At 36.5% G+C, this 67,522-nt stretch overlaps 1 protein-coding gene across 1 annotated transcript; it reads right to left on the bottom strand.

Annotated features, from left to right (window-relative positions):
- Positions 1–17,370: 17,370 nt before the first annotated feature.
- Positions 17,371–17,867, bottom strand: LOC132272436 (cell wall integrity and stress response component 1-like). Its single transcript, XM_059773588.1, has 2 exons — positions 17,763–17,867; positions 17,371–17,652 (listed from the first exon to the last, which is right to left on the bottom strand). The coding sequence occupies exons 1-2, from the start codon at positions 17,865–17,867 to the stop codon at positions 17,371–17,373; spliced, it is 387 nt and encodes a 128-aa protein (XP_059629571.1).
- Positions 17,868–67,522: the final 49,655 nt, after the last annotated feature.

Here is a 67,522-nt window from a genome sequence, read left to right as displayed (position 1 = left end):
AAAAAAAAAAGAGAGAGAAAAGGTATATATATATTGAAAATGGGTTTGAACAGAGCGCAACACAAAGGAAAAAGAGAAAAAGAGTTCTGTCATCTCATTCATAATAAGCATTGGGTTTACAAAAAATGAAATATTCAAGTCACATTGTTACAAAAAAGTATGGAATCGAAGAGTCCGGGGGAGTCTTAGCTAGCTGCCTCAGTAACGACAGCCTCCTGGTTGTGCCGACCCGCCTCCTCGGTCTCATCAGCCATCTCACCCTCACGAGGTGGGGAATCAAGATGAATAACAGAGTCATTCTGCTGGGGGCCAACGTCAGCAGTGGCTATGGGAGGTACCACAGTTGACGATTGAGGAGCGGTTAGAGGCAGAGTGGTAGGAGGAGCTGTAGTGATCCTAGAGGAAGCAATGTCCTGGCACTCATCAAATATGTGCTCCGCTTCGGTGGGTTCTGGGTCAACATAGACCCCCAGAGGGTCAATCCCTAAATCCTTATCGACCTCATCTGGAGTTGAGCTGGTCTGTCCCTCATCCGGAACTCGGTCGGAGAAACCTTCTCGGAATCCTTGAGCATATCTAAGAGCGCCGACCCTTGAGAACCGAGCATGAAGAGCCAGCATCCCACCGTTCACTCTGCTAATGGTATCAATCAGAGCAGTACGCTCGTCCAGAGCTCTTTTCTCAAAAGCCATCCGAGCAGACTGTTCATCAGCCAGAAGGCGCTGGAGCTCTGCCTTTTTTCTCTGATTGAATCACGCTCAGTCTGCCAGACACTCTTCTCGAGCTGGAGGGCATCCTTCTCATCCTGAAGAGAGTCATTTTCCTTCTTCAAGACATCCCTTTCTTGTTCGGTTTTTTCAAGCCGAGCCAATACCTCGGTATTCTTGCTGGCGAGAAGGTCGTTTTCCTTATTGGCCACCTCCAGGCTATCAGAAAACTTACGAGCCCTGGCGTTCCCCATTTTAACCTGCTTCTGCATAGCCATCATTCCGAACAAAGTCTGCATAGATATACATTAATAATGGTTAAACCGATAGTCTGGTCGGACGAAGGCAAGACCAAATAATATGAGAGGATTCATGAGTTGGAAAATAAAAGTCACCTCCATGGCAGATTGGGGAAAGCGGCTGAACACATCCTTCTGGGATAGACCTTTCGCCGCCTCAAGGTCTTTCGGAGTCCACATGCTCCTATAATACGCCATGGCAGTCTCGCCATCCTTTAGCATGGTCTCGTTCGGCTTCATGAACGTCCCATCCGTTCGGGTGTACCGAGGAGCCCATGGTGGTAAAGTGGGAAGAGAAGGGGAGGCAGAAGCAGAGGCACCAGCTGCAACAGGCCCGGAGGGGGCAGGAGCTCTGACTGGGCGGTGCAAGAGAGCACCAGGCCTAGAGACCCGGGTCCTTCTTATAAGAGGTTCCTCCTCAGGGTCGACTCCACTGTCAGGATGAGGCCTTTTGCCTCGTTCTTTGTCCCGAGCGCCCCCAGCGGCAGCAGGGGCTGTAGTGATTTGTGGAGACGCGCTCGGGTTGGTAGCAGGGGTGCTGACAACAGAATCAATAGCCACCGTGCTCGGGATGGTGTCAGAGATGGTGGCTGAGGAAGAGGCTGATGCAGGAGAGGAGGTTGCCCCAGCAGCAGAAGTGGCTGGGGGAGTATTTTTCTTCCTGCCAAAGGATGGAATCTGAAGCCTGCTCATGGTATAGCCGAGGGATGAGAGCGCTAGAAGGTTGTCTGAAGTGAGGAGGTCTGAGCAGGAAGGAATATCGTTCAGAACATATTTCTTCAAGTAATTACTCCTATCCCTGCAAACACTGTAGCTCAAGTCATCACAAGGTATTCCTAAGGAACGGCATAAGAAAGTACAAAAGCGAGGAACACATGTTTCGCAGGGACAATCATTTTTGTGAGATTTGAATTTCTTATATGAGGAAACAGAACAGACGCCAAAGGCGCTCGGGATTGGGTAATCCTCTGCAGCCGGCGAAGACCAAGCCCCACTAATGCCCACGATGTTATCCCTTCAACCCTTTTCAGATTTGATTGTGTCCGTACATATGGACATCTTGTCGATCAGGTAAAGGTGGTAGAAGGGCTCGTTAGTTCGGATCTTACTGACCTTATAACACAGAAGAAGATCTATGAGGTCAAGGTCCAAACTTCTGTCACGAATCAACAGTAGCATAACGGATATGATTCTAAAGAAATTGGGGTTTACCTACAGGGGGGATATCCCCAGTCTATTGAAGACATAATTAAAGAAGGGGTGCAGAGGGAACCTAACGACATTCAGTTGAAGGTTTGAAAATAAAACTTCGCCGGGAAGGAGGCCGGCACCGGTCATAATATTAACATCCTTAGGGCAAACCCTAACTTGGATGTTGTCAGGAAGTCTAAGTCTCATACGAAGAACATCTAGATCTACAACCATGGTGGAAGTGTTTGAAGGATCTAAAAGGGTAAAAAGAAGCCTGCCGAAAGTAAAAAGGAACAAAACTAACCTCTGAGGTAGAAAGCAACAAAGAGCACTGCAAGACCGCTGGAAGAATGACTCTTGAAGGATTTCACCGGAAAAAGCTTAGCACTGTTCTAAAAAGAGAGAGATTTGACTGATGATGGAGACGGTAAAAAGGCATGAAGTGGTATTCTAGAGCCTTATAAAGGCGAGGGGGACCCAAGGGCCGAAGCGTCAGGAAGGCGAGAAATTCATCGAGCCCCAGAACATTGATTCTGGATCTGACCGTCCGTTTCCCCATGTGGGTTTCTCGAGCCGTCAGCGTCATGATGAGACGCCTTCAATAATTACCCCCCTTATTAAACAAGGGGTAATTATGGGGGCAGTTGAGGAGGCCCGAGATGACATGGGCCGGATATGACTTGCAAACGCGACATCCGGTCCGTACAGATGGGTCAGGCCCATAGAAAGACACTGCCATATGGGCCGAACGCGAATAAGCCCATCAAAGATGACCAGGACTCATGGAGGAACGGGCCTAGATCCAGCAGTCCATCAACATTTGTAAATATCTATAAATAGGAGAAGTAATGGAAAGAAAAAGGGGAGATATTTTTTTGGTTGAAATACAAGAATTCTAGAGAGAGAAAGAGGGAAGGAATTTCTTGTATATTCAATAACGAATACAATCCGAGCTCAATATGGTGGTGTCTCACAGAGCACTCTCATGTACTCAAAGCCCTATACAAGGAGAATCGACAGTATGAGAATGCATGTAGGATACCAACTTCCGAAGATTCAGCAATTTGACGGAAAAGGTAACCCCAAGCAACACATTGCCCATTTTGTCGAGACTTGTAACAATGCGGGAACAGAGGGGGACTTACTAGTCAAACAGTTTGTCCGGTCCCTTAAAGGAAACGCGTTCGAGTGGTACACTGACCTAAAGTCAGAATCAATTGATAGTTGGGACCAGATGGAACGAGAATTCTTGAATAGGTTCTATAGCACTCGTCGTACTGTTAGTATGATAGAGTTGACTAACACGAAGCAATGGAAGGATGAGCCTGTAATCGACTACATTAATCGGTGGAGAGCCCTCAGTCTTGACTGCAAGGACCGTTTGTCAGAAGTATCTGCTGTGGAGATGTGTATGCAGGGAATGCATTGGGGCCTGCTCTACATTCTGTAAGGCATAAAACCTCGTACATTTGAGGAATTGGCTACGCGTGCCCATGACATGGAGATTAGTATGAAATCCCATGACGGCAAAAGTCCCGTGACTATAGAACCACGCAAAGATAAGAAGGACTGGAAGAAGGGCGACAAGTCATCAAAAAATGCGGCTAAAGATTCAATGGCTATCTCAACCATCCCAATCAAGATATCTGTTAAAGATGACAAGAAGGATGATAAAAAGCCTCGCCAATTTCAAGAGAGGGAGAGACAACGTCCTACGCTAAAGGAGTTAGAGAAGAAAGAATACCCCTTCCCCGATTCCGATGTTCCTGGCATCTTGGAATGTTTACTTGAAAGTAAAGTTATAGAACTCCCTGAATGCAAACGTCCTCCAGAGATGGGACGTATCAACGATCCAAAATACTGCAAATATCATCGCATTATCAGTCATCCAATTGAGAAGTGTTTTATCTTCAAGGAGGTGGTGATGAATCTGGCAAAATAAGGAAAAATCTCGTTGGATACAGACGAAGTTGTAACTTCAAATCATACTACTGCTACTTTGACAACCTCTGTCGTGGGGAGTGCTCGTTCTCAACCTTTAACTTCGGAGGTATCTTGCACAACTATCCAGTTTGGTTCATTGGAACCAATCCCAATCTATATTGGCCAAGGGAGTGTACGTGACATTTCAACATTTGGAAGGGTTTTTCCTCAGGATGATGAAGAAGGATGGACTCTGGTGACAAGAAAGAAACCACGGAAGCAACAAGCTGATATTTTTTAGACTAATTATTCTAATAGAGGGCAAAGGAAGAAGAAACCCCAATATCACCATAAACAGTCTGGCCAAAACAGAAAATGGGTCAAGAAGACACAGTCAACTAAACATACCTCTATAAGCAAAAAGAGTCAGAAGCCTATTACTTTGCAAGAGTTCTTTCCAAAAGGATACCTAAATGATGAAGTTGTAACAACTTACATGGTTTCAACTAAGAAAACAAGCCTTAATGATGAGAAGAACGAGGATCAAGATGACGTCCAGACTGTAGAGAACCATAATACAGCCATCATTGAAAAATCTGATAATGATGAAGTGGTCAGAGGTACGTTTGAGTCATGTTGTGCACCAATTGTTTTCACGGACGAGGATCTTCAGTTGGGTTCGAAGCCGCACAATTGTCCTCTCTTCGTCTCCGGTTACATAAAAGAACGAAGAGTTACTCGTATTCTTGTTGATGGTGGCTCGGCGGTGAATCTAATGCCAAAATTTACAATGAAAAATCTTGGCATCACAATTGACGAGTTATCGCGTAGCCGTCTTATTATTCAAGGTTTTAACTAAGGAGGACAGAGAGCTATCGGCATGATTCGGGCAAAGCTAACTATTGGCGAGCTCTAAGCAGAAACCTTATTCCATGTGATTAATGCAAAGACGTCCTACAATTTGTTGTTGGGAAGGCCTTGGATACATAGTAATGGCGTCATTCCATCGACTCTTCATCTGTGCTTCAAATTCTACAAAAATGGCGTACAAACGGTTGTGGCGGATCATAAGCCATTTACAGAGGCAGAATCTCATTTTGCCGATGCCAAGTTCTATATCGATCATGATATACCTTCGGAAGTGCCCATCCCAAGCCTTCCGTCTACACAAGAGATTCAATCTACAAAAGCAAAAGAAGCATTAAGTGATCCACTAAAAGTTTCAGTGACAGACATTGTAAAGGTAGCTAAAACGCGAGGGGTCTCGATAAAAGCACATCGGACGAAACCTATTTTAAAGTATGTTCCAAAATCTCAGCGACAAGAAGGGCAGGCACCTGTTATCGAGATAATTGAAACTAAGGAATTTAAATTAAAGATGTCACAAACCAAGGAAAAAGAAGATATGCAAAAGCTTAAAGGAGAGTTAACTCTTCCTCTCCCTAAGATTTAGAAGTCTTCGCCTTCCAAGTCTCCGTTAAAAGGGTTCGTGCGGCCTTCTCAATCTATGGTTGATCATTTATCACTTCCAAAACAAAGGACCGACGAAGGATTCGATCCTAAAGCATACCAACTCTTGGCTAAGTCGGGGTATGATTTTACAAATCCTGCAAGCCTTGGAAAACTGAATGCTGAGGTCACCGGTGAGAAGGTGCACGGCCTCAATGAGACACAGAAGAAGTTGAAAGATCAAGGGCATAAAATCATTTCACCTAAGTTTGGTCTCGGTTTCGTAGCTTCTGAGCCACTTCGAATTCAAATCACAAAGAGGGATAAGAAGTCAAACACCTCATACATTGGGTTTGAAGAAGTTGAGGATGAACAAGATCAGCAGACTGGGCATCAAAAATCAGTCTTTGACCGTATAAGAGCTCCATGCGATCGAACATCTGTATTCAACAGGTTGTCAAGCCGAGAATCAAATGTTTCAAGTTCTCATATCAGCAATTTGCCTCGTAACTCTGTTTTTAACAGAATGAGCTTTCATGACCAAGGAAGAAAATCTGCACAACCTCAATCTCGAAAGTCAGTATTTTCTCGAATTGGTACTATCCATGATGCACCACTAAAAAACAGCAAGATTGTGAAGTCAGAAGAATCTAACATCGACGTGGTGAATAATAGTGAGGTTCAGAGCCTAGTGCCTTCGCGAATGAAACGTAAGACAGAGATAGATGTCACCAATGATGTTACATTGAAAGCTCGAAGGCGAACCATTGTATTTACTAATCAATCAGCAGAAGTGGATAGAATAGAAGGCACTGGCGAATCGTCTTGTGTTACTTCATACCACATCACTGTTGAAGAGGAACCTGACTGTGAACAACCAGATGATATCGAGAAAGCTCCACCAACACTAGAAGACGGGGGGCAGGCTACTGTTGATCAACTCAAAGAAATCAACTTAGGAACTGACGATCAACCCAAACCAGTTTTTGTTAGTGCATTCCTAAACCCCTCAGAAGAAAATGATTACTTTCAATTATTGTCTGAGTACAAGGATGTCTTTGCTTGGACATACAAAGAGATGCCCGGTCTTGATCCTAAAATTGCAGTGCACAATCTCGCTGTCAAACGTGGGACACGTCCGATTAAGCAGTCTCAACGTTTCTTCTGTCCAGAGCTAGTTCCAAGGATAGAGAAAGAACTCAACAAATTGATTGAAGTAGGGTTTGTCCGTGAGGTCAAATATCCAACATGGATTTCGAGCATTGTTCCAGTGAAGAAGAAAAATGGACAGATTCGAATCTGTGTGGACTTTCGTGATTTGAATGAGGCATGCCCAAAAGATGATTTTCCTCTTCCCATCCCTGAGCTCACTGTAGATGCAACCACTGGACATGAAGCTCTCTCTTTTATGGATTGTTACTCTGGGTACAATCAGATAAGAATGACTCCGAGGGACGAGGAGTTAACTGATTTTCGCACTCCTAAAGGCATATATTGTTACAAAGTTATGCCCTTTGGACTAAAAAAATGCGGGAGCAACATACCAGTGCGCTATGCAAATGATCTTCGACGACATACTCCACAACATTGTTGAATGTTATGTTGATGACTTGGTGGTTAAGACAAAAGAATGAAGAAATCATTTATAGGATTTACGTACTGTCTTTAATCGCCTTCAAAAATATCAACTTAAGATGAATCCCCTTAAATGTGCATTTGGTGTGACTTCAGGGAAATTCCTGGGATACGTCGTACGTCATCGTGGTATTGAGATTGATCCTAATAAAATTGAGGCCATTCAAAAGATGCCGCCACCAAAGAATTTACGTGAACTTAGAAGTTTACAAGGTCAACTTGCGTTCATTCGTCGGTTCATCTCAAATTTAGCGGGTCGTTGTCAGCCTTTTAACCAACTCCTAAAAAAAGATGTTCCATTTAATTGGGACCAATCATGTCAAAATGCTTTTGATAGCATCAAAAAGTACCTTCTCAATTCTCCGGTATTGGGAGCACCGGTACCTGGAAAGCCACTCATACTTTACATTGCTGCGCAAGAAGAATCGCTGGGTGCCTTACTTGCTCAGAATAATGAAGAACATAAAGAGAAGGCATTGTATTATTTAAGTCGCAGACTCACCCCGACGGAGCGAAATTATCCTCCAATTGAAAAAACATGCCTCGCATTTGTCTTCGCTGCTAAGAAATTGAGGCATTATTTCTTGGCTCATACGATACATCTTGTTGCAAGGGCAGATCCTCTCAAATATGTCATGTCTAAGCCTGTCCTTTCTGGACGACTGGCGAGGTGGTCAATTTTGTTCAACGAATTTGAAATTATTTATGTGCCACGAAAAGCAGTAAAAGGACAAGTTTTAGCTGATTTCTTAGCTGACCATCCTATTCTAACCGATTGGGAAATTTCTGAAGATTTTCCTGATGAAGAAGTCTTCCTTGTGGACATCCTCCCTCTATGGATGATGTTTTTCGATGGGGCAGCACGATCAGATGGGGCTGGAGCAGGTGTAGTTTTTGTTTCTCCAAAGAGACATGTCATTCCATACTCTTTTGCATTTGCTGAAAACTGCTCAAATAATGTAGCTGAGTATCAAGCTTTGATTATCGGCCTTCAAATGGCGAATGAGATGAACATCACGGACCTCGAAATATATGGAGACTCTAAGTTGGTGATCAACCAACTTCTTAAAGAATATGAGGTTAAGAAAGATGATCTAGTACCGTACCATCGTTACGCCTCTCATTTGTTGGAACGGTTTGATAGCGTCATACTAGAGTACATTCCAAGAAAAGAAAATCGGATAGTTGATGCTTTGGCAAATTTGGTTACAACATTGGCGTTAACTGATGAAGACCTGGTTGATGTTCCTATATGTCAAAGATGGGTCTTGCCATAAGTCTTGGAGGATAAATTTGAAGAAAGTAATGTGGTTTCTTGTTGGACATAAGAGGAAGAAGACTGGAGAATCCATATCATTGATTATCTGGAACATGGAAAGCTTCCCGAAGACCTACGCCATAAGACTGAAATACGAAGGCGAGCACCTCGTTTCATCTATTACAACGATACATTGTATAGGCGTTCCTATGAGGGCCTTTTCCTTCGCTGCCTTGGAAATGATGAAGCAACGCATGCAATGAAGGAGGCATATTCTGGGATTTGTGGAGCTCATCAATCTGGTCCAAAACTGCACTTTCGCGTCAAAAGAATGGGTTATTATTGGCCCACCATGGTCAAAGATTGCTTGGAGTATGCAAAAAGGTGTCAAGCCTGTCAATTCTACGCCAACTTCATACACCAACCACCAGAACCATTACACCCTACTGTGACGTTATGGCCGTTCGATGCATGGGGATTAGATGTAGTTGGTCCTTTAGAAAAGTCTTCAAAAGGCCACTTGTATATCTTGGCTGCAACTGATTATTTTTCAAAATGGGCGGAAGCTGCACCCTATAAACATGTGAAAAAGAAAACAGTGGTTGACTTCATCAAGTCCAACATTATTTATCGATATGGTGTCCCTCGATACATTATCACTGATAACGGGACGAATTTTAAAAATAGTTGGGTAACTGACCTTTGTGAGAAATTTGGATTCAAACAACGTAAATCCTCCATGTACAATGCCCCTGCAAATGGTCTCGCAGAAGCATTCAATAAGACTCTATGTGAGCTATTGAAGAAAGTAGTTAACCAAACAAAGCGAGATTGGCATGAGCGAATGGAAGAAGCATTATGGGCATTACGCATCGGACACCTACTAAAGCAACTCCATATTCTCTGGTCTATGGCGTAGAAGCAGTTCTTCCATTGGAACAACAAATCCCTTCATTAAGGATAGCCATACAAGAAGGTCTTACAAGTGAAGAAAATGCCATCTTACGTCTTCAAGAACAGGAAGCATTGGATGGCAAGAGATTAGAAGCTCAACAACAGCTAGAGTGTTATCAAGCTCAACTTTCTAAAGCGTTCAATAAGAGAGTTCGACCTCGGTCATTTCAAGTTCGAGACTTAGTATTAGCTGTTCGTAGACCGATTGTCATAAATCGCAAGGGAAATAAATTTGTATCCAAATGGGATGGACCATATGTTGTTCGCGAAGTTTATACTAACGACGCATATCTCATTATTGATGAAGACGGAGTAAGAGTGGGGCCCATTAATGGCAAATTCCTGAAGCGCTACTACCCATGAAGGTAATGCTCTTGATCGTACGAGCTTAAACTGCACTATGCTCCTAGCCTACATGAGTTAAAACTGTGATTGCAAAAAAAAAAAAAAAAAAAAAAAAAAACCCTTATCTCTATTGAACTACGTGATGACTTGATCCCTCTTTTGAGGGTACGTAGGCAGCTTAGACTTTTATTCTAAGTTCAGTGCGCCCAAAAAAAAAAAAAAAAAAAAAAAAAATTCTTTATAAACTCTTGGCCCGCAAGAGTATAAACTGTGAACGATGAAATAAATAAATAATGATAACATCTTTATAAATAAAATGGAGATAATAAATCATTTGTTTTATTGCTAAAATTCAAAGTTACAACTTTTTTTTGTAAAAAAATGATGATCAATACTAAAATTCCATAGCGATAATTTCGTCACGTTCTTGCCATAATATCTCTTCCAGTTGCTTCACTACTTCAAGATCGCGATTCGAGATGACGTTAGCTTCTTCTATTGATTTTCGATCTTCCCAAAGTTTGGTGATGGCTTCCTTCTTCTGAGATAACTGTGCATCCGTTGTCGATATGAGGACTTTAAGCCCTTGAGTCTCTTCCCTGACTTCTTGCAATTCTTTCACTAATCAAGCTTCTTTAAATTCAGCTTCACTCAAACTAGATTGAAGTGATTCTATACGTTTAGCACCATCATCTTCTATAGACCTAGCGTTGGTGAGCTGTGCATCAATATTGGCCAATCGTTGGGATTGAGAGTCTGAAGTCATCATACAGGCATATGAAGAAGATGTAGCAATATAATTGGCCGTATTATTGGTATATGAGTCAATTCGCCTCTTCAAAGCTGAGTGGTCTCCAGGGAGTTTTGCGAGTCCTTCATAAAGTGTTTGAAGTTTAGGTGCTCGAGACGGTATTTTATCGGTAGGAGTATCGCGTATGATATTCTTTATGAAATCAATAAAGAATAAAGCAGCACGACGATGAATATCAAGAACGATCTCTTCCGCATTGAAAATTGACACTTCAGAAGGGGCAACACGATGCAAGGGTGGACCCTGTTCTCTTAAAATCAAAGAAGGGATAACTATATGATCTTTACCAATATTTTCAACCACCTCCATAGCTTGACTAGTCACTTCAGCAACCCCCAAAACATCCGAGTGTTGACTAACTTTGCTTCTTTGTAGTGAAAACTCTGTACCTTTTCCTATCGCAGTGGCCAACTCTAAGGCAGATGGTCCATAAATAGATTCTTCACTACATGTTGGGTTAGCAACAATGACGACATCTTCCCCAAGAAATCCCTTGCTGTCTTTTATCTATTAAAAAAACAATAATAAATAATGGTAATTTGCAGTACAAAAAGAAATATATATATATATATATATATATATATATATATATATATATATAAAATAACAGTTACCTGTATAGGTTGTGAACTGCTAGGTACTCCAGTAAAAAATTGATCAAGAGAAGTGGCAACACATTCCTGTACTGAATCAAGTCTCACTTTGTCGGTGACATGCTTCCAGTTACGATCCTCATCATAAGCTTTCACATCCTCATCTAACTCCATTGACAACTGACGACGGCGACGGTTATTGATTAGTGGTGGGACATCTTCTGCTGTTTGGTGATGGCTACTAGATCCTCCAACAACGTCACAATCATTATGAGATTTGATGGTTAACTTTGGCACTGGCTTAGATGGGAGATTTGACTTCAGCCCCTTAATTAAAACCTTCCTGATTTTAGTTGGTTTCTCTGGTGGGGAAATCGTGCGTTTAGATTGCTTTGAGGTAGTTTCTTTCTGTGTAAATGGATCAATATATACGTTGGACCACCATTTGGCATATGCTCTGGTAACTGAGGATTTTTGGTGGCTTAAGGTTGAAGGAAGCAACGCATCACAACCAGAAGAATAATGAACGGATGAATTCCAATGCTTTAAAAATTCCTCTAAGGTGCAAGTACGAAAGTCATTTTTTAATTTTCCAGGAATATCTTGATGGTACCCAAATTGTCGGCTAAATCTGTGTGGACTATACGGCTTAATGATAAGACGGTCATTTTGGCGCAATGTCAAATAACATGATCGAAGATTGATTAGGGTGTCAAAGTCAGCCTTTATCATCTCGCCATTATCTACAATAAGTCGCTTTTTTGAAGATCTTTTAGCCATTCGAGTTAAGTTTATTCCTTTACATGATCTGAATAAATTTTGGGCTTCAAAATGGTCAAAGTATCTTGCTCCTCCTTCGCCTGCATATAATGTCATTCTAGGCCAATAGTTGGTATTAGGAATGGTGAAATTAGTTCTGAAATATTCACTCAACCATCCGAATACATAGTGAATAGGAAATATCGCAGAGCAGCTTCCAAGATCTGGTGAGGAAACAATCTCGTTCAAGCCTCTGTAAATACTGGCCAGAACCGGGATGGAAAGACAAATGTTGCAGCCATCTGCTAACATGCTTGCGACCTTGAAAGTCCCAGGACGAATTATGTTGCCAGGGTGTGCAGGTAAGGCAAATTTGCAGAGCTAACATGCTAAAAAAGCAGCTAGATAAGTGGTGTCTCTCGATGTTTCATCTACACCAAGGTTGATAAATACTTCTTTCTCTTTGGTGGACATCGACCGGACAGGAGGGATCACACCAGACGGATTTTAAGTCCTCATAGGGCGGTGAACTTTATTTTTTGTTGATTTCTTTGAAGGTTTGGCATGTCTTGATGCACCTTTAAACTAGAAATTATCCAGTCAGATATCTTCACATTTTGATCTCCTTTATACTTCTTGGAAAGTCTGTGGAAGGCGAAAAATAGGTGTTGACAACTCAAAGGGATAGAATTTTTGTTGTTGCCAGCTCTTGATAGTTCATCTGCACAAGGAATAACTTCATCATAAATTGTTCCTTGGTGAGGGAGACCACCTAGCATATATAGATCTCGAAGAGAAATTGATAGCTCGCCAATAGAACAATGAAGTGTATTAGTGGCTGGGCACCAACATTCAAGGAATGCTTTGAATACATCTTCATGACGATCATAGGAAAATAGGGAGGCGAATAAAGCACCATATAGTTGTTGTTTTGATAGAAAGTCGTGGAAACGCGCCAAGACATCTTCTAACCACTCCCAATATAGTTCGGTGTATAGCAATTCCGCAAGAAGTTTATAGGGAATACTCCATAATATTTCCTTTGCCTGAACATTAAGATCCAATAGTGAAAACTGGTTTTCTTCAACAACTCTCTCATGAAGTGAAGAATTTAGTATCAAGGCTTTAGAGACAATAGATTCTTCATTAATCTGATTAGGACCAAAGTCGGTGAGTTCGCATGTGGCCGTGCATGTCCAATGAGATGAACAATGTTTATTGTTAGAATCAGGCACTTAAATAGCATTGCGACCAAAAAGTGAGTCATATACACTTAATGTCGTTCCTTGGACTCGTTGACTATTTTTGCTCTCTAAGATAGTCAGTTTTTACTTTGCGAAACACTTGAACACCACCATGATGGATACCAAAGCTCAAATCGGTGTTGTCTAGAAGGAGGATTCAATTTCTGCTACGGTTGACACAAATCAAGTTGTTATACCCAATCAAGCCCTGCAAAGAAAAAAAAAAGGGGTTAGAAAAAAAAAAAAATTTGCTCCAGTATGCGTGAAAAAAAAAAAAATATTCTCCAACGTGCCTGGAGTGAAAAAAAAAAGTTCTCCAGCGTGCGTGGAGAGAGAGAGAGAAAAAAAAATATATGTTCTCCTGCATGCGTGGAGAGAGAAAAAAAAAAATTGTTCTCCTACATGAGTGGGGAGAGAAAGAGGAAAAAAAAAAGAAAAAAAAAGAAAAAAAGAAGAAGAAACACACGTACCAATTATTTGTGATCTGACAAGTTTTCAAAGATTTTTGGAATTGATATTAAACCCTACAATATTGAGGGTATATATAGGCAACAAGATACCTCCAAGTTGTATTGGGATTTGGACAATTCAATTTAAATAGGAAAGTACAATTAAGATGGGAAAAAAAAAAACAAAAACTTCAAGTCCCACTTGGAAAAAAAGACAAGTCTTGTCAAAATTGGGACTTGAAGTGGGGGCAATTTGTAGACACTAAAATTTAGTGGGCTTTGGTTTTAACGAATGGACCCATTAAATATAGGCCTAATGTTTAAATAAATCATTTAATTTACCAGGCTTGGTCCACTTAAATTATTTAATTAGCCCAGCCTAGATAATTAAATGAAACAATAATTATTCCTAATAAAATATATTTTGAATAATTATCTTTAAGGATAATTATCACAATATAACCGGCCCGGCCCAGTTATAGTTTTATCCTTATCAGGAGATGACACGTGTCAACATCCTATTAATCCAAGAAGCCTATAAATAGAGGCTTGGAGGAAGAAAAAAAGGGGAGAGGATTCAGAATTCAGAAGTCTACAAATTCAAACACAACTTCTGAATTCAGAAGTTCAGAGACTCAGAAATCCAGAGACTCAAAATTCAGACACAAAGCGAAGAACATCAAGCACATCCAACAATGTGCCGTTCTTCATCAAATTCCACAGTTATTCAAGAACAAGCTCGTGCAGCCCTTGGATCCAACCAACCAAAAACAAGGAGATCGAATCAGAGGACCATTCTTTTTTTTTTGTAAAAGATATTACAAAGGACTGTACTCCACATTCATAAATTAATAAAATTTTATTTTGCTCCATATTTTGTTTCTATTGCAGACTTACAAAATTTGTGTATACATAAACTAAAAATTAATACAATAATATACTAAGTAAAATTTTGAGAAATTCAACTTTTCAAGAGATTAAGAAAATCATAACTAATTAGTCTAATCCAATCCAAATTTAAGAAAGCTAAAAAAAAAAAAACACACACACACACCCGCACAAAAAATACATATATACATACAAAATTTATATAGAGAGAGGAACAAAAAAAACTTTGAGATTAACTTGGATTGCAGTGTGCATAAAAATCATTGACATCGATACTTAGGTCAAATCAATACATGTGTGCAATGAAATAAGGAATTTTTTTTGTTCGGAAGTTACAATGAAATAAGGGATTGTAAGGATATAATCTTTCTTTGTGTGTGAAACTTGTCTCTCTACACTCTCTTTATCTCAGGAGTAAAAGGGCAAACAAATTCAAGTGGGGAACAAGACAAAACAAAAAGGTCAAAAAAGGGAGGCTACATTCGTACCCTACTTTTCTCCAATTGCATTCCATTTCTCTTTTTCTTTTAAAGGAAATGACAAGAAGATCGTTGAATTTATTAATGCACCATCCCTTAATTTATAATGTCAAAATTATCCTCTATATAATTTAACTTTTTTTTTACCTTCTTTGCTATCTGTTTTTTTCCTTTCCCTTTGTCTTTTCCAGATGTCCTCTCAAAGAAAATAATTTATTTCATACTAATAATTTTTGACAGTCAAAAGAGATAATTTATACCATGTACAATCCAAAGAGATATTTATTCAACAAAGTTATATATATATTTTTTCAGTCATGTTAAAAGAGAGAACTTTTCTTTTTTACTTATTTTATTTTTGGTAATTTTGTATGGATCCTCTCAAACGAAATAATTTATTGGATAAAAATAACTTTTTTTTAATTCTCTTCTTTTCGAAAAAAGAGATAATTTCTTTAATAAATATTTTTTGGGAGAGGGTTTTTTTTATGTTAAAAGATAAATTTTAATGGTTACTTTTATTTTTTTGGTTTGGTGGAGGCCATTTATTCAACATAATTTTTTTTTTTTTCTTTTTTTGGTGTCGCTAAAAAAAAATTATTCAAATTTTTTTTTTGGTCTTGTCAAAAAAGACCTAAAATATTAAAGATTAGAGATAAGGAAAGAAATTCTTAAAGGTTGGTTCTGTCATTTAAAAAATAATAATTATTTACTTTTAAAGTTAATGTTAGAATTGTTATTTCATTTTAGATTATAGTGTAAATGTTGAAAAGTGGAGTGCGGATATCGCCTCCTAAGAAATATAACTTTAAAAAGAAAAAATAAGAATTGAAAAATTTAACAAAACAATAACTATGATAAAAAAAAACAGAAACAAATTAATAAAATAAGAATTTAGATTATTTGATCATCGATTTTTGTTGATATTCAAAACTTCAAATGAAAATTTTGTTCTAGATTTTATAAAAATTAAGTTCTTATAGAATTCTTAAAAAAGCATTCCAATAAAAATAAATAAAAAGATAAAAAAAAAAGATGGAAAGAATCATGTATAAGATGGAATTTTAGGATAATAAGGTTATGGAAAGAATCGTGTTTGAGTTGGAAGGATTTTAAGATAATCAGGTTATGGAAAGAATTGTATTTGAGTTGAAATTTGAAGATAGCTCCATTAAATTTGTATGTGAGTCCATTTTTATCGGGGTTCTACCGTCGTAAATTAAATCACTTTCCTTTAAATTATATATAAACTATGAGTTGAAATTTTAAGATAGCTCCGTTAAATTTGCATGTGAGTCCATTTTTATCGGGTTTCTACCGTCGTTAATTAAATCACTTTTCTTTTGATTATATATAAACTATTTTTTGTTAAATGGTAATTAAGGTTCTCCACTATCTTTTGTTAAATGCTAATTAATAGATTCTACAGCCGTTAATTAAATCACTTTCCTTTAAATTATATATAAACCATGAGTTAAAATTTTAAGATAGCTCCGTTAAATTTGTATGTGAGTCCATTTTTACCGGGTTCTATAGTCGTTAATTAAATCACTTTCCTTTAGATTGTATATAAACTATCTTTTGTTAAATGCTAATTAAAGAAATAAGTTTTTTTTTTTTTTTTTTCTTAGGGGTGCCAAGTATAAATTTTATATCATACATATTATACCATTTTTATTTTTATCTATACTAAAAAAAAATTCAAAAAATTAGGGGGGGCCATGGTCACCCCAGCCCCCCCTCCCTTCGTCCCTGCCCAGCTCATCAACCCTAAACCTAAACCTTGCGTTGGAGGAACTCAGAAGGTCACTAATTAATAAACTAGTTTTTTTCCTTTGGTTTTTTTTTTTTCGTTTGCTAAATAGAATCCAACATAAGAATAAAATCCCTCTCAATAATGGCCATAACAAAAATCAATTGCATTTTACTTATATAAAATAAAATAAAAATAATAATAAAAAAAGATGAAAAGACTGCAAATATCAAGCGCATAACAGGTCATTAATTGGGTACTTTTAATGGAGGACAGATCATTAATTGGCTACTCTTAATTAATTAATTAATTGGGTATTTCAATTGTTTTAGAAAACCTAAACCTAGTTGACGAACCACGATCCTATATAAGCTGGTGCTATTTACTAGACTTCAATTAAAGACTAAAATTAAGCTGCCGTGTATATTCGTTTCTCTAGCTAGGGAAATATTCCATCTCTCTCTATATATATACACACTGATACACATATATGCTATACAAACTTCTCATCCTGTTTCATCTTCTGAAGAAAAAGATAATGAACACCACCACCGAACCAACAAAAAGATGAGCAAATGAACACCACCATTGACCACCGACAAAAAGATGAGAAACAACATCAGAAGAACAAAGTTACAAAAAACAGTCAAGAAGAAGATGAATAGAATTGTGATGAAGAAGAAGATGATGAGAGGAGGAGGATGATGAGTAGGTGGAGGAATCAGATGCAGAAGAAGAAAAGGATGAATCCGAATCCGAAGCAGGAGGGCAAAAACAAGATGGTGAAGATGAAGACGAATTTGCTGAATAAGCAGAAGAAGATGACGAAAAAGATGAAGATGTAGAAGAAAAAGTGGGAAATAGCCCTCTGCCTGTTGACAAGAGATCACCGCTCTTCCAAACCCCTCCCAAAGGCTGCAGTGAAAGCAGGGACGTCAAAAATTGAGTCATGGGGGCGGACCCATATACTGATATGGGTGCCTTTTATGAATATATCAAAAATTCTCTTCACCTTTTATCTTGACCATCTTGTTTCTGCCCTCTTGCTTGGGATTCAGATTCATCCTTTTCTTCTTCTGCATCTGATTCCTCCACCTTCTCATCATCCTCCTCCTGATCTTCTTCTTCATCACGGTTCTTTTATCTTCTGCTTGACTATTTCGTAACAGTGTTCTTGTTTCTCATCTTTTTGTTGGTAGGTGGTGGTGCTCATTTGCTAATCTTTTTGTTTTTGTTGGTCAGTGTTGGAATTCATTATCTTATTCTTCAGAAGATGAAACAGGAGGTGAAGTTTGTATAGCATATATGTGTATCAGTGTTTATCTACAGAGAATATGGAATATTTCCCTAGCTATGTTAATCTATATAGAGATATGGAATATACACGGCTGCTTATATCAGAAGGTGGTTCGTCCAGGTTTTGGAAAACAATTGAAATACCTGATATTTGCAGTCTTTTCATCTTTGTTTTTTTGAAGTAAAATGCCATTAATTTTTGTTATTGAATGATATGGCCATTATTGAGAGGGATTTAATTCTTATGTTGGATTCTATTTAGCAAATGAAAAAAAAGAGAGAAAAAAAAAACTAGTTTTATCATTAGTGACCTTCTGAGTTCCTCCAACACAAGGTTTAGGTTTACAAATGCCCTGGGATAAATCCACCTACAACTAGATACTAGATTCATCTCCTAACTAAATATTAGGATGAGAAGTAGAAGAAACCAAACAAGAGTTTTTTTTCCCCTCTATTTTTCCTTCTATAACCATGCTAAGAAAGATCAGGAATTTTTTTTTCAAAGCAGCAAAACTAGATTTGATATTAAACACCTCATCACATCAACTCTTCTTTTTGGTAGGTAAAATACACACACACTGTTGCTCCTACCAATGATCCCTTGTTAACCATGGATAATTCGCCAATTTCTCTACTTTCAGAATCAAAGATCACTTAATATCTTGTCAATCCGGTGGTAAACCAGAATCATCTCAGAAGTTCCTAAAGATGGGAAATTGGATAAAAATAACTTTTTTTAATTCTCTTCTTTTCGAAAAAAGAGATAATATCTTTAATAAATATTTTTTTTGTCCGGATAGTGCTTGCATTGGACGAAGAACCTTACTTAACTAAATCATGTTATATTGGTATATCAGTACTTGCATGCATGAGTAATGTAAGTACCAATATAATAGAGAAACCAAAATTATAATAGAATAGGGTCATGCACAATGAGAAAATTAAAAGTGAAGAATAAGATCATGGCTAAAAGTTCAGATACTCAACAATCATTGCATGAGAAAGCTTGAGTAAAACATTATACCTATCAGGGTTATTCAACATGATGCCTCAATTGGAAACACGAAACAAAAGAAAATGTTCAATTAAACTTATTTGAAATGAGACAACCAGCTCGAAAATTAATCCATGTTTTTCACAGTACACCATGTTTTTCCTCTCTGACACAGCAAAAACCTGAGGCGCTCTGCTCTCCTAAAAACTGACAAAATGTCGTCTTCCGATAGCCCCAAACTCTTAAAGAGCTCCAATTTCAGCTCCCAATTCTCTTTACTCATCGAACTACTAGCTCGAATCCCATAAATAAACATCTTAGACTTCCTGTCAATGCCCATCTCATCAACCCTCTCGACACTTTCTCTAATTCTCGTTTAAGCAAGAAAATTGTTGGAAAATTATAGAAAAATCCAGCTATTTGCGAATAACTAATACCACAACTCTTCATAAATTCAATATTGGGTATCATAGTTTTCGCCAAATCATACCTCAAAATCCTTGCAGATTTCTTTAAAACCCTATACACTTCCATACCTAAACAAAAAACACTTTTCAATGCTAAAATCGTCAGGCCAAGCCGATTATCCGCAAAATTGTTGGAAAATTATAGAAAAATCCAGCTATTTGCGAATAACTAATACCACAACTCTTCATAAATTCAATATTGGGTATCATAGTTTTCGCCAAATCATACCTCAAAATCCTTGCAGATTTCTTTAAAACCCTATACACTTCCATACTTAAACAAAAAACACTTTTCAATGCTAAAATCGTCAGGCCAAGCCGATTATCCGCGCTACTAGTTAGAATTTGTGGGTCACACGAAACAATTTTCACAATATCGCTAGAAGAAAAACCCAAGTCCTGAAAAAGCTTGAATTTGAGTTTGATGGAGCGCTCAATTTGCAGAGAGAAGTTGAGGCGCGTGTTTGATGACACGCTCGAGATGGGTATCCGAAAAACCAATTTCCGGGAGAAATGAAAGAATGGAATTGGTCTTTTCAGGAGAAAATTTGTGTCTATCAATCAAGTAATCGGCCACGGCATTGGGGGATTTTTGGAGAGGAAGAGAAGAAGAGGAGAGAGAAAAGAGAGATTGGGGTTTTGTTGAGATGTGAAGAGTTCTTAAGAGAGAGTGAGATGAGACTTTTGCAGATATATATAGTCATTTCTTGAAACTACACGCACATATAACATGCAATCAATCAAAGCGAAGAGTGATAAGATGAGTACCAATCAAAGCGAAGAGTGGAGAGATGAGTCCTTGCCTGTAAAGTGGGGAGCTTCGTAGATTTGCAGTGATTTGATTTCCTCTCTATCATTGTGGATCTCTCTCTTTCTGTGGTTCTCTTCAGAGTGTTTTAATGATGAAAAGTGTCCAAGTCCTGGCCGAAGAATTTGGTGGGCTGGCTGGTGCATGGGTGTTTATTACTTGTGCGCAATTGGATTTCTGGAGTTGAATTATCAGTCGTGATTTACATCAAAATAGTGGGAGTTATAATGTAAGACTTTATATCTTAGACGCATTATAAAATTACTTTAATTTAAAACGATCTCATTCACATCAAAATGATCAAAGTTATCACGTAAGAGACACATTATAAAATGACTGTAATTTAAAAGGACAAAAGTTGATCTAGTGGTTACTCCAAAATCAAGGAATGTGATCTGATATATATTTGTGCACTGTATTTATTATTTTCGCCTCAAATTAAATATATTTTTTTAAAAATCTAATTTTTAAAGAGAATGAATTTTAGTACTTTGTTATTGTATTAATAGTCAATGAATTATCATTTATATATTCATAATGGTCCATAGGATGTAAGGATTACAACGGGACGGATTTGGAGCGGATTCGTTCCCGTCCTAGCTGATTATTTATAAATCCATGCCCGCCCGTACTCGGAATTGGCTGAATTTTCAGCATCCATTCCCATCCCATTGGGATATGAATGAACCCGTGCCCGCCCCGATTACATTTTTTTTTTCTTTTTCTTTTTCAATTCCTAAAAATCCGAAACAAATATGCCACGAAGGGTAGATCAGAATGGTGATTATTTTAGGTCCAACCATTCACGCTTAAACCATCAGAATTTTATGCAAATTCTCTGCAAATTAAAAATGAATGAAATTTAAAAGCTAAGGTTAAGGGAAGTTGGGTGATACTTATAGTTGATCTAGTAGTTTCTCTAAAATCAAGGAATTGGATCTTATCCGGCACACATTAGTGTACTTAAATTATTTACAAATAAATTAAAATTGTAGTACCATGCAACCTCATTAAATCAAAGATTTACTTACCCAAAAAAAAAACCATTAAATTGAAGATTCAACGAGAAAAAATATATTACATTGTTGCAACTCAATGAAATTCCATGAGTTTTGCATTATCAAAGTAAATGTTTCGTTGAAGGTTCATACATACATATTTTGTATATTACGAAATGATACATCTCTCAAAACATTATACTACTCTGTTGTTATCTCCTAGGACTGCAAATGAATCTAGTGGCCCTATATATAATTTGAGGCCTACGATAAAAAGTCTAAATTTGATATTTTAATAATTAATATATTAATATAAAAAAATAGTCAATAAATTTTCTTTAAAAATCACCATTCTTGCTTTTAGATGACTTGTTTGTTCAATTATTGAATTTTTAGCTAAATTATTTGTTATATTTCGTTTGTTATATGTAACAAATTTAACAAGAGATACTTGTTTACAATGAATCAGTTTCTCTCTCTCTTTAAGCCTTTCATTTTTTGATTCAAACTTTTTAGTAGACATATTAAATAATTTAAATAAAGATTGTCACAATTTTTTTTTACACTTAAATGACAAAAATACTAATAAGACTACAAAAATAAATTAAGCGAAGGACCAATAAAGCTAAATGTTAGAAAGATTTTGTTCAATGCTCCAACAAATTCTTCAATTCTTTCTCTTCCTATTTTGTAGCTTCTAATGAAGTTTGGCACCCAAGTAGAAAATTGCTCCTTTCCTTTTAGATTGAAAATAATATACTAATTCCAAATATTTGGAGTATTAGTTTGGGACACGCGTAAAGTGAAAGTTTGCAATGAAACAAATATAGAAAAGCTCATAAAGAAATACGAGAGAATAACAAAAATAGGAGATAGAGAGAGAAAAGAAAATAACAAAAATAGGAGATAGAGAGAGAAAAGAAAAGAAATGATAAAGGAGAAGTGTGTTCGGATGGTTTTAGTGGAGAGAAAATAAAGAATATCCTCCAAATCCCTTAAATACTATCCCTCCAAAAGGTGAAAAGATAAGGAGGGAAAGGATATTTTTATAATCCGAAAACTGTTCTCAACAATGAAAATGAGGAAATTGTTATTTCACTCATGTCCAATTTAATTAAAAAGGTATGATAGTAATTTGGTTGTTATCATCTTTTTTCTTTTCTCTCATCTATCTTATCCAAACAAGAATCCTATCTTTTTTTATTTTTATTTTTTATTATTTTTTTTTATCTACACAAACATGAATAAAGATTATTGTAATCATTTTCTTTATTTTCTCTTCTCTCATAACTAATGCTATCATTTCCTTTCCATTCTCTCTTATATATCCAAATGGAAACGGACCAGAAATTATGCACTCCTCAACGCCTACATGGTGCAACCCCTTTGATGGGCGTGACACTCAGCTAACATTTTTCTTACATAAAAACGGTAGGCATAATTTTTGAAGTAATTGATGAAAAACCATATCCACTTTATGGATTATTTTTGACAATTATCCACCATTTGATTAGATATTGGTGTAACTTTTATAACCTTTCTTTAACTTTTTCTTTGTTCTCTCTCTACTCTCTCTCTCTCTCTCTCTCAACCACTCATCTCCTTCCGATTTGCTCCCTGCTCCTTTCATGGGAGTGGGGAGGTGACCTTGCTTGCCTCCCACAGGTTAATAATCTCGGCATGTCTCAATAAGTTCGCCCTGTGGGTGATTTTTTCACGTCGTTTTTTGTTTTGTGTGGCTAGATCTGCTCTTATTTGGTTTGTTTCCGGCTCGACAGGGTGGATCTGTCGTTTTCCCTTCAGTTAGATCTATGATCTGGGTCAATTTTTGTTTTCCCTGGCTTGATGTGATCTTGTGCAGGGTTGGGTGTGTGGAGGCGCCTTGCGGATGTAGTTTTGGAACTGTTGCCTTAATAATGGTCTAACTTTTGGTCACTCCAGTTGCTACTTTTCTCCCTTGGTGGTTTCCGTTCTAGAGCGATGTCTCTTTCTCACCAAATCTAAAGCATGTTCTTTATTTTTATTACTTTGCTTCATGATTTGTATGCCTTTATTTGGCTTGGCTTATGCCTCTGTACTACCACTTTGGCTTGGCCTTTGTGCCTTTCAAATGATAAAAAAAAACTAAGATATGTAATATTACATAATTCCTTAAATTTAAGATAAACAGAACATACTTATCAATTATATCTTCACATAAACAAAGAATTCAAAATGCCTTAAACTCATCATGCATATTTTTATTTTGTTTTTGCAGTTAATCCTCCACCAAATAGTGCTCCACCATCTGAATCTCAAAATGATTAAGGTGGTGTTTAATAACTCAATTCAGCATTTAATTTTGAACGGATTCAACACTTGTTCAATTAAGTGCTTTTGAGAATTCAATTTAAATGTCATTGAAAATAGTAAATGCGACTTAAAATGGGGTAAAACTTCAAATGAGTCATCACTTATTGCCTATGTAGCACGGGCACGGACAACGATACGACACGAAAACGTTGACACGTCAAATTTTAAAAAAGTAGGACACAGGCACAGCGTGGACACGACTACATATACATATAAATTTTTATTTTTATACATCTATTTAATGATAATATTATAAAACTTTAATTCATTTATAATTTCTATACTAAGAGTTGCTCTGAAATGAATTAGAAAATAATATTATGTCATTATTGTAATGATTATTATATCATATATACCAGTATTTCACTACTTTGTCATGATAGTATTCATATTATTTTCAAGATTAGTGGGTAGACTTGTGTTAGAAATGTCCAAGAAGTGTTGGCTAAGTGTCCGGAAAGTGTCTAGGAAGTGTCGGCGAAGTGTCCGAAATAATAAAATTAATTATTATGAGATATGTTTTTGCAATTGGCTAATTTTGGAAACAAAACAAGTCATAGTTGGGTTATAATTTCAGTTACCATATCAGAATCGACATCGACTGCAAAATTGGAAGGTTGTTCAGAAAAGAAAAGTACTGTTGATCATCGAAAAGGAGAGAACAACACATTAAGAAATTGTTTCCCACTTAGGATACAATTTCCTACATGGTATATGTTCAGAGTTACCAAAATACAGAAAATCCAAGTTCCAGTTGGATTATGTCAAGTGGGAACTGGTTGTAACGACCCGAACCCATGGGTTCGAACCGTTAACCGAGTCCTTACCCGAACCCGAGGTCACCTATATCATTCCCGTCAAGTATAGTGTCGAAAAAACATTGTTCTTAAATCATAATTAGGTTACACAAGGACTCTGATCAACATCCCAATGTTCTAGGTGGATAATACCGGAGCAAGGAACAAAGAAAGACCAACCAGCAACAGTCCGGTCGACCGAAGCTTCGAAGTAACCTCCCCTGTACCAGTCGACCGAAATGGCCATTTCGGTCAGCCAGTTGTGACTCCGACAGTAACTGAGGCCTCTGGATGGTTCGGTCAGCCGAAACAGGCATTTCGGTCAGTCGAAATGGTTCTGCGAACTGAGTACTACTACTGGAATTGCTGAAACTGAGAAAATGAGAAATTTCCTATGTGGAAACTTTGTAATATGCTCTAACCTATTCCAAAATACTGCAAAATGATAAAATTACAAGTCATGGTTGCAATCGTCAACATTTTAAGACAATACAACATCATTGATCTCATCACAATAAGAAATAGCTTCATAGTATTTACATTTAGTCCTATTACATCAAAGTAATATTAAGATACAAGGTTACATTACAAGGCCATGTTTTACAACTTGATACATTTCAAAATGATGTTTTTACAAAGGAAAGGGTTCAAAACACAAAAGATGGCAAAAATGAACTTCTAATCCCCTTCAAACTTGTGGTGGATTGTCATCCGCCACTTTTTCCCGTGACCTGAAAAAAGTTAAATATAAGGAGTGAGCAAATTGCTCAGTAGGTGGTTCCTAAGACACACATCTTGTGACCCCGTGAATTCAAACAACGAATAGAAAAATAGAGAACGGGATCATGCTATGCTGGGAGAAAATACAACGAGTTTAAGACCAAAACAAATAATGTAATGCAATGGAGTGCAATGCCATGCTATGTCGCTCCCCATTTTCAAAATCACTTTCATTTCTTCACTTTTCAAACCGTTAACATAACCCGTCCCATGGTGACCCCCTGGCAACATGAGAGAAGGATTGGCTACTGTCCCTGACCCTTGGTAACCCCGTGGCGTCATTTAGGCCCAGATAGCTCAACCACGCTAGGGCATTCTCCCTAGTTCCCACTAGGTTACATTAATGTTACGGACCCTCGGTACCCCCTTAGCATCTAGGTTTTCACAAAACCTATTATCAAAACTTTTCCCCAAAATTCCTTATTCATTTCAAAACAAATCTTTTCCATTTTCCTTACCCAATGCTATGCATGAATGCATCATACTTTTTTATGTCATGTCAATGTCCATTATCACACATCCAAATAAAGCTCAAATCACATAGCATCATTTTACAAGAAATTCCAAAGGAAGTATTGGTGTGGTCGTTGCGGTGTACACCAAAGTTGCAACAAAGGTGTAGTGTGGCCAAGTTTCAATTTATAGAATGACACTACCACCACTAACTATAAATGTAGCTAGAGTAAGGAAGGATTGTCCCAAGGGATATGGGGTGTATTATTGCTTGGAAATCAAGGTCAGATTAGTAGGTCGAATGATCAAAGATGGTTTGTTGGTTGGATTAAACTACAATTTAAGCTAAACAAATACAATGGAAAACAACTAAAGTAAGTAAGGTGTAGAGAATAAGAGAGAGGAGTCTTGTGTAATACCCCTAATTTTCAAAAGGATAAAATTGAAATTTAACTTTGATTTCTTGGGTATTTTTCGTTGTTTACGTGGCTATGTGTTTTTGTGTTTAATTGTGTATTTGTTTAATTGGTTAATAGTATATTTGTTTAATTGTTTAATTGAAGTATGTGTTTAATTTAATTATATGATTATGTGTGTTTGCTTTAATTGTTTAAATTGATTTAATTGTTTTAATTGATTTATTTGTTTAAATGATAAAATATGTTTTAAATTAAATTAAAGTTTCTAAATAATGGAGTTGGGCTTAGATATGGGATTTTATGAGGTACAGTTATTACCCATGGATGGATATACATGTATATATATATATGTGTGTGTGTATATGATTAAGTTAACTATTAGGATTTATTAATAATTACATTTATACTGGTTTATTAATAATGATTTTAGGGTTTTATATTTTTAGGTCGTAGCCGACTTAGCTATATGATTAATTGTTTTTCTCCATCTCCTAATATAATTAGAATTAGGGTTGCGGTTGTATAAGCCTATATAAATACTTGCATATGTCTGCTAAGGGTTTTTAGAACCCAAGTCACGTAGCAGTGGAGGCGATGAAATACAGAGAGTTTTGAGAGGAAAATAGAGAGAGGAAAGTTAGGGTTTGGCTAGGGACAAGGGCTGAACTAAGAACAACGGAGGTGTTGAATGGCAGTCCAGAATCTGTCAGAAAACTCAGAGATGGTGGTTTAAGGTTTCAAAATTGAAACTGAAGGTAAGTCTCTATTCTAACTCTTTCCCTTAAACCTGTGTTCTGTGCATGCCTAGGTAATCTTCAGGGTTTTAATTAACGTTAAAATTGATCTTATAAGTATGGTTGTAGTGAATTGAAATGCATTGAATTAAAAGGTTTAATGGTTTATACATGTTCTTGTTTTAATCATGTTTTAGTTGATTTTTAAACTAGTTTTAATTCATGTTGATGATTTATGACACCTGTATATAATTAATTCTAGGACATAAATTGAACCCTAGATAGTTAAATAAAACAATTCGGAGGCTCTGAACTTCGCCGGAGGCAAAGAAGATGAGCAGTTTTGAAGAATATGTCTCCCAAGTGTATGAAGAAGGCTCCCAAGTGTATGGAGAAGGCTCCCAATTGAATGGAGAAGGCTCCCAAGTGTATGAAGAAGGCTCCCAACTTCTTAGAGCAGGCTCCCAAGTTAATGGAGCAGGCTCTCAATTTGTGAGAGATTGCTTTCGCCCATAATTAGGTATTTAATGTTTTGAGGCGCTGTTTGGACTGTACAGGGTGTTTGCACTTTATTTAAACTGCTGTGAATGATGGATATAATTGTTATAGACCTGTAAAAATATAGGGAAACAATAATTCATAAATGGATTAAGGAATGGATAGTGTGAATTTAGGAAAAAATCATATATGTTACATTTTGGTTGTTAATCATCTTAGCTACTGGAACTTGGAGATTCTTATATAGATCATTTTATACTGTTTAATTATATCTAAATAGAGTTATAAATATAGGGGATTACTTGAAATTAACTATACTTAGTTTAGATTAAATTGATATTTAATTTGTTGTAAAATTGTATTAATTCATGGACTGTTTGGAGGATTTAATTGCTTAGTTGTACCTTAGCAATTTACAGGATTAGAACATGATTTTTAGGTCTTAAAATGAATGCCTAATATCATCATATATGTATTTAACTTTATTTATACATATCTTAGAGAATGGTTGATGAATACCTATTACCGTGTTATTAATTATATTATTTGGAGGATTGTATGCACCGGTATGGGACGGTGGCATACTAGGAATGGATTAGTTCAAACACTAAGTCCTACTTATTCTGGAATAAGTTGGATTAACTATAAAAGTTAAGTCCTACTTATATATATGTATATGCACCGGTATGGGACGGAGCCATATTAGGGATGGCTTAGTTCAAAACACTAAGACCTACCTATTTTAGAGACGGATTAGTTCAAAACACTAAGTCCTACCTATTTTGGAATAAGTTGGATTAACTATAAAAGTTAAGTCCTACTTATATGGATTGTATGCACCGGTATGGGACGGTGGCTACTAGGGACGGTTTAGTTTCAAAATACTAAAACCTACCTATTCTGGAATAAGGAAACGGATTATAAAGATAAAATCCGACTTAAATTTAAGTCAAAGAAGCTGCACAAACTGAATGACTAGCTGGATTACTTGTTATTTATGTTAAGTCAAAGAATCTGCACAAGCTGAATGGCTAACTGGATTTCTTATGGATGGACAGGATATGACTTTAAATATATTTTTATGGTACCGCGATATGAGCTTGAGTCTCAGAGTCGATGGTTAGGGAGCGTATATGCCGTAGGATGTGTTGCTAGCTATGTTGGTTGAGGTATACCCTATTAGGCTTGGCACTCATACCCACTCAAGTGCGTCTTGCGTGTTGCCTTTTATTCAGGTTGAGACCCTCTTCATAGTCCAGTGAGAGTCCTGTAGTGTGAATATATATATGTACGGACTACATAGTTATTGTTGTGCTATCTAGGATGTATCTGCGTATAGGGTTTTTGTATAGATTGTAGTGGGATAGGACTTGCATGTGGGCCTGACCCACTCCCTTATTTTTTTCAGGTGTTTGCAAGTTGCAGGCTTAGAGCTTGATCATGCCGAGCAGATACAGACACTCATTCCTCCGACTATATAGGACTGCTTTCTATGTTTAGTTTTGTATTTTTATTTTAGTTGTTTTACTTTTCAGTTTGGGATTGAATAGGGGTTAACTAAATGGATTCCCGAGTTATACAGATATTGGGAAGTTGGGAATTTATTATTTAATTTTTGAGGATTTTTAATTTAGAATTCTTTCAGCGTATTATTATTATTTTTTATTTTGTATTCTGTGTTCGTATATATACTTTAATTGTTTGGTATCCCTCGGTTCTGTGTTCGGACTTGATTACCCGTGGCTCTAGAATCGAGGGGTATCACAGTTGGTATCAGAGAACTCTAGGTTCTAGTGTCCTTAGGAGTGTCTTTTGTTATATGACTTCCGTGTTGCATCTCTTAAAATATAGAGCCATATTAGGATTCGTTGTACTCTATTTACGGTTCGTTAGGAGGAGTAGATGTCAGTTATATTTTAGAGTTATGGAATGGTTGACACTAGGAGGAAGATTGGGTCCAAGGTGAAAGCGATACTGACCCAAAGGAGTAAAGGAGTACATTATCGAGTTCTTTGTCAGAAGCAGAACTTGGGATCGAAGGTTTAGTTCTGGTTGGCGCTACTTTTAAAAGTATAAGCCAAGGAAGGGTTTAGGAGTGTGTTTTGGGTCGCTGCATAATGAGATCCACACGACTTCAGCTGTTCTCATAATGGAGACAAACAAGGAATAGGAGTCCAAAGAGGATCCTAATGGAGAGGTTGTAATGTATCCGGGAAAGAGGGTATTAAATCTTAAAGATAAAGGATCGCACGAGGGTGATCTTATTCGCTAATAGTATAGTGAATGATACTAGTAGAGTTGGTGTAGATCAACCTACATATACTTTCGTATTACCTTAAAAAGAGGTAGATAAAAAAAAGAACTCTTCAAGAGTTTAGGAATCGGATGGAGTTCTTATCAGAACGAAACAATGATTTTATATAATGTTCCGGAGAGTATGGGGATTAGATTGTGAGGTTCTAAGTTGCTTTATAAAGCTACGTTAGACGGTTTGCATTCCGTGTATAAGGAGGACGAGGGTTAAGCCTTTGGTATTTGCTTAGGCAAATGAATTTTGTTTTTTAAGCTATGTTTAAAGGATATGGTTCGAGGTTGGATAAGTACCTATAAAACTATAAAAGAAAATTGTGAACCAATCTAGGGAAGGTTGATTCCAAAAGAGACTTTTTTTTCTAGAAAGAACGATGTTTTAGGTAGGGTTATAATTTTGTTTATTGTATGTATCTTATGTGTTTCATTTTTGTTAATTATGTAGGATTGGGAATGTGGTTTAGTTGGCGACATAAGTGTGTGATCAGCTAACTACTGTTTTGGAGGACTAGCGTTAATTACGCTAGGATTGTGAGCATATGGTCATAGGATTTGGCAGATATACATATTTCTAGCCCATCTATTGAACCTAGACATGCGTAATTATAGTATATTTTCAGGATGGGATAATGAAACCAGTAGTTTGAGTCAAATAATCTAGATTCGTTTGATATACTTTAACACCACAATGATTTATCGGAGGTACTGACTTTGCTAAACATCTTCTTGGAAATTTCAAAAGTTGTTCCAAAATCGATAGGAGGATTTTGGTACTGATTTAAGTACTTATTGGAATGACACCGACTAAGGGTAATGGATGGACTAACTAGTCATTAGTCTATTCTTAATCAAGAATCTGATTCGTGAGGGCGTGTCATTTGGAGGAGTTGCCGGGGTTATATATCGAGGAGGAAACAAAGTCTCTTTGTTTGCACAAATAATATGGGAATTTTTTTTTTTTTTTTTTAAGGTCACAGTTCGCAACAAATAGTTGTTGTTAGGAAATTTCTGACTAGTTAGAGGATGAAAAGAGTCCATATTTTTTTGAAGTTAGACAGGAAGTCTAATAGACATTTACTTGTGTTAGAGAAGTAGGATGTCAAAGATATGGAGGTGAGATGGAACATCTAAATAAAGAAGAGGTGCACGATGTATGTGAAAAAGTTGTAGTTTGTGGACTTTTGATAAATAGAATTACCGATTGACTTTCTAAATTGGTAAGTTTATCACGGATCAGAATGTATGGATTTAGTTACAGAGTTAGCTTTTGACGATGCTCCAAATTAAATAATGGGTGCAGATGAAAGCTGGTGGTACCAGACTAATGGTATGTTCTGTAGACAATTTGGACGGAGGATGTTAGGACTGAGGTTCATAACTTTTTTTTTTTTTCTTTAGCTATTCTGGTGGACACATAATGCTTCACGGAATGAAACAGATGTTTGGAGGACAGGCAGGAGAAGGGACATAGTTACTTTGTCTCAAAGTCTGATATTTATTAGATATTCCAGATGGACCATCAGAGATCGCTATATCCTTGTAGCCATTTCTCATACTAGAGTGGGAATGACAGAGTAGTTTCCACGGATTTAGTTGAGAGATTGCTGATTCTACACAAGGGTCAGGATTCTGGATGGGATATTGCTTGATTGATAAGATTAAATCAGCTTCATTATGTCTATTTTGGAACTGGTAAGATATCAGTTTATACGAATAGCATGGAGCATGAGACGGCTTAGATGGATAGACGTGGTGAATTACACTTTGCATTAAGTTTCGTCTGGTGGAAGTAATAGGGAGGAGGAGGATTTTATCAACCGCTATGGTAATTGAACCTTGGGTGGTTATTGCGAAATCAGTTGAGTTTTAGCATGTGTCAAAATAACACTTGTTATTACCAAGGTAATTGCAGAGGTCAACTTAAAATATTGGAGCTGACCTTGGAGGAGGTAGTACCTTACTCAAATGAGCTTAGGGTACTGAAGGAGGATTAGTCGGTTGTCTTAATGATGCTAGGAAGGTTCATGGAGGATATGCTTAGGATATATATCCTAGGTTTGCATGGGTAATTGAAAGTGTTATTTCGCTTTTCAGTTATTATCTATACTATTGTTGGTACAAGGAGGTTGTGTGACAATGGTTGAGGTTTTGGATATTACGTAGTGCAGATCTCTCACTTGTTGGTCTGAAATGGAAGCGAGGGTTATATAATACGACCTTGACTTTATTTAAGGATACATTGGAGAGAAATCCTCTGTTTTGTAGAGGATTGTGCGCGGTTTGGAGGCGACAGTCGGATTTGGTAAATAGTTGAACTCGTACATTAGAGTTTCTAACAAGAAACGGTTGTTTGGGATGTCTTCCATATAGGAAGCAAGGTGTGTATGGGGGAAGGTTAGTTTTTACGTATTAGATTGACTTTTCACGGATTGTGTGTATTAGTTGAGGCAGTAGCCTACAACTTAGCGTTACCAATTAGTTAGTGCTGGATGCATAAAAATTTTATGCGTATATTCTATGGAACTTGGAGGAATAGGGATCGTTGCCCTTAACTAAATATTGGGTAAGATTGGATCGTTGTTAGATACAACCTAGGAGTTGTACATTGATGGTGTTTCTTAAATAACGGAACCATAAATTTTCTATAAGGATTAGGAATTCGGTGGAGCCCATGCACAGAGGCAGAGTCCACCATGGAACGGAAATGAATTTAAAATAAAAGAATTCAGAAATTCGTGAATTCCGAGGACGGAATTCCTTTTGTTAGGGGGGAAGAATGTAATACCCTTATTTTTCAAAAGGATAAAATTGGAATTTAACTTTGATTTCTTAGGCATTTTTCATTGTTTACGTGGCTATGTGTTTTTGTGTTTAATTGTGTATTTGTTTAATTGGTTAATAGTGTATTTGTTTAATTGTTTAATTGAAGTATGTGTTTAATTTAATTATATGATTATGTGGGTTTGCTTTAATTGTTTTAATTGATTTATTTGTTTAAATGATAAATATGTTTTAAATTAAATTAATGTTTTTAAATAACGGAGTTGGGCTTGGATATGGGATTTTATGAGATACAGTTATTACCTATGGATGGATATACATGTATAGATATGTGTGTGTGTGTGTGTGTATGTGTGTGTGTATAGGATTAAGTTAACTATTATGATTTATTAATAATTACATTTATACTGGTTTATTAATAATGATTTTAGGGTTTTATATTTTTAGGTCATAGCCGACTTAGCTATATGATTAAATGTTTTTCTCCATCTCCTAATATAATTAGAATTAGGATTGCAGTTGTATAAGCCTATATAAATACTTGCATATGTCTGCTAAGGGTTTTTAGAACCCAAGTCACGTAGCACTGGAGGCGACGAAATACAAAGAGTTTTGAGAGGAAAATAGAGAAAGGAAAGTTAGGGTTTGGCTAGGGACAAGGGCTGAACCAAGAACAACGAAGGTGTTGAACGGTAGTCCATAATTTGTCGGAAAGCTCAGAGATGGTGGTTTAAGGTTTCAAAACTAAAATTGAAAGCAAGTCTCTATTCTAACTCTTTCCCTTAAACCTGTGTTTTGTGCATGCCTAGGTAGTCTCCAGGGTTTTAATTAACATAAAAACTGATCTTATAAGTATGGTTTTAGTGAATTGAAATGCATTGAATTAAAAGGTTTAATGGTTTGTACATGTTCTTGTTTTAATCATGTTTTAGTTGATTTTTAAACTGGTTTTAATTCATGTCGATGATGTATAACACATGCATATAATTAATTCTAGGACATAAATTGAACCCTAGATAGTTAAATAAAACAATATGGAGGCTCTGAACTTCGCTGGAGGCGAAGAAGATGAGCAGTTTTGAAGAATACGGCTCCCAAGTGTATGAAGAAGGCTCCCAAGTGTATGGAGAAGGCTCCCAATTGTATGGAGAAGGCTCCCAAGTGTATGGAGGAGGCTCCTAACTTCTTAGAGCAGGGTCCCAAGTTAATGGAGCAGGCTCTCAATTTGTGAGAGCTTGTTTTCGCCCAGAATTATGTATTTAATGTTTCAGGGCGCTGTTTGGACTGTACAAGGTGTTTGCACTTCATTTAAATTGCTGTGAATGATGGATCTAATTGTTATAGACTTGTAAAAATATAGGGAAACAATAATTCATAAATGGATTTAGGAATGATTAGTGTGAATTTAGGAAAAAATCCTATTTGTTACACTTTGGTTGTTAATCATCTTACCTACTGGAACTTGGAGATTCTTATATAGATCATTTTATACTGTTTAATTCTATCTAAATAGAGTTATAAGTATAGGGAATTACTTGAAATTAACTATACTTAGTTTGGATTAAATTGATATTTAATTTGTTGATGGACTGTTTGGAGGATTTAATTGCTTAGTTGTACTTTAGCAATTTACAGGATTGGAACATAATTTTTAGGTCTTAAAATGAATGTCTAATATCATCATATATGTATTTAACTTTATTTATACATATCTTGGAGAATGGTTGATGAATACCTATTACTGTGTTATCAATTATGTTATTTGGAGGATTGTATGCACCGGTATGGGACAGTGGCATACTAGGTATGGATTAGTTCAAACACTAAGTCCTACTTATTCTGGAATAAGTTGGATTAACTATAAAAGTTAATTCTTACTTATATATATGTATATGCACCGGTATGGGACGGAGGCATATTAGGGATGGCTTAATTCAAAACACTAAGACCTACCTATTTTAGAGACGGATTAGTTCAAAACACTAAGTCCTACCTATTTTGGAATAAGTTGGATTAACTATAAAAGTTAAGTCCTACTTATATGGATTGTATGCACCAGTATGGGACGGTGGCTACTAGGGACGGTTTAGTTTCAAAATACTGAAACCTACCTATTCTGGAATAAGGAAACGGATTATAAAGATAAAATCCTACTTAAACTTAAGTCAAAGAAGCTGCACAAGTTGAATGACTAGCTGGATTACTTGTTATTTATGTTAAGTCAAAGAATCTGCACAAGCTGAATGGCTAACTGGATTTCTTATGGATGGACATGATATGACTTTAAATATATTTTTATGGTACCGCGATATGAGCTTGAGTCTCAGAGTCGATGGTTAGGGAGCGTATATGCCGTAGGATGTGTTGTTAGCTATGTTGGTTGAGGTATACCCTGTTAGGCTTGGCACTCATACCCACTCAAGTGCATTTTGCGTGTTGCCTTTTATTCAGGTTGAGACCCTCTTCATAGTCCAGTGAGAGTCCCGTAGTGTGAATATATATATGTACGGACTACATAGTTATTGTTGTGCTATATAGGATGTATCTGCGTATCGGGTTTCTGTATGGATTGTAGTGGGATAGGACTTGCATGTGGGCCTGACCCACTCCCTTATTTTTTTCAGGTGTTTGCAAGTTACAGGCTTAGAGCTTAATCGTGCCGAGCAGATACAAACACTCATTTCTTCGACTATGTAGGGCTGCTTTCCATGTTTCGCTTTGTATTTTTATTTTAGTTGTTTTACTTTTCAGTTTGGGATTGAATAGGGGTCTACTAGATGGATTCCTGAGTTGTACAGATATTGGGAAGTTGGGAATTTATTATTTAATTTTTGAGGATTTTTAATTTAGAATTCTTTCAACGTATTATTATTATTTTATTCTTATTTCTTATTTTGTATTCTGTGTTCGTATATATACTTTAATTGTTTGGTATCCCTCGGATCTGTGCTCGGACTTGATCACCTGTGGCTCTAGAATCGAGGGGTATCACATGTTGGGTCATAGAGTTCACCACTAAGCATTACCTTCCTAGACATTCAATATTTGATGGATTAGGGGGATTATGTTGTGTAAATGAAAGTGTGTGCCATTGATTGAAATATTAGCATGGAGACCAAGTAAACATATATTGTCTAGCCAATCTGGTGAATAGCACAATATATCAAATTAAGTCATTAATCTTTCCATAAGCCCACAATCAATGTACACTCAACAAATTAAAGAAATATACTACTTGCATTCATAAGTATGGAATATCAAAAACAAGAATGGATTGTCACCTATCTAAGAAAGTAAGGCATCTACACTATAACTAAGCTAGTGACTTGAAAATTAAACTAAGGTTGTGGCATAATCCATCAATAAATAAGTATGAACCATTAAATTAACTACAAGAGTATTCAATTTAAGCATCATGCCTGGACCATCACTAGATTCATAATATCAACACACATAGACATGCATCAATGGCACAAAATCTAAAGATAAACATATGAACATCCATTCTAGCATACATAGACATATGAATAGAATTAAATGATCAATTAGAAGTATTAAACTATACAAATCATTACAGAAACAAGATTTATATATATCAAAAGTCAAAACAAGAAATACAACACTAATCCCCATTAATTATAAAACATCAAAGTCTAGGAGGCATGCTTAGGGCTATCTCTAGCCCCAAGAGATGGTTTAGCCACTCATTGATATTATCATCCAACTCTCAAGGGCTATCTCCATGGTAGAACTCATCTTCCTCCTTGGTAAAAACCCTAGATGAGAGGAAGAACTTTCCCAGTTTGTGTATTTCTCTCTCTAATCTCTAGCTAAGTGTCTCTAACTAACCAACCTCCTTTACTCAAAATAGCCAAGATCCTTATATAGGTAACTCAAAGGTCACACCCATGGTCAGTCCTTGTGCACTAGGACCTCCAAATGATTGCACCACGAGCAAACATTTAATTTGGCTTAAAATCAACTTTTCACGCAACTTGAGGTAGTTCGATCGATCAAGAGGTGGCTTGGATCGATTGAACCTTGGCGGCATACTTTTTAGATAATGATAAGGCTGAGATATTTTTGGGAATAGGACAAAAGTGGTAGGTGAGGATAAGATCAAAGAAGTTGGATCGATCGAAGGAAATGTTGAATCGATCGAAGAAGATATTTTGCTGAGGATAAGGACAAAAGGCTCGATCCATTATGGCATGGTTGGAACGATCACTGTGTGATCGATTAGAGCTTGAGTTTGATCTATCGAAGAAAGCTGTTTTTCACCACTTTGCCTCCACTTTGCTCATTTCTTCCACTAAGCTTAAGATTGCATCTTTTATGCTGTAATTCATTTAAATTGACTTATTTTGGGGATAAGTGTCTGAAAAGGGAAATAACATGAAATTAGACTAAATGAGAATATAAGATAGAATAAGGTCCTAGAATATTCAAGCTTAAGGGGTTTAAATGCGTACTTTTTAGCACTTATCACACCCCCAAACTTAAATATTGCTAGTCCCTAGTAATAAACTATGTGGAAAATAAAGAAATGAACAACTATACAACTATGAACAAAAAAGTAATAAATGGTTAACGCCACTTTCGTAAGGAACATGATTGCATTTAGCACATGTAATAAGCCTTTAAGCCCCTAGGTTACCCCTAGTGGATGAGTGAAGTCTCATGAGGGTTTCCAAAAATGATACCTATAAACATTAAGCTCATTCTCTTTAAAGCAGCACCAATATTCCAAACAAGCATTGGGAGAAAATTACCTCAAGTATGCAATTTTTCAACCATTTCTAAGCAATCTCCCAAAATTTCAACATCAAGTAAGCAAATAAGGTCCTCCACACATCAAGAAAATGATTATGCAAATCAAAACAACTCTAGAATCCTTTTTAAGTGAACCGGCATCATGTTGCTATCTAAGCCAACTAAATAAATGATCACATCCTTACCCTCAAACTAGCACACAAATCTAGTACCGATCATCAAGACAAAGAGTAGACCTTTTATTAAAGCTTTATTGATATAGGTGCGCTTATTTTTTTATTTTATTTTATGTACTACCCTAGAGGATCAAAGATGGAAGTATAGTGCAATGTGTTGATCTATTAAGCTTTCTAGCGATCCATGAGGCCGATCGTTAGGTCAATGACTCCCAAATCGGACGACTTTAGGGCATTAGGTGTTTAAACACCCCTAAGGACTTACAAGCTCAAATCAACTCGGCTACAAATCAAAACAACCTCCATTTAATTATTTCCCACTTCTCACCTTTTGGGAGAAGTCCTCACTTTTTTTTTTTTTTTTTTTAATCAAGTTATTAACCTAAAGTTTGGGCCTTCCACCTTTTGGTGCGAGAAATTCAGTGCTTGATGAGGCTAAAATTCTGTCTACTTAGTGAAAAGGGTTTGTTATCCACCTTTATCAAGAATGAAAGCTTTCAATGCACTACTAGCTCAATTGGAATATAACCAAATCAATAATCAACAAAGCATGTACCCCACAAATGAATGCTATTGTGCACTTGTGCTAGTATAAAATCCTAAAGTGAATCTCAAAACAATCACAAAATGAAGATGATGTGGACCACAAATGCAAGCAAAATATCAATCTTTCGAAAAATTTACTCCTAAATGGCATCTACAAGGCATACAAGGAGTATTGGACTCTCAAGTCAAGCAATTTTTAAATTCTAAGCAATATAGTCCTCAAAAGATCAAAATCATAGCTAATATGGATCTCCAATCTCAATCATGCAATTAAGTCTCAAACTTAAGTAGAATGCAACAAAGCTACCTTACCCTCAAACTTTAAACCGCACATTGTCCTTAATGTGCAATGAGAACAATGAAAAAGATGGAAAGAATATACCATGGTGGTAAATACATGAAGCCCGACAATGATCCATTGGGAAAAAGTGCACCCCCAAACTTAGAATCAACAACCTACTTGAATAACCGTACTAGTAAACTCATATCAAACATCAAATGGGATAAGAGGTAAATGAAATGATACACTCTAGGGCTATTTAGTACAAGAGGAAAGAGATATATGAGATCAAGTCCAATATAAATCAAGAAATATGCAAAATGGGTGCTAAGTTTAACGTCTCTAGCAAGACGGAATGCTACTTTGAGAAATTATTTTTTTAAAAATAACCCTGATCGATCAAAGAATGATCGATCAAACTTCGATTGATCCAAGACCTGAAAGTCTGCAGATAGCTACAAACAATAGACAAATAGATGATTTTTCAGGGTTTCAAAATTTTTTCTAAGTATAGAACTGAGATCGATCAAAAGGGAAACTGGATCGATTGAGTAAAACTTGATCGATCAAGAAGAAAGTTCGCATGATACATAGAGAGATGAAATATGTAAGGAATCTTCGTACGATGGAACTGAGGTTCGAGAGTATGCAGAGAGATGTTCGATCGATCCAACATCCCTTGTGATCGATCGAACAGGCAAAAATCCTTGCATTTTCCATTGCATAACTAATCTAAGCAAGTCCATGATGATGAAAACAAAGAGAATGAATGATACCAAAGGAAAAACAAATTAAACATCCCTTGATAACATTGAGGGCATCATTATATCTCTTCATAGATAGAATCCACTAAGAGGGCGGCTTCCATATGTCTTTGAAAAACTTACCCTTCAATATAGGGCTTCAACCTTTGTCCATTCACTTTGAATGTAGTTCCATCTTTTAAGCTTTGTATTTCAACCGCTCCATTAGGTGCAACAGAAATGATTTCATATGGGCCTTCCTATTTGGTTCTTAACTTCCCAAGAAATAGTTTTAATCTAGAGTTGAAGAGCCATGCTTTTTGACCGGGTTCAAAAAATTTCTTTACAATGTGTTTATTATGAAATGTTTTAGTTCTCTCTTTGTAGAGTTTGGCATTATCATAAGCATTGTGTCTCAACTCTTCCAACTCATTCAATTGAAGTAACTGATTCTCTCCGGCTTTGTCAAGGTCAAGATTGAGCTTTTTAACCACCCACATAGCCTTGTGTTCTAGTTCAATTGGAAGGTGGCAAGGCTTTTCATATACAAATCTATAAGGAGACATGCCAATGGGAGTCTTATATGCCATTTGGTAAGCCCATAAAGCATCATTCAACTTGCATGACCAATCTTTTTGGGTCGTGTTTACCATTTTCTTAAGAATATGTTTAATTTTTCGGTTTGAAATTTCTACTTGCCCACTTGTTTGAGGATGGTAAGGCGTGGCGACTTTCTGAGTAACGAAGTACTTAAGCAATAATTATCTTAAGAATTGATTGCAAAAATGCTTTCCTCCAACACTAATCATGGCTCTTGGCATACGAAAATGAGTGAAAATGTTGGATTTAATGAATTGAATAACCACGGAGTGGTCATTGGTTTTGGTAGCACAAGCCTCCACCCACATAGAAACATAGTCAACGACAAGTAAAATGTATTGAAATCCATAAGACATAGGAAAAGGACCCATGAAATCAATGCCCTAAATATCAAAGATCTCAACAATAAGAATATGTGTCAAGGGCATCATGTCTCTTCTTGACATTGATCCCATCTTTTGACATCTCTCACACTCCTAACAAAAATTGTAGGTATCTCTATGAATGGTGGGCCAAAATAACCCACTTTGAAGAACCTTCAAGGCGGTCTTCTTTGCACTAAAATGCCCACCACATGCAAGGGTATAGCAAAATACAAGGACACTTGGAATTTCACTCTCCGGAATGCATCTTCTCACTATTTGATCCGGACAATATCAAAACAAGACGGGATCTTCCTAATAGTAATTCCGGATGTTAGCATAGAAACACTTCTTTGCTTGCTTTGACCAATTAGTTGGAAGTTTGCCAATTGCAAGAAAGTTCACAATGTTGGCAAACCAAGGCATTTGTCTATTAGAAATTTGGAAGAGTTGTTCATCCGGAAATGAATCATGAATTGGTGGGCTTGGGGAAGATTCTACCATTAACCTCGACAGATGATCGACAACCACATTTTCGGTGCCTTTCTTATCTTTGATCTCGAAATTAAATTCTTGAAGAAGCAAAATCCATCTTATCAAATGAGGTTTTGTTTCTTTCTTGGTTAAAAGATGCCTCAAAGCAACATGATCAAAATAGACAATGACTTTAGACCCTAAGAGATAGGACCTGAATTTATCAATAACATATACTACGGTAAGTAATTCTTTCTCATTAGTAGAGTAATTCAATTGAGCTCCTGAGAAAGTCTTGCTTGCATAGTATATGGCGCATGGAAGTTTTCCTACCCTTTGTCCCAAAACTGCTCCCATGGCATAATCAGAGGCATCACACATGGTTTCAAATGGTAATGACCAGTTGGGAGGTTGCATAATAGGGGCAGATGACAATAAACCACGGAGTGTATGAAAAACATCTAGGCATACCTGATTAAAGATAAAAGAGGTTTCCTTAGTGAGAATATTGCACAAGGGTTTAGCAATTTTACTAAAGTCTTTGATGAAATGGTGATAGAAGCTAGCATGATCTAGAAAAGGAGCTAACCTCTCTCACCGTAGAAGGTGGAGGTAATTCAGAAATGAGCTCAACTTTTGCTTTATCCACCTCAATTCCCCTTTTTAAGATGATATGACCCAAAATAATACCTTCTTGAACCATGAAATGACTCTTTTCCCAACTAAGAATGAGGTTTGTTTCACGACATCTTTTAAGTACCAAAGATAGATTTTTAAGGCACGTATCCAAATGAAGACCCAAAGATGGAAAAGTCATCCATAAAAACCTTCAGATACTCTTCCATCATGTCTGAGAAAATTGACATCATACACCTTTGGATTGTGGTGGAAGCATTGCACAAATCAAAAGGCATCCGTCTATAAGCAAATGTGCCGAAAGGACAAGTAAAGGTGGTTTTCTCTTGGTCTAAAGGGTCAAGGGCTACTTGATTGTAACCCGAGTACCAATCAAGAAAACAATAGTATTCTTGCCCGACCAATCTCTCCAGAATTTGATCAATAAAGGGCAAAGGTGATGAACGCTGAATATTTACATATTCGAGCCCCTAAATAGACATATGTTGTAGCCTAAAGTGATATATCTATCCTGTTTTAGATTGATTTATGATTAATGTGTGTTTGCAGGCACTTTCCCAGAAAAATGGTTAAAAATGGGTCTTTATGGTGATATCGAAGCTTATAGAGTCGTTGCCGATCATCCAGAGCAAGCTGAGAGCTTAAATAGTGAAGTTTGGAAGAATTTAGAGTCAAAAGCTCAAGCCCAAGTCATGAAGCTCGAGCCTTACAAGCCAAATAAGACAAAAATCAACAAGGTAGTAAATGCTCGAACCTTGTACCTTCAGGCTCGAGCCTGAACAAAGGGTGCTCGAGCCTGATCATAGGGTGCTTGAGCCTTGACCTTTAAGCTTGAGCACAAGGCGTCAGAATTTGAAGAGTCAATTTCCAAGCTCCCAAACTTCATGCCTCAACCCAAGGATCGAGCACCATCCATTGAAGCTCGAGCCTTGAGAACCAAATGCTCGAGTATTGTACCTAGTGCTCGAGCCCATGAAGCTTTGATCAAGCAATGTTAAAAGATTTCAATCCCAAGAATATTCTAAGTGTTGAAGAAAAAGACGCTTCGGAAAATAATTGAAGAAATTTGGCTAAGTGTCAAAGTGAAGATCGAGCCCCAATTCTTGAAGCTCGAGCATCTATCCAGAAAAGCTCACACCTTATTCCTTATGCTCGAGCCTAAACCTTAAAGCTTGAGCCTTTGTTCCTAAAGCTCGAGCCTTCCATGACATGTCAGATTAAAGTTACGGGATTGCTTCCTTTTCAAGCTGTATCTCATTCCAGATGGGCCAGAAGACCTAAAAGCCCACCAAATCCTTATTTTCTTCTATAAAAGAAGGCTCAAGCCTTGATAGAAGAGATCCAAAATTCTAAGTCCTTTTATCGTGTTATTCACGAAGCTGATACTGTGGTGGCTTTAGGGTTTCCACAACCTTAGAAGGTGAAGATCCTGAGAAGAGAAGTGCCGTTCATGACGATGGAGACAACTCCTACACAGATGACATCCGACATCATCATGAGTAGCTAATTCTTCTCTTAGGGTACTGATGTAGCTAAATTTAGTATTATAGTTTGATTGTTTTAACTCTGGGATTTATTTTAATATATCGTGTTTACTTGATTATATGACTATGAACAATTGAGACAACTCAATTGGTTTTCATGCTTTAATAGATTACAAACTGTTATTACCTTGTCTTAGATATAATTGTTTGTTTTCTCTTCTCAACCTATCTTATTGTACGGTATCTGGCAGAGCCCTGCCGAACATAAGAATAGAGGTCATATAATGGTATTCCAATGTTTTTTGCAAAAGAATGTTTTCATAGTTTATGCTTAGGAAAGGTGGATTGTTTACAAAATAGTTAGAGTAGTTAGAGGAGGTAGGTGGATAGTCCATATTAACTGCAGATAGGTTATAGTTAACTGAATTTTGTAAAACATCTTTCTTTAAAACCCAAATTGAACGAATGTTATTGAGTTTAATTCATTTGAAAAACATAATTGTTAAATCCCTAGAGTTGGTACAATTAACCATATTATGATGATTGTGGTGAAGTCAAAGCCCTAAGATTTCTCTCTCTGATTATTTAATTTATTTTAGTTTAATACTTTGCTTTAATTTTAGTTTGTTTTTAATCGTGATAACCAACAATTTTTTTAACAAGTTACCTGTAAATCAATAAAAATAAATTGAAAACTAAATATAAATCTCATCTCTCTGTGGGTTCGACACCTCTCTTGATAGCACTATCCTACACGGAATCGTACTATTACGAGTGGTAAAATTAGATACATCAATTTTTGGTGCCGTTGCCGGGGAGATTAGTTTTTGTTTAGTTTTTAATTAAGTTATTTTGGTTTACCAGTCTTCGGACTTTCTGATAACTCACCTTATTTCTTTTTCTTTTCAGGTATAAAGAAGTAGCAGTGAGGACAAAGACGCTTAAGGGAGAAAAAGCTTCAGTTTATTAAACCCTTTTGTGAGTTTTTACTGTTTTTCTTGTTACTTGGAAAATTTTATTTTTGTCACTATTTTGGATTAGTGGAATGAATGCATGTTAACTCGCCAAACTAGGTCAAAACCTTTAGTGAATAATCCTGAAATAGAGAGAACTTTAAGTCAATTAAGAAAACTTAAAAACATTTGAATAATATAGATAGTTCTTCTAAAAATATGGTTGATATTCATGATACACCAGATAAGGGCAATGGTAATGGAGGACGGGGTCTACCTGTTCCTCCATAATAACAACTGAGGGACCATTTCATTCCTACCACATAGACTTCTCCTCCATACTTTGTATTTCCAGATGCTAATGCAACCCATTTTGAGATCAAACCTGCTATGATCCAAATGCTTCCTACCTTCCATGGGTATACAACAGAGGATCCCTATACTCACTTGGATGTATTTTTGGGATTGTGTTCAACTACCAAATTGACCGCTCTTACCAATGATTCATTCAGGATGCGACTTTTCCAATTTTCTCTTAATAACAAAGCAAGAACTTGGTTGCATTCCCTTCCTCCAAATTCCATATCTAAATGGGAGATGTTACAACAAGAGTTCTTGAAGAAGTACTACACAGTAGGTAAAACTTGTCAAATGAGAAGATAAATTATGGCGTCTTCCTAAATCTCGGGAGAACAGTTCCATGATGCTTGGGAGAGATATAACGATCTTCTAAGAAAGTGTCCACACCATGATATTGCACAATGGCACTTGATTCAAATTTTCTATGATAGTCTTACCGATTCTTATAGAAACATGGTTGATGCTTCTAGTAATGGAGCTTTTCTGCGTAAGAGTCCAGCTGACGCTTGGGAACTGTTTGAGCCCTAAGTGAAAATTCAACGCAACATGCGTCTTCCTCTAGGTCTAGGTCTTCACCTGGGAATGCATAAAGTTGAAAAAGTCTTTGACGTAGACAAATCTAGTGAGTTAGTTACTCAAATAGAAGCCTTGAACCGTAGGTTCGATCAAATTCTATCATCCGGCTTTGCTCCTGTTGCTAGTCCACAAACTGCCTTGCCAAAGAAAGTTTGTTCAATCTGTTCCAATCCTTCCAATTTTGCTAACACTTGCCCTATGATGGGACAATCATCTGAGATCCCATAGGAGCAAGTGAGTGCTACATTCTCTAGACTAGCATATCAAAATTCAGGGGCAGTATCAAAATTCATCCAATCCTATGCCACAAAATAATTCTTTCAACCAATCTGGTATTTACCATCCACCTCAGTTTAGGAATCAACCCACTCAAGCTCTTAATCTTCCACCTCCTCTTAGAAATTCTATTTTTGAGGAACAGGTACTCAATGCTCTTGTTGATATTAAAGCCAATACCCAACTTCTTAATTTTCATTCTCAAGCCATAGCAAAGCTAGAGGCATAAGTTGGGCAAATAGCGAGTACTCTATCTCGAAGAGAGGATGGAAAGTTGCTTAGTCAGTCAATAACCAACCTGAAAGGGCAGACTTACATGATTGATGAAACCAATTCCTCAGGTATTCATCATGAGCAAGTTCAGGCTATCACTATATTGAAGAGTGGTAAAGTGGTTGACAATCAAGTTGAAAAAGGACAGGAAGAGAAAGAAAGACTTAGGATTCCCATTGTTCCTATAATCCATAATCCACATCCTAATGATGTTTCCTCAAGTTCTATTCCACAGTCCACTATAGGAGTTAAAGGTGGAGTCATTTCTTTATCTGCTCTTAATCTTGAGACAGCTTATGAGCCAAGAGTGCCTTATCCTGAACGTCTCAAGGAACCTTCCCACTTTGGTAAATAAGGGGAGAAAATTCAAGATATGATAGAGGTCTTTAAACAGGTCAAAATCAATCTTCCTCTGCTTGATGCTATAAAGCAAATTCCTGCCTACTCCAAAATTTTAAAGGACTTGTGCACTTTTAAAAGAAAATCCAAAAGCCAAGTTCCTAAGAAAATTTGTTTCACCGAGCATGTCAGTGCTATTCTTAAGTATAACACTCTTCTTAAGGTTAAAGATCCTGGTGCCCCTACAATTTCTTGTATCATTGGAAACAATGTGATAGAGCGAGCACTTATTGACCTTGGAGCTAGTGTTAATCTTATTTTTTACTCGGTGTATGAGAAATTAGGTTTAGGTGAGTTAAAACCTATATCGGTTGTTCTACAGCTTGCTGACCGTTCTGTTAGACAACCACGAGGTATTGTTGAAGATGTACTCATAAAAGTGGATAAGTTCTTCTTTCTGGTTGATTTCTTAGTGTTGGATACAGAACCGGTCCACGATTCCAAAAAGCATATTCCAGTTATTCTTGGGCGTCCTTTTCTAGCCGCAACAAATGCTTGCATTAACTGTAGGACTGGAACCATGGATTTATCTTTTGGAAATATAAAAGTCGAGCTAAGCATCTTCAATGCTATTCATCATCCCCACGATTATAGTGAGTGCTTCTTCCTTGATGTTATTGATGAGTTGGTAGAGGAATCACTCTCAACTATTTTATCCAAGGATCCTTTAGAGGCTTGTCTGAATCACTTTGATTATGAAAATTTTGATATTGAATCTTCAATAGCTGAAGTGAATTCTTTACTCAACTCTACTCCTATCACAGATTTTCCTCCATGGAAGTCTAGATTAGAGTCTCTTCCACCACTTTCTAGTATTCCACCTATTCCTTCTTTAGAGTCTCCACCTAAGCTTGAGCTTAAGCCACTTTCGGACAAGCTCAAGTATGCTTTCTTAGGTTTAAATGACACACTCCCGGTGATCATTCCTTCCAATCTTACAAGTTCCCAAGAAAGTAGTCTCTTAAAAGTTCTTGAACAAAATAAGGAGGCTATTGGGTGGAGTGTGGCTGATTTAAAAGGAATTAGTCCCACAATTTGCATGCATCAGATTCATTTGGTGGAGGATTTTCGAACATCTTGGGAGCTCTATAGAAGATTGAATCCTAATATGAAGGAAATAGTTTTGAAGGAAGTTGTGAAGTTGCTAGATGCGGGAATAATTTACCCCATCTCAAATAGCAAGTGGGTGAGTCTTACTCAAGTAGTACTTAAAAAGACAAGTATTATAGTAGTTGAGAGTTCTGAGGGAGAATTAGTTCCACAGCGCGCCACCACTGGATGGTGTGTTTGTATTGATTACCGGAAACTCAACTCCGCTACTAGAAAAAAATCATTTTTTACTTCCATTCATTGATCAGATTCTAGAGCGATTGGCTAGCCAGAGCTATTATTGCTTTTTAGACAGATATTCTGGCTATAATCAGGTGGCCATTGATCCTAAAGATCAGGAGAAAACTACTTTCACGTGTCCATTTGGTACATTTGCATATAGATGGATGCCTTTTGAATTGTGTAATGTGCCAGTAACATTCCAGAGGTGTATGATGTCTATCTTTTTAGACATGGTTGAAAAGTTTCTTGAAGTCTTTATGGATGACAAATCTATTTTCGGATCCATATTTGAGAACTGTCTCCAAAATTTATCCCTAGTACTTCAACGTTGTAGGGAAACCAATCTTATTCTTAGTTGGGAGAAGAGCCATTTTATGGTTCAAGAAGGGATTATTTTAGGTCATATCATTGCAGAGAGAGGTATTAAAGTTGATAGAGCTAATGTAGATTTGATCTCTATATTGCCTCCTCCTACCTCCGTAAGGGAAGTGCGATCGTTTCTTGGGCACGCCGGGTTTTATTGACGTTTCATTAAAGATTTTAGCAAAATTTCTCATCCTTTGTGTAATCTACTTGCAAAGGATGTTCCTCTTGTCTTTGATGAGTCATGCCTAGAAGCTTTCCACAAGCTTCGCTCTCTTCTTTCTTCAGCTTCTATCATGAATCCTCCTAATTAGGCTCTTCCATTTGAGATTATGTGTGACGCATCTGATTATGCTATGGGTGCTGTCTTAGGACAACAAGTAGAAAAGTTTTCTCATGTTATCTACTATGCTAGTAAAAATCTTTCAGAGGCACAATTGAATTATACCACAACTGAAAAAGAGTTACTTGCAATTATCTTTGCTTCGGACAAATTCAAATCATAGCTGTTAGGTTCTAAAGTCATAATTTACTTTGATCATCCTACTTTGAAACATCTTCTTTCTCAAACGAAAACCAAACCCCGATTGATTCGATGGATCCTCTTGCTTCAAGAGTTTGATTATGAGATTTGGGATAAGAAAGGGTCAGAGAATGTGGTAGCTGAACATCTTTCTAGAATTCTGATTGCGAATACCTCAACTTCACTTTCAATTTGTGATTCCTTTCTAGATGAACAACTGTTTGGGGTTTCTCATTTGGATTTGCCTTGGTTTGCTGATATTGTGAATTACCTCACAATAGGCAGAATTCCTTTGTCCTGGTCAAAGCAAGAAAAAGATCAATTCTTCTCTCAAATAAAGATTTACTATTAGGAAGATCATCAGCTCTTCAAATACTGTGCTGATCAAATTATTCGTAGATGTGTTCCTGAGAATGAATTTCATAATATTCTGACCTTCTGTCACAGTCTAGCTTGTGGTGGTCATTTCAGTGCAAAGAAAATTATAGCTAAAATTCTTCAATGCGGTTTCTTTTGGCCATCACTCTTTCAGGATGCATATTTGTTCTGTAGGTCATGCCTTAGATGTCAGCAGTTAGGATCAATTTCTAGAAGAAATAATATGATGCCCTTAACTCCAATTTTAATTATTAAGGTTTTTGATGTTTGGAGTATTGATTTCATGGGTCCTTTTGTTTAGTCCAATAAAAATGAATACATTCCTATGGCTATTGATTATGTATCTAAATGGGTAGAAGCAGTAGCTACTAAAACCGCCGATCATGTTGTCGTGATTGAGTTCATTCAAATGAACATTTTTAGCTGGTTTGGTATGCCACGAGCTATTATTAGTGATGGGGGTGTCACTTCTGTAATAGGTATTTTCGTACTTTAGTACAAAGATACTCAATCACTCATAAAGTTATTTCTCCCTATCATTCCCAAATAAGTGGCCAAGTTGAATTATCCAGTCGTGAAATTAAGAGAATTCTTGAGAAAACGGTTAAGCCAGATTGTAAAGATTGGTCTTTAAGACTGAATGATGCTTTGTGAGCTTACCGAACAGCTTATAATACTTCGATTGGTATGTCACCTTACCATCTCGTTTATGGTAAAGGGTGTCATCTTCCTGTAGAATTGGAACACAGAGCTTTCTTGGCCATTAAAAAACTCAATTTTGATATGAACTCTGCTGGATCTAACAGGAAGCTTCAACTGACAGAGCTTAAAGAATTGCATAATGATGCTTATGAGAGTGCTAAGGTTTATAAATCAAAGACTAAGGCATGTCATAACAAACAAATCTTGCGTAAGACCTTTGAGCCTGGGAAAAAAGTTTAGTTGTTTAACACACGACTAAAACTTTTTCCTGGTAAACTGAAGTCATGTTGGGAAGGTCCATATATGGTTATTTCTGTTACACCTTATGGTGCAATTGAGATACAAGATTACAAGACTGGACAACTGTCTAAAGTTAATAGACAGAGACTGAAGCCCTACATAGAGGGTAGTGTGTAGAAAGGCACAGTGGAGTCAGTAGAACTTCATGATCTTATTTACTTGGACTAGAGAAGTCAAGTTTTCGTCGAGCTATTGACGTTAAACTTAGCATGCTGTCGAGCTATCGACATTTAACTTAGCATTTGTATATTGTACCATAGTTATTTCAAATTTTATTTCGTTATTTTAGTTTTTGATTTAGTAATTTTCTTTTCTAGGTTTTAGGTTTATTTTAGTCTTTATTTAGGTTTAGGTTAGTTTAGGTTTGAATAAAATAGAAAAAGAAAATAAAAATTGAAAGAAATTGAGAAAAATCCAAAAATATGTCTCAATGCTCGAGCCTGCACTGTGGTGCTCAAGCATCAGCTACTAAAGGCTCGAGCATCAGTACCTCAAGCTCAAGCCTTCTATCATCATGAATTGTAAGGATTTGTGTCGGCAAGCTCGAGCTCGAATCCTTTATGCTCGAGCTGTAGGATCTAAAAGTTTAAAAGAAGGAAACTGGGTACTCCAACTCCTAACACATAAAGGACACACTTCCCTTATAAGATCCTTCCACATTCTCTCCAAAATTTGGAATGAGGGAATGGAATAAAGTATGGACACATATGTCGGTACATCGGAGAGATACAATAGAGTTTGGTGATAAGGGATATGTAGCAGTTGCTGATAGGAGAGTAGATGATAAGGCTATGGAGGACGAGATGGATGTCTCTGATAGCCAGGCCCCGCTGAGCTTTACAGGCCAGGGTGGCCGAGCTGCAGAATGGCTAGATGGTGCTGAGACAGATGCTGATTGCGCAGCAGAACATTCTGGAGGAGCTTCTACGCCGCACCCCGTCTGCCCCTTCAACCTCTACTGATATGCCTCCTCCACATATGGATTAGCTTTTCAGGGCTTTTCTATATTTTCTGATTTTAGGTAGGCACTTTTGTTGAATAAGGCAGTCTTTTGATGTATTTATTTCATTATGATGTATATCTACCCTAAGTCTTTATTTTGAAAAGCATTGTACTCATATTGCTGATATATATACATGCTTTATGCCTATTATTTCCTTGTGTTGATATTTGAGTTACTTGTGATATTTCTCTCTTATTACTTCCTATGCTTGATATTTTGATATGTTTTGAGTTGGTTGATTTTGCCAAATGCTACAGATTAAGTTTGGGGGTGATATTTGCCTTTTGCGTTTTAGTGTCGTCTATCTTTACTGGTTTGTGTTTCTGGTAATATCTTTCTACTCTCTTTTTGCTCTCACACATTAAGGACAATGTGCAAAATAAGTTTGGGGGTAAGGTAAATTTGAGATTTGAAATTTTTTGAACATCTGATACCAAGGATATGATATTTGATGTTGATAACATGAGTTTGAGTCTATTGATTGTTATATATTCCGTTTACAGTAAATGTTGGTTAGATATGGTTTGCATGCTAAAATATTATGAAAAAGGGATTCTTAAAAATTTTAAAATTGATTGATGGTTTGTGGTTCACTCTGTTAGGATGATCTTTGTTTAATGAAATTAATCTCTGGTATACTACACTTTGCACATATTCACACTTGCATGAATTTTGTGGGGTAAATTCTAGAAGTCTTGTTTTGTTTTAAGTTAAATTGAGATGAGCAGATAGATTTGATGATTTTGATAACCAAGGCATAAAAATAAAGAAAAAAAAAGAAAAAAAAGTTGAAAAATATAGAAAAGTTTAGTATGTATGCAATTAAAGAAAAAAATTATTCACCAATTAATCTCTGGTATACGACACTTTGCACATATTCACACTTGCATGAATTCTATGGGGTAAATTCTAGAAGTCTTGTTTTGTTTTAAGTTAAACTGAGATGAGCAGATAGATTTCATGATTTTGATAACCATGGCATAGAAATAAAGAAAAGAAAAAAAAAAGTTAAAAATATAGAAAAGTTTGGTATGTATGCAATTAAAGAAAAAAATTATTCACCAATGTGAATGAAAAGAAAGAAAAAAAGAAAAAAGAAAAGAAAGAAGTAGAAAAGGATTAAGTTCAGGTTCTGTACTTAGATTACTTAAGTGATTAAGTCATTTGGGGTGTGTTCTAACACCTAATGCCCTAAGACCATCTGGTTTGGGAGTCGTTGGCTGAAAGCTTGTTACATAAGGAGTTTAGGTTGCCTAGATTACTTGAATAATTAAGTCCTAAGGGGTGCTTTATCACTTAATGCCCTAAGACCATCTGGTCTGGGAGTCATTGGCTGAAAGTTCGTTACAAGGGTGATTTAGAAAGCTTAATAGACCTGAACATTGTACAGAATCCTTTTTGAAAAAAAATGTATACCTTGAAAAAAAAAAAACAATAAATGCCTTGGGAGTTGAAATTTGAAAAGTTTACCTGTGAATTGAGGAATAGCTTGGAATAAATGCAAGTATGGATAGTAAGCCACGCGTTGAATTGTAGGGTCACTTTCAAAAAGTGTTTTGGAGATTAAGATTATTGAATGACTGATTAAACCGATATATGGGGACCATGACTGTTAAATTGAAAGTAGAAGTTGAAAGTTTTCCTGATTACATGATTGGATGTACTTGCTATGTTTGATTGATTAATGAATTATAGGGATAATATGATTTGAAAACAGGCTTGAATAAGCTTACTGTGCGGTTAAGGAACTGATTTGAGAAGTTTATGGGTATCTTCACGAGACTACAACTCGTCCACTAGGGGTAATCTAGGGGTTTAAAGGCTTCTTGCATAGGCTAAATGCAATCATGATTCCCACGAAAGTGGTTTTTTAGTTTTGTATTGCTAAGGGACTAGCAATATATAAGTTTAGGGGTGTGATGAGTGCTAAATATTTACATATTTGAGTCCCTAAATAGACATATGTTGTAGCCTAAAGTGATATATCTATCCTGTTTTAGATTGATTTATGATAATGTGTGTTTGCAGGTACTTTCCCAGAAAAATGGTTAAAATCGGGTCTTTATGATGATATTGAAGCTTACAAAGTTGTTACCGGTCATTTGGAGCAAGCCGAGAGCTTAAATGGTGAAGTTTGGAAGAATACAGAGTCAAAAGCTCAAGCCTAAGTCATGAGGCTCGAGCCATACAAGCCAAAAAAGACAACAATCAACAAGACAGTAAATGCTCAAGCCTTGTACCTTCAGGCTCGAGCCTAAACAAAGAGTGATCGAGCCTGATCATAGGGTGCTCGAGCCTTGACCCTTAAGCTCGAGTACAAGGCGTCAGAATTTGAAGAGTTGATTTCCAAGCTCCCAGACCTCGTGCCTCAACACTAGGCTCGAGCACCATCCATTGAAGCTCGAGCCTTGAGAACCAAATGCTCGAGCATGGTACCTAGTGCTCGAGCCCATGAAGCTTTGATCGAGTAATGTTAAAAGATTTCAATCCCAGGAATATTCTAAGTGTTGAAGAAAAAGATGCTTCAGAAAATAATTGAAGAAATTTGTCTAAGTGTCAAAGTGAAGATCGAACACCAATTCTTGAAGCTTGAGCATCTATCCAGAAAAGCTTACGCCTTGTTCCTTATGCTCAAGCCTGAACCTTAAAGCTCGAGCCTTTGTTCCTAAAGCTCGAGCCTTCCATGACATATTAGATTAAAGTTATGGGATTAGTTCTTTTTCAAGCCGTATCTCATTCCAGATGGGCTAGAAGACCTAAAAGCCCACCAAATCCTTATTTTCTTCTATAAAAGAAGGCTCAAGCCTTGATAGAAGAGGTCCGAAATTCCACGTCCTTTTGTCGTGTTATTTAGAAGGCTGGTACTGTGGTGGCTTTTTGGGTTTCCACAACCTTAGAAGGTGAAGATCCTGAGAAGATAAGTGTCGTCCGTGGTGATGGAGACAACTCCTACACAGATGACATCCGATATCGTCATGAGTAGCTAATTCTTCTCTTAATGCACTGATGTAACTCATTATAGTATTATGGTTTGATTGTTTTAACTTTGGGATTTATTTTAATATATTATGTTTACTTGATTATATGACTATGAGCAATTGAGACAACTCAATTGGTTTTCATGCTTTAATAGATTACAAAATGTTGTTACCTTCTCTTAGATATAATTGTTTGTTTTCTATTCTCGACCTATCTTATTGTACGGTATCTGGCGGAGCCCTGCCATACATAAGAATAGAGGTCATAATGTTTTTTGCGAAAGAATGTTTTCATTGTCTATGCTTAGGAAAGGTGGATTGTTTACAATGTAGTTAGAGTAATTAGAGTAGGTAGGTGGATAGTCCACGCTAACCGCAGATAGGTTATAGTTAAATGAATTTTGTAAAACATCTTTCTTGAAAATCTGAATTGAATGAATGTTATTGAGTTCAATTCATTTGAAAAAATAATTGTTAAATCCCCAGAGTTGGTACAATTAACCATATTATGATAATTGTGGTGAAGTCAAAGCCTTAAGATTTCTCTCTCTGATTAGTTAATTTATTTTAGTTTAATACTTTGCTTTAATTTTAGTTTGTTTTTAATCATGACAACCAACAAATTCTTTAACAAGTTACCTGTAAATCAATAAAACTAAATTGAAAACTGAATATAAGTCTCATCTCTCTGTAGGTTCGACACCTCTCTTGATAGCACTATCCTACATGGAATCATACTATTGCGAGTGGTAAAATTAGACACATCAAAAGGGAAGTGATCTTTTCTAGTGGCGGCATTTAATTTGTGGTAATCAATGCATACGCGCCATGAATTAGTGGTACACTTAGAAATTGCCTCACCTTTTGAATTTTTAAGCACCGTAACCCCTGATTTCTTGGGAACTACTTGAGTTGGACTCACCCATTTGCTATCAGAGATTGGATAAATTATACCAGCATCTAAAAGCTTAAAAATTTCATTCTTAACCACCTCTTTCATGTTTGGATTCAATATCCTTTGGGCATCCCTAAAAGGTTTTGCATCCTCTTCCATAAGAATGCGATGCATGCAAATGGAAGGGTCAATTCCCTTTAGATCCGCCACACTCCATCTAATAGCTTCCTTATTTTCGTTAAACACATTTAAAAGATCATTCTCTCGATCCTCTTCAAGACTTAAAGAAATGATGACCGGAAGAGTCTCTTTAGGGCCCAATAAGGCATACTTAAGATTGGAAGAGTTTTAAGCTCAAAAGTGGGTGGGGAGACTAAAGATGGAACCGGTGGAGTACTAAAAAGTGGAGGAAGAGGTTCTTTTGGAGCTTTCCAAGGTGGAAAATCCAAGCTTGCAGCGGATTCCATTAAATCACTTACCTCACTCATTGACCCCTCATTGTCAAACCCACAATTCCCATACATTTCAAGAAGACAAAATGCAAGAGGATCTTCGGAGAGAAGAGATGAAAGATTGTCCTCGGTTGAAATTTTCATAATCATGGAAGGAATGGACTCTTCAACAACTTCATCCAAGACATCTATAAGACAACACTCATCTTCATTGGTAGGATGTCGACTTGCATTGAAAACATTAAGGTTAACCATCATGTTACAAAAAGAAAGGTCCATAACCCCAGATCTACAATTAATGGTTATATTTGCAGTGGCAAGAAATGATCTTCCTAAAATGATTGGAATGTGGTTGGTAGGGTTAGCAACCAGTTCGATATCAAGAACCATAAAATCAACCGGGAAGTAAAACTTGTCAACTTTGATGAGTATGTCCTCAACCATGCCCCTAGGTGTTTTGATATATCTATCGGCTAATTGAAGCACCACCGAGGTTGGCTTCAAATCATTCAAACCTAATTAGACATACACAGAGTAGGGAATCAAATTAACACTCGCTCCTAAGTCAAAAAGGGCTCTACGAACAGGGGTGGAGCTAATTAAGGCCCAGAGGAGAGATATGCCCCCCCCCCCCCCCCCCACTTTGCTCCAACCTACTATACATAGGTACATATTTTTGGTATATACATATACTTATATGGTAATTTTAAACAGTGCCCCCCCTCAAAATTTCAAATTCTTCTAATTTCCTTTTGAAAAAAAAAATATAAAAATAAAAAGTTACATATATCCCTTCTTCAAGTATACAATATATTTTTCCTTTTCTAATTTTTGTTTCCTTTTTCAAAAAAATTCTTTTTCCACTTATGTATAATTATGTATTTTTTCTATTTTTTTAAACTTATTTATTTTTATCGATGACATTTGTGATTGTATTTAATTAAAATATTATTAATTAATATTTTGATTCTTATATTTGTAACTACATTTTTTTACAGTATTTATTTAGCATATTATTTTACAGCTATTTTTTTCTTATTTGACTTTTTGATTTAAAAAAAATTATACTTCCTATTTATCAGATTTATTATTATTAATTTTTTTAACAAGTGCATTGTGCCCCCTTTGAAACAAAATCCTGGCTCTGCCCTTGTCTACGAACTTTATGGTTTCAAATCACATATGAAATGGTCGGAGCACCAGGATCTTTGAACTTAGGTGGAGTGTTATGTTGAATGATGGAACTCACTTGCTACGTGAGGAACACGTTTTTAGGGCTTTATCCTTTGTTCTTTCTCCTTTGTGTGCAAAGTTCTTTCAAAATTTTTGCATAAGGCAGAATTTTCCTAATTGCATCCAAGAGAGGAAGATTTATGTTAACTTGTTTAAACACTCCCATCATGTCATGGATTTTTCCTTGTTGCCTCCCAAAAGGTGAAGTCTTTCTCAAGGCATAAGGAAATGGAGCTTTTGGCTCATAAGATTTTTCAACTTGAGGAGAAGATAAAGAAGGTTGAGAATTCTCAATGGGAACATTTTCTTCCAAGGTAGTAAGAATAAGATTGGAAACATGACGTGTGCTAACTTTGGGTTGCACCAGTTCACTATCTTCACTTGGTTTTTCAACCCTATTGTCAATTTACCTACCACTTCTCAAAGTGGTAATAACTTGCACTTGTTCTTGGGAAGGACACCTCGATGTAGGGTTTGCTTTCACAAAGTATTGGGCTTTTGGATTCCTTTCAGGTTGACTAGGTAGTTTACTAATTTCCCTCGCATTTAATGAATTAGCTATGATCCCAATTTGGGATTCAAGCTTCGATATTGATTAAGAATGAGAATGCAAGAATTTAGTATTCATTTCCAAACTACCTAAAGCCACCAAAACCTTATCCTCAAATGTGGAATTACTAGAAAATGCATGAGGATGATGAGAGTAAATTTGGGAATCATACACTTAAGGATGTGAATAGTGATTCATTCTTTGATGATGAGAAGAAGATAAAACAAATCCTTGAGAACCTTTATTTCTTTTATGAGGAGGGACATATCTTCTTTGAAAATTTTTAGCTTGAAAATGACTTGAATTTTCATTCCACATTGGAACATAAACATTTGAATGAGGGTAAGCAAATATAGCATTGACTTGTTCAAAGTGTTCGTTAAAAACATGTTTATGGGGATAGTTATAATGACCCGGTCATTTTTCTTCCTTTTCTTTTTCTCAGATTTTTATGGATATTTTTTTTCCGTTGTCTTTTCCTTTTTGTGTTCGGTTTTCATCACTTGATGTCGTCTCGAATGCTCTGGAATGATTTCTGAGACTCTTTTCCTTGGATTGACAACTTCCTTTGGGGATTGTGTCATTTCCATATTTTTTTATTTTTCTGAACACTATTCACATTTTGTCTTTTTCTCGTTTATCCTTTTTTCCTTGCACAACCTTACTTTTTGTGCTCGGATTTGATTCCGATTTTGCATGCATTCATGATATTTGATTTCCATGATAGTGGTATTTTTACTTTTCTAGAAAAGCATGTTAATTGCTTACTTCTTTCATAAAGGGGCATTAATGCATATTTTAGTGTAATTATCCTTAACTTGTGGGGTTTTAATGTAATTAAATAAAGTAATTATTTTTCATCTTGGGGACCATTTTACAATTAAATTTGGAAAATACTTTCAAAAAGGACCTTTTTGCAATTTTTGAAAAGTGTGACAAGTGTCATATTCTCATTGGTCCACTTGTTGACATTTGTGTGGAAACACTTTGATGCATTGGATGATGACATTTGGAGGGTGAGGATTCACCCACTTGTTAGCCTAGGATTGGTGCACTTGTTGGCTTGGATGGTTGACAAGTGTAGGTGTGGGATTAAGCCTAGGAAGGAGCCATGGATTGGTGACAAGTGCAGGGTCACAATTTAGTCTTGCAAATATCTTTGGGCCACTTTGGGATTATGGTTTTAAAGGAGGGTTTTTGTACAATTGACCATAGATGTGTGTGTTGACTATGGTGTAAGATCACATAGTGAGTGGAGGATTTCTATTTCCTCCACTCATACTTCATTCATTGTTTTCATTATCTTCCTCACCATAAACCCTAGCCTCTATGGATGAAGCTTAAAGCCTTAAGCTTTGAGAGCCTTCCATTGATTTCCAAGCTTAACCTTGTGAATATTTTTTGTTCCCCTCATCTTTCTCTTCATAACCCTAGAAGGGTTTGCCATTTTGAGCTTGCTTGCCTAGGATTCAAGAGGAACAATCCTCTTGTGAGGTAGGGGATGTTTTAGGGTTATATTTTTATTTCTTGCATGCTATTGATGCTTATATAAGTTGTATGCATGTCTTTTGCTAATTTGAGAAATTATGATTTATTATAGCTTGCATGTAACTCATTTTAAACTTGTTAAATGGCATGGCCATGAGTTGATATATATTGACTTGGCATGATTTAGATGAATTTTCAAATCTAGAGATTAAATGGATTTAATTTGATTTAAATTCTAGTAAATTGTATTTTACTTGTATTCCATTTTAGACTAGAGATATGGTGTGACCATGATTTGATGCTTGTTATATATTAATTTAGGATCATTTGAACAACTTTTGAAAATTAGAGGTTTAATTAATTTAAATTAATTAAATTCTACATGATGATGTCTTGCTCATTTTGCTCTTTTGATTTGATATATGTAATGACCATGATATGTCTTTTAACATATATTATTTTGAGGCCATTTGGAAATGAATTGAAATCTAGAGAGTTTAATTATTTTCATTTAATTAAACTATATCTTATTGTTCCATGGATTCAAGCATGTTCTAGAAGTTGCTTCTATATTAGGATCATGGACTTAGACTTGTTGTATATTCAATTGGTTATGTTTGGAGTATTGAGTAACATTATTGTTATATTTATATTCATAAGGTCATGTTTTCTTTATAGAATATATTGTTGTCTTGTGTAATGAGTTGCACACTTTATTTTTGACGTCTTTCATGCCATAATAGTGGTGGACTTAGAGCATGTATTGTATGTGTTTACAAATTTAGTTGTGCGTGGTTGATAGTTGATTATCTTGTATATACATATTGATATATACGTTGTTGCACAACTTATTGATTTTGGAAACTTGGGGATGTCGTTGTTTGGCTACGGCTAGGACGTGGTTCACATAGGGCGGTTACCCGTGGGCTAGTAACCCTAAAGAAACTTTGGTGTCGGTCAGATCCGGCGTGATGTCCAAGTATCCACCTTGTTTGATTTCGCATTTTAATTCTAAGTTGATAACTAGATGATGTTGTAACTTGTTGTTCCACATTTGATTTTCCATCTTAAGTTTCAAAATGTTAATTTTCAGAATTCGTGCTTTATGCATTGTATTGGAAGTTCCAATGTTGGTTAAATTGCATCGATATCGTGATTTGTGTTTTTATGTTCAAATGTAGCTTAGGAATGATCTTATAGACTTATTTGGAACATAGATGCTAGGTGGCATGAACCATCTTAGTTGATTCGTATTTTAGATTTCAATTTGATGGCTTTGAGAATCTATGCCTTGTTGCCTTGTATAACATGCTTCTATGTTGTTTGGATTGCATGGACGATGTGAATTATGCTAGAAATGATCTAGGGTAGCTTAGGATGCTCCTTGAGTCTCACCCTTAACATAGACGTTAGGTGGCATGAGCCCTTTAACATGTTTCACCTTAAAGTGATAAAATTTTAAAACGCTAGGTCGATGCATGCTCATTTCCTACGAGTAGCTTTATGTTACTCACCCACATAGTGGGGACATTTTTCAGGTATGAAGACTTGGTTCGTGGTGCTCATTGCTCCTTGGATGGCTTACAGTTTTTAAGTTTTCATTTTACGCAAGTGTTAGCACAAAATGCCTCTTTGTAACCTTCCGTATCAAAATATGTATTATTTAATTCCATGTAAGTAATGTGTACATAAGTGCACTCCTCTCAATGTATTTGATATGTATAAGATGAGGCCGGAGGCCAATGACATGTAATTTGTATCCTATGTAATTTATGACTTCATGAAATATTATGAAATTATTGAAAAATGTTGAGTTATTGTTTCACCATGTTTGCATCGGGTGTGGGAATTCTATTTTGATTCTTCCACAGGGTCTCACTAATCATGTATGAAGAGTGGCCAAGGGCCAAACGGCATTTTGAAACCATCTCATGATTTTAAATTCCAAGTTTTCGTTCCACACTTCGTTTTTGGCATTTTGGCCGTTGGGGGGTCATATTTTGTATCGGTCATATATTTGAGCTGTGGACTATTGTAGCACATCTTACTAGGTAAGTTACATTTTCATGCATGGTCGTTTCCAGGCAAAGCTCCTTCGTTGGTGAAATGAGCCTCCTACGGACTCATTTTTCACTTTTGTTGCATGATCTGACCTAAGGGTATTTTGGGAATTTTCTTTAGGAAATAAATTCCATTCTTCACATTGTCACTTAGAAAATGTGATTTTAGGGGGGTTTTTTCTTCGTATTTTTCCAGAAAATGCCATCTTGGCATCGGAAATCATATCTGAAGTTCAGCTCTCAGTTTTTAAATTTAGCAGCTTTTTGGACCCTTTGGACCAGTTTTCTTGGGAGGGCATTTTGGGTATTTCACAGTGAGTTTTTCTCGATTTTTCTTAAGTGTCACCTAGAAAACTCAATTTTGAGGGGGTTTCTTCTTTGAGTTTTTCCAGAACATGTCATCTTGGCCCCCAAATTTCTATTTTTCCCGGAAAACCCTTGCTGCCAGGTTTTTGGGTTGCACTTTACTGCCCTCTTCACATGTAAACGGTTACGAGGGGTTTCGTAACCGGTTACATGTGCATGGGCAGTGTTTTGGTCTAATTTTTTAGCCTCCTAACCGGTTAGGAAGGTCTCCTAACCGGTTAGATGTTCTTGGTTGTCACCTTTTTGACCGTTTTGCCCCTTCTTCTTCCGTTAGCCATATCTTCTTCATTCGGACTCCAAATCAAGTGATTCTTGAGTCTAATTTCATTAATTTTTCGTTGTCTTTCCAATGGTGTGCTCGGTGGCACCCATTTTTAGCTGGAAATGATGATTTTTCCCCTAGGTTCATTCTTGTTCGTTTTTGAAACGTTGCTTCCCATTTGATACCTTTGGGTTCCGTGACCTCGTTGAGGGTCATAATGGTGTCTTAGAGCCATGTTGTATCTCTAGAGACCGTTGTTTGTCTTTTGATTCTGCATTTTGGATCCGTTATCGGGTTATCTTTCGGTTCATCAATGACGCACCGGGTTGAAAATCTTGGGCCGTCACAACAGTTGAAAGTAGTATACAACACACTTGAACATGTCATGCAAGGCTCATAAGAGTGATAGGAGTGCTAAAAAAGAGATGATTTGATAACTGGTTTTTGACTCAATAAAAATTGATCAAGTCTTTGAGAAAGAGTTTTGACCTCAGCTAGAATCTCCATTGGAGTTTCAAGTTGACACACTTTTAAATTTTTCTTCTTTTCATTAGAATCATGACTTACTCGAGAAGTGTGGTGGTTGAAATATGTTTACCAATAATAATCAACACTTGCAATAGCGCAAATCATTATAAAATAGGGCTATCGTGAGGGTAAGTCGAACCACAAGGATTGCTAGTTTATGGTAACCAAGGCTGTAAAATCACTTTGTTTGATGAAAGAGGCGTATAAGGTTTGATTTATTTGTCACTTAAAACTAGGAATTAAAATGCGCATAAAACAGAAAATGGAATGAATTTAAGGTGAATTAAACTTATGTAGAGAAAGCTAGGGAAATAAATCCACCACAAACTAAATAAACATGCTTGCTTGTAATTAACTTGGGGAACAACCTATGTATATGACCATGATATGTAGAAATACATGATTACTACATTACCTTCAGAAATTTCATAAATCAAGAATTAAGTATAATCCATCAAAGTTTTACATGATTTCACTACCTAGACTAGGGTGTAGCTTAAGGTATGCTCACTAAGTTATGGACTATTAAATTCCTCAATAAGTATGATGAAAGCACATGAAGTCAAAAACTAAGCATAATCCATCAAAGGTGTTCCTTAGCTATGGACTATCAAAATTTTCATACAACATGCCATTAAAAACTATTTCATAATCTCATCTCTATTCTCACTATGAAGATGTAAGCAATATAATTATTAGAAAACACAATCTAAGACAAGATAATAAGTTCAACACAATCATTTATTGAAATGAAGAGCCATTACAACTTGTGTAAATCTCTAGACTATGAAACTATCATATACATATTTCATTCCCCAAATTAAAATACAACTAGAGCATGATTACAAGAAAATGCTTTATCACCTCCCTAGGAAGTGTAATACCCCTAATTTTAAAAGGATAGTCTTAGTATTTTAAATTAATTGTTTTATTATATTATATTTAATTGTTTGCTTATTTGCTGATTTGTTTGATATTTGTTTTATTTTATTTGAATTGATTGTTTATTTGTTTATTTAATTGAATTAATTGATTAATGGGCTATTTAATTGAATTAATTGGTTATTTGTTTTATTTAATTGATTTCTTGGTTTATTTGTTTTATTTACATATTTGCTTGGGTAGAAAAGTTAATTTAATTATTTGTTTCCATTAATTATTTAGTTAGGTTATGAGATTAAAACATTATAAATTTTAAAAATGTTAAATTAGGGTTTTTTATTCTTTTATGAAATCCCGTGTTAGTCGACTAGGATTCAATTAGGTTTTCCGTCTCTGATTATAATTGGACTTAGGTGTTTATAGAGGCCTATAAATATATGTAATAAGTCTGCCTAGGGTTTTAGAATCCTATTCATGGCACAGTGGAGGCAGAAAGACGTAACAGAGAATTATGAGAAAAACAGAGAGATTAAAGTTGGGTTTTCGGCTGTGGATTAAAGGACGGACCATGGAGGAGGGAAGGTATTGCTTATGGATTTAAACCAGAGCAGTATGAGGTTGACAGTGAATGGAAGTTGTCGAAAAACTTAGGAAGATGACGCCGAGGTTTTAATTTAAAATCTCACAAGCAAGTTTTATTCTTACTCTCTTCCTTTGACCTGTGTTCTGTGCATGCCTAGATGATCTCTAGGATTTTAATCGGACATTAAATAAATCTTGTATGCTTATTAAATCAAGATTAAACTATATATGTGTTGTAAATTCAATCCGTTTCTTCGCATCAATTGTTTTCTCATATGTGTTCTAAGTTTCTGTTAATGATGCCTACCGAAGTTTAGATGCTTTATGAGGAATTTTGGGACATGAATTAAACCCTAGGAACTGTATTAGATATCATAGAAGGTTCTATAACGGCGTCGGAGGCGAAGAAAGCGAACTAGAGGAGGAAACAGCTCTCTGTGGGAGAGAGAGCCGGCTCCCTAAGTGAGAGAGCCGACTCTCCATGAGTGGGAGAGCCAACTTCCATCAAAGGGGAGCTGGCTCCCTTGCTGGAACACCCCTACGGGGTGTATTTTTGATGTTTTTTTTATTTTATTTATTCCAAGGGCTTAATTATGAATTCTGGAAATAACGGGGGGTTTTAATTGATTTAAATTAACTTGTTAAAACCCTAAAATAGTTAGTATATGCTACTATGCTAATATTGCTGGACATCATGAAACTTAATTAATTATTTGCATGCTGTCAGTGGATGTGGAATATTTGTTTACTTGTTGTTGTTTTAGCAAGTTAATTGGATTTGTATGATTATACCTAAGTATAATTGAATATAATATGCTCAGTTGGTTATTTGGTTTATATTATATCATTCCCTGGATTTTAATTGACGCTCTATTGATTTATACTTTGTCAATTATTGGACTGTCTTATGGATTAATTGAAGTTTAAATCTAATTATTTAAATTGTCAATTACATGGATATTATTCTGGATGTTATGAACCGTTAAATTATGTTCTATCAATTATATGGATGTTATGGATTGTATGCACCGGTATGGGACGGTGGCATACTAGGGATGGTTTAGCTCAAAACACTAAGGCCTACCTATTTTGGAATAAGGGAATGGATTATAAAATTAAATCCTACTTATATTTAAGTCAGATCAACTGAGTAAGTTGAGTGACTACCTGGATTATTTGTTATTGGTGGTTAAGTCAGATCAACTGAATAAGTTGAGTGACTAACTGGATTACTTATTAGTTATGTCAGACCAATGAACAATTGAATGACATACTCTGGTTTTGGATGGATTTTAAATATATGATTATGGTACCACGGTTTGAGTTTGAGTCTTAGAATCGATGGTTAGGGAGCGTATATGCATTGGGATGCATAGCTGGCTATGACGATTGAGGTGTACCCTGTTAGGTTTAGGTACTCATGCCCACCTCTGGTACGTTTTGCATGTTGCCTTCTATTTAGGTTGAGACCCTATTTGTAGTCCAGTGAGAGTCCCTTAGTGTAGGTATATATATGTATGGACTAGATAGATATTGTTGAGATATCTAGGATGTATCTGCATATCGGGTCTTTGTTTGGATTGTAGTTAGAATAGAACTTGTTCGTGGGCCTGACCCACTCTTATTTTTTCAGGTGTTTGACAGTTCCAGCCTTACAGCTTGATCGTGCTGAGCAGAGACAGTCACTCATTCCTTCGATTACGTAGGATTTTTCTTTATGTTTTAGTTTGGATTTTATTTTCAGTTATTTAGTTCCAGTTGGGATTTTGTTTAGGGGTCCACTAGATGGATTCCCGAGTTGTACTCTTGGAGGTTTTGGGAAGTTTGGATTATATTAATCTTTAACGTTTGAGGATTTTATATTAATAATTCCTTCAGCTTTACTATTTATTTCTTAAATATTTTTGTATTCTGTGTTCATTTAAATATTAATTGTTTGGTATTCCCTCGGGTTTAAGCTTGGGCCTAATCAACCCATGTCTCGGAGTCGAGGGGTATCACAGGAAGAGAGTTAGTTACCCATAGCAGCAAGGAAGGAAGAGGGTGAAGAACTCAACCCCTCCATTTCCGAAGTTGGTTTAGAAAAATGCAACAAAAGCTCTCAAAAACTCAATATTTCTCTCTCTAGAATTATCTTCCAACAACTTAATAATTGTTTTACAATGATCACCCTTTCTTAAAATAGGCAAAATGTCTACCAACCCTCTTCAATTTCGAGGTCCATGTCCCCTAAAAGCAATTTACTAACAACCTCAATTAAGGAGGGAATCAAATTGAAAGGTTCAAAATGTTAGCTGGGTCTACATTGTCTGGACGAGCACTCCTCCAGTAAAAGGACGAGCGCTGGTAATTAGCCTTCTACTCACCGGCTCGGATTGGATCTGTGCTGCACAGACGAGTGTTCGGTGCTTTGGATTGCCGAATAAGCATTCGGCTAACTTTGGATGAGCACTCGGTTGGCTTTAAAAGAGCGCTCAGTTCTCTTAATTGTCGAACGAGCATTCAGCTGGCTTTGGATGAGCGCTCGGTTCTTTTTGGACAAGCGCTCGGTTCTGGACTAGCGCTCAGTTCTTTTGGTTGTCGAATGAGCGTTCGGATGCCATTAGAAAAGCGCTCGATTGATGGTCAAGCGCTCGGTTCTGGACAAGCCTCGGTTCTTTGGCAAGCCTCAGTTCTTTGGCACTTGGCTGATGGACAAGCGCTCGGCTTTGGATAAGCCTCGGTTCTGCATAAGCGCTCGATTCTGGACAAGCCTCGGCTTCGGACAAGCGCTCGACTTATGCCTTATTTCTCTTGGAAATCATATGATGCTAAGGCTTGGAATGACTTGATCTTCAAAAAGCCTTTAAGGCTTCCATTTTATTTCTTTTTGGGAAACAAACCTAAAAATACACAAAAACACGAAACTGAAGATAATCTATATAAAATGATCAAATAATGGACTTAACTAATGCAATTAAGGGCGCTTGAATATGCAATATTCAGCACTTATCACACCCCCAAACTTACATTTTGCTAGTCCTATAGCAAAACTAGAATGAAATCACTTAATGAAATGACAAAAAATCTCCTCTTTCGTGAAAGTGACGGTTGCATTTAGCATATGCAATAAGCCTTTTAAACCCCTAGGCATCCCTAGAGACGAGTGAAGTCTCGTGAGGGTTAATAGGAATGTTACCCATAAAATCAAACATGGTACATGAAGATGCACAAAGCTTATTTGCAAATATGGAACATAGAGAACATTGGAGACGTAATCATTATGAAGACTACCTTGTGTATATGAAGCATTGACAGAACAAAATGGCTAATCATCTTTCAACTCTCATGTATTAACATTATAGTCTATATAAATACTTCAATTGTCATATCTATAATAGAAATTATCTCAAGCTTCATTTAAAGTGAACCGGATTCCCAATATGCAGTTTTTACCCCTTTTTTTCTAATTTCAAGAACACAAGTTTTCAATTCATTGAGTTTCCTTTTAAATGAGGTCTCTATGGCATGATTTTATTTAAAACACATTTTTTATTATTTTTAAATGGTTGTGTAATGTCGAAGTCTCTTAAGCTTTCTAACCAATCCATGTAGCAAGTGTTAGGCCAACAACTCCCAAACCGGATGGCTTTAGGGTGTTAAGTGTAAGAACACTCCAAAGGCTTAATAACTTGAGTTAGTAAGGCTATGAACTCAAAAAAACCATATTTATTTATTTTTATGTTCGTGTATAACCGTGCAATGTCTAAGTCCCTTAAACTTTCTAACTAACCCATGTAACAAGTGTTAGGCCAAAAACTCCCAAACCGGATGGCTTTAGTGTGCTAAGTGTAAGGACACTCCAAGGGCTTAATAACTCGAGTTAGCAAGGCTATGAACTTAGGTAAGTCATTTTCATTATTCAACTTCTTCTTCTTCTTCTTTTTTTCCTTTTTTTTTATTTTTATTTTTTATCATGCCAAAGATATCCATTCATTAGGGTCATCAATTCAAATAAACTGAGTCATGGTTAAGGTAAATCAGGTTGCATGCCTCACAATTAAGTTTCCGGTGTGCATATATGAAGTGTGAAGCATAGAAAAGAGTTATACTCGAAGATATTCTAATTGAAACATTTACACAAACCATTTTGAATCCACACATTCATTTCAGATTTTTCTCATTTCAAAACTATCATTTGCCTCTATACACAGAGTATTCAACATATGCTTCATTCTCCAACAAGTTCCAAGATTACAAAATCATTGCTTCCATTTTTTTTTTTTTTTTAACAATTTACATGAATGATAAGTGCCGAATATTACATATTCAAGCGCCATTTCTTGCATTAGTTAAGTCCATTATTAGAGGATAATGTACAGTTTTAATTCATTTGTGTATTTCTTTCTGATTTCAGGTATTTTTCTCGAGAATGATCAAAGAAGCGGTTTTGACATCACTTGTGTTGAAACACGTGCGCCGTGCTAGGGAGTCATCTTTTGGACCAAACCTCTTATGTTGCAGTTTTTGCGAAGCCATGGCTTAGTGTTCATTGTGCTTCTTAGATGAAAGCATGTCCCTGATCCGGTTGGATGAAGCTTGCAAGAAGCATGGTCAAAGCTCAAAGGGTAAGCTCCCGCGGGCGCCCGCCAAACCCCTCTTCTCTCTGTCAGCTTTCACGGGCCCTCCCTCAGCTCCCGCAGATGCCCCTACGAGCCACCGCGCCATCGCGGGCACCCGCCAAACACACCATCATATTCCTCGTGAACCCAAGCCCCAGCGGGCGCCCGCGGAACTGTAGTAGGCAGTTCAACTGCCCCTGATTTTTAGCATTTTGGTCCCCTTATCCTTCTTTTGTGTGGTCTAGCTTCATGCAGAGGGGGGAGCTCGGGATTTTGAGTATGGGAAGTAGGTTTTGAGTGTATATAGAGGGAAAGCTCATTATTTTGAAAAAAAACACATTTTTTAGCTAAGTTCTAGAGAGGAAGAGAGGTGTTCTTGAGGTCTTGGGTTCTAGCTTCTTTGAGGTGCAAAAATGGAGGGCTAACTAAACCTCCATCTAGGGAGGTGATGAAGCCTTCCCTTGTAATCATGTTCTAGATCAAGCCCTATTTTGGGGATAATAATGTATAATTTTTGGTCTTTTCATAATCTAGAGCATATTACCTCTTGTAATGAATTCTAATATTTATAAATGATTGTTGTAAGTTAATTATCTTGTCTTAGATGGTTTCTTATATTAATCATAATGCTTGCATTTTCATGGTGACAATGGAAATAAGATTATGAATGGTTTTCATGGCATGTTGATAGAGAAACTTAATAGTCCAT

This window comes from Cornus florida, unplaced genomic scaffold (genome assembly GCF_030987335.1).
Source record: "Cornus florida cultivar Cherokee Brave unplaced genomic scaffold, ASM3098733v1 CherokeeBrave_3.0.0_Hap2_Chr09, whole genome shotgun sequence".
Taxonomy (NCBI): domain Eukaryota; kingdom Viridiplantae; phylum Streptophyta; class Magnoliopsida; order Cornales; family Cornaceae; genus Cornus; species Cornus florida.
The sequence above is the reverse complement of the archived record's forward strand: the minus strand, read 5'-3'. Positions and strand labels throughout refer to the sequence as shown.

Coding starts and splice junctions, on each gene's coding strand:
- LOC132272436 (XM_059773588.1), bottom strand. CDS start 17,867: ATGAAGAAGAAGATCAGGAGGAGGATGATGAGAAGGTGGAGGAATCAG. Junction 17,653..17,762: donor AAGAGGGCAGAAACAAGATG/GTCAAGATAAAA, acceptor CTTTCACTGCAG/CCTTTGGGAGGGGTTTGGAA.